This window comes from Oryzias latipes, chromosome 7 (assembly GCF_002234675.1).
Source record: "Oryzias latipes chromosome 7, ASM223467v1".
In the NCBI taxonomy this organism is placed as follows: Eukaryota; Metazoa; Chordata; class Actinopteri; order Beloniformes; family Adrianichthyidae; genus Oryzias; species Oryzias latipes.
In genome coordinates, this window is record NC_019865.2 from 15310943 (window position 1) to 15383031 (window position 72089).

The 72089-nt window shown below is 38.5% G+C and overlaps 3 protein-coding genes across 3 annotated transcripts in view; 1 reads left to right on the forward strand and 2 right to left on the reverse strand.

The window, feature by feature from the left end:
• Nucleotides 1–1064: 1064 nt before the first annotated feature.
• Nucleotides 1065–19464, reverse strand: slc9a8 (solute carrier family 9 member A8). Its single transcript, XM_004070502.4, has 16 exons — nt 19123–19464; nt 18812–18996; nt 18079–18159; nt 15520–15578; nt 10932–11015; nt 10450–10551; nt 9696–9730; nt 8713–8856; nt 5442–5580; nt 5229–5334; nt 5021–5137; nt 4865–4947; nt 4639–4750; nt 3517–3737; nt 2726–2872; nt 1065–2167 (listed from the first exon to the last, which is right to left on the reverse strand). Exons 1-16 carry the CDS (start codon nt 19359–19361, stop codon nt 2054–2056), a joined length of 1968 nt encoding a protein of 655 aa, XP_004070550.2. The 5' UTR covers nt 19362–19464; the 3' UTR covers nt 1065–2053.
• A 2804-nt stretch (nt 19465–22268) lies between these two features.
• LOC101162446 (beta-1,4-galactosyltransferase 5) lies at nt 22269–50610 on the forward strand. Its single transcript, XM_023956660.1, has 9 exons — nt 22269–23011; nt 42209–42328; nt 42410–42523; nt 42805–42932; nt 43930–44046; nt 44895–45082; nt 45175–45297; nt 45752–45853; nt 46438–50610. The coding sequence occupies exons 1-9, from the start codon at nt 22903–22905 to the stop codon at nt 46583–46585; spliced, it is 1149 nt and encodes a 382-aa protein (XP_023812428.1). The 5' UTR covers nt 22269–22902; the 3' UTR covers nt 46586–50610.
• A 7194-nt stretch (nt 50611–57804) lies between these two features.
• Nucleotides 57805–72089, reverse strand: part of emilin3 (elastin microfibril interfacer 3) — a 14955-nt gene continuing 670 nt past the window's right edge. Inside the window, exons 2-5 of the mRNA XM_004070755.4 lie at nt 61108–61230; nt 60489–60703; nt 59730–60181; nt 57805–59520 (exon numbers count right to left, since the gene is read on the reverse strand). Of these exons, the coding sequence (XP_004070803.1) occupies nt 58465–59520; nt 59730–60181; nt 60489–60703; nt 61108–61230 (1846 nt within the window). The 3' untranslated portion in view covers nt 57805–58464. The remainder of the gene's footprint in view (nt 59521–59729; nt 60182–60488; nt 60704–61107; nt 61231–72089) is intronic.

The window sequence follows — 72089 nt, forward strand, 5'->3', positions numbered from 1 at the left end:
CTTAGAGAAAGTTAGAAATCATTTCAAAATTCCAACACAGAGGTATGACATTTTATAAGTACTTAATTGCAGAAGATCTTCATCAACGCTTTCTCTTGAAATTCTGTTTCCTGTAAGCAAAAACTGTGGATTGAGAGCTCCACCTACTGGCTGCCATTTGTTAGTACAAAAATATAACAAGAAAGTGCGGAGATCGACGTTATTCCTTGTGCTCTCCTGTGTGTTCAAAATGACCATTGACATGTTATCCCTACCATAACAAAGGTATCCATGGAAACCAGTGAAGATCACAAATCATTGAAAAAAAAAAAGGTCGTGTGGAGTCTAGATGACCTCACTCCCAATGTCAAAGTGCCTTGGATAGCACAAGGGTTATTCTGCTTAAATTGGTAACGCAAAAGAAGAATTTTAACCATTGGGTAAAATATTTTCAGATAGTTGCACTTCCTGTATACAGGAACTGCTGCATGTTTGGTTGTCCAATTACATTTATAGTAGAATCATTTGCAATTGCAGTGGATTTATCAATAAATTGATCACCTCCTCCCTGTTGTCCCCTTTCACTCCACCCTGAGACACATCTGAAGCAAATACCACCATTAATTAAATAGAAGACTTGAGAATACAATGTTATCTTTTGCCCTTTACACTGAAATGCTGAATGAGGCCCACTGAGAACCCGGCAGGTGTTCCTTCAGCTTTGAGCATCAGAGGGTTACCTTTAGATTGGAGGTGATTCTCCAGATTTAACCTTTTAAAGCGCTCCAACTCCACAGAGGACTGTTATGACTCCTTCTCCAGACACGGTGGAATCTCAGTCTAACTCTCCATAAAAATCTGTAATCTAGTTATTTTAAGCAGCTTAAGTGAAAATGAACTCCACTAGAACTGTGGTCGCTGATCAGTTACACATCATTTCTTAAGGTATGGTATCATGTGGTATCAGGTGTCAGTTGCTATTTTTATGATTTTTTTTTTTTATTGACTCAAAGCTTTCTTTAGGATTTTTAGCATTGCTTCACCTTAACAGACCAAATTGTTATAAAAGTCCATCAAACACACACTGCAGTACCCAATGCATTTTTATTTTTCTAATCATATGTGGCTCAAAAGTGTGAGTGCAAAAAGTCACACAAACAGGACATAAAATATGAATAAATATGAAAAAAAGACTCTTCCACATTCATTTGTACTCATCTTCATAATCCAACCACAGTGAAAGTCAAACAGTAGACATTCTAAGGTCCATTTTAGACAGTGTAGTCAAAAATCAAAGAAACAAAAAAATGAATCAGATTCCAAAACTATTCTTCTGTGACTGATTTCATTTTTCCTTCATCAACAAGAGTTCCTCATCTTACCTTGCTTTGACAGTAGTTGTTGCTGTACCTTTCAGCTGTGCTAAACCGCAGTACATACAATTTTTTTAATAAATATGACCCTTAAGGAATACAAATGTAGAGGCACAGAAAAATGTAAGTCGAATAAAAATACCAAAAGGTATGACAACTTTGCGCTTACTGCAAATCTAATTCATAAAGCCCTAAAAGATGATTTTTCAAGTTCCATGCTTTATATAATCTTTTCAAAATTTTCGATTTAAATGCAATTACCTTATAAATATGAAGACATCATATCAAAAAACATGTTGCTCTCCAGTTGGGTTTGAGTTTGGTACCCTTTATCTTTCTTTTCACCCCACAGTGTCCGTCCTCCAAAAGAGAAACGATCCCCATCCCAGAAATCCCACATTGAAAGTAAAAATAAATCCAGTTACTTCGACAGGAAGCAGCAGAACATTCCTAACAACCAGAATTTCACATTTTCCTTGACATCATCCCATGCCACATTTTTTTTAATCCCATCTCAGTGAGAAAATGATTCTGCACATTTTCATCTGCAGGAATCTGCTTACGTCTGTAACGTTACGTTGGGAGCAGGAAGCTGCATGTGACTGACCCGCTAGCAGGGCTTTTGTCTATAAAACAGACACACCTGCAGCCCAGAACACACAATGCCAGTTCACTGTTGTCATCTCACACCAAAAAGGGTTTTAAAGAAGTTCGGCTTCATCCTCATCATCTTCAGACCCCGATGGTCCCTGACGCACTTCTTCATACCATTTGTTGGTCAGAGTTTTCATCTGGATGCGGCCGTGCAACAGGTCCTGTCCAACACACAACAAGAAGGGTGAGGAGAGCGTACAAAGACCACAATGCGGCGAGAGTGAGACGAAACTGCTCACAATGACTTTAGGTTGAAACTTCAAGAGGTCTTTTTTTCACTTGGCAACATTTTTTCTCAACTTTCCCAAAGCCTGAGTTTGCGTTTTTTAAATGATAACTGCAAATACTTCAGCTAAAGCAACAACTAGATATATGTGAGCCACAATATGCAAAAATCTACAAAACCAACTGAGGATGATCAAATCCTAGATCTTCGAAAATATACCAAGTTTATCGATTACGAAAAATAAAACATTTTCACCAAAAAAGAGAAATCAAAAAGGGCGAAATAAAGTCTGTAGCTGTTCTGTGACTGTGCTTCTACTTTCAGAAAACAAAACAGGAGTTGAATGCAAGAGCAGTCTAAACAAAGTCTTAACTAAATTGTATTTCTTTCTATGTTTTACTTCAACACGGATCAATAAAGCTCATCTTGAAAAGATAAATGTCAGTGACAGGAATGATGCAACCCTCACTGAGATCTTCCTTTAGGCTCTTACCTCTTGGGTGAGTCTGCGAGTAAAGAATGGATTAAGGTACTTGGCATCGAGCCACATGAAGCCCTTCAGATCTCGTCTCTGGTAGATCTGGGCTTCATACTCTTCTTCTGTCAGTTCTGATAGGTGCTCTGACTCAATGGTGTTACCCTGGATACAAAAGCAAGAGGAAGTCATTAACAGAGTGACATTTTGTTTTAAAGCTTCCTTTTGAAGCAAGAGAGGAAAGAAATATACAGGGAAAGTTCGAGAGAAAAGTTTAAATCACAGTTCCGTACTTGGAGTGGAAAGCCAAAAAAAAATATATATATATATCAATAAAAGCCCTTCCACACAAAAACAAGACTAATGGAAAAGAGCAAAGTGACCAAAAGAAATGAGGTTTAATAGAGTCTAGTGCTGGTACCTCACGGGATCATTTTAGCTTCAGAGGTTGCATATATGCAAGCGGTGCACACAAGTCATCCAGACACACCAACAACGAGCTGTCAGTGACTGTGATAATGCTGTGTGCTTCAAAAGAGAAATTTGGCAAACAAATGGAAATGAAAGAAAAGTTTGTGTTTTTTAGTGCCTGTGAAGCATCTCTGATCCCTGACGGAGAATACACGAGTGTGAGAAGAGAATACTCTGCTCCCTGCTGACTGAGCGTCCTTCACACAAACCAAAATCAAGCCTTTGATGTTTCATGGCTGAAGATAACAAATAGGAGCGCAGCGCCTAATAAAAGATCTGAGGCAGCCAACAATCTGTGTCTGTGCACATGCGTGTCACCAGGACTCTGAATCCATTACCATTTTTTGTGTCTTGCTGAGGTTGATGTCTTTTTTGTTTTTCCGCCGTGACTGGTTCTCTTCAATGTCCATGAGGCGGATGAGTGGCATGGTCCCGCCCCCGAGGACGAGGATGGTAAACAGCACAATGATGATGGTGGTGGTACCAATTAACTGCCGTTTCTCGATGGGCTCCAGGCCTAAATGAAGGCTCAAAGCATAGGGAATGGCACCTCGCAAGCCTGTCAAAAAGAACAAGTTTGGTTTAGATTTTTAAATAAATATGCAGTCTTTTTCATATTTATTTCAAGATACATTTATTTTGTTGGCATTGATCAATGAACTAAATTTCAAAATAACTTGTACCTTCAAATGAGAAGAATCTTCTTATTTTATTTTTTTACACACTTAAAATTTTTCCTAAATGACTTAAATGTATTGTTATACCGCTTTAAAAAAAAAGAAATAAACAATCACCCAAAGTTTCCCATGTTACAGAATATGACTGTCATAAATTCTGTCCTCTCGTCTCTCTTAAATTATCAAATCTCTTTGGCATTTGGAATGTTTTTGCTCAGTACATTCAGAATCTTTAACGTCAATAATCCTGGAACATTAACCAACTTATTTAAGCCACAGGATGGCAGTATAGCAACAAGAAATTCAGGCGCTTGTTCCTCATTACTCCACATGAAATTGGTAGGCGTGTCTGCTGTGTCACATAGGAGTAATACTCTTCTGGTAAACACACTGAAGGTTTCCTTTTTGTTTGAAGGGTAGCAGAATCAGGTTAACACACACACACACACACACACACCCACACACACACACACAAACACACTGAGGTAGTGAAGGAACACGTGAGGGTGGTTAGCGTCAGTGACGAAAGAACCAGTTGAGGATTTTCTAAATCTATAAAAAATAAACCTATAGAACGCATAGCTTGATTTAGAAGTTTTAGGGATTAAAAGCTTTGGGTTGGTTATAACCATTTATGCTTGCTTTAGAGGTTAACATTTTATTTTCAAATATTCCAAATTCCAAATGTTTTTTCTTTTCCGGGATTACTATGAATTTTCAAATGCACAGATGATGATTTTTTTTTTTTAATCTGCAGATGAACAAAAAAAAGTGTCATCTTACCACTGAACCACATGATAAACATCATTTTGGGTGTGATTTTGTGATCTCTGAAAAAGTTCAGCAGGAAAGAAAGAGGAAAGATATTCACAGCTCTACCAAGAAGAACCAGGACCTGAAGAGAGATAAAAAAAAAAAGAAGCCATTCAAACTTGATGAACATGGGAGCAAACACAAACACTGAGAATTCCAATTAACTGTAATCTACAGGGAAAATAACAGCACTTACGATGCACCAGATGACGAAAGATATTTCAAATTTGTGAGGAAAACTAAAGATCGAGAGACCGAGGAAGGCAAACACACAGGTCTCTGGTGAGAGAGGGTAAACATAAAGTCAAAAGAATCCTATAACAAGAAAGCAAACAATCAGAAATGTGCTCACCACACATGAAGGCTACGGTCCTTAGTGTTTGCTGCATGAGGATCTGGGTGACAGGGGAGAGGTTGTGATGGGTGTAGTGGGACATGGCGATCCCCGCAAACAGGATGGACATTATTCCTGCAGAGGGACACGATGGACGTGGAGTTTAGCTGGAATCAGGCCACATTTACAGGTTAATGGAACAAATCCTTTTTCCGTGTGCAGCCACCTGACAGTTTGATTCCCTCTGCCAGCCCATAGGGGAGGTAAGCAAAGATGATCATCATCCCAAACTCCAGGGACGGCGTCTTCCTCAGGTCAAAGTGTTTCAAGAACTGACTAGGGAGTTAGGGAATTTAGGTCCAGTTCAAAAAAGCACATAGACACACACACAAGACAAACAGACAAAAACACATTTACACACTTTAGTTAGTTTGGATACAAGGGCAGAAATGAGTCCAGTGAGGGTTCCCAGAGCAGCAGAACCAAAAAACATCTTGAGGAAATAACCCAGAGCTTGTGCAAAGGTCTCCCAGCCAGTCACCATGGAGTTGTCAGAGCTGGAAAAGCCCTCTGCTGTGCTAAAAGACAGAAAAAAGGGACAAATTAGGAGTAGCAACTCCAGATAACCCTAGAGGGCAGAGTAACTCCACCTTTAATTACAAGAAGGGTGAAGCGTAAGAGTGAGCATTAAAGCTGAGCATGTTTGTAATCTAACCATAAGAACACCATTTCCATAGAACCTCTCTAGTCACTCCAGTTTAGTTTGGTTCCACCTTTTCTCAAAGTAGAACACAGAGTCTCTTAGGAACATTTGAGAACAGCAAATAAACCACTTTAATACCTCATTTTACTTCACTGTGTTCAGCTTGAAAACAAGTCCCCATGTTTCATCTACCCATTCCATCATGAGTACCAGTACATTGAAATGCATTGTAAATAATAAATGAAGAATATGCACATTTGCATGCCATTAAAAATCTTATACCACCAGCCAAACAACACACTGTAAGTAATAATCTGGTTGTAATGTTAATGATAAAGCTCCTGAGCAAATACATCCACTTTAACTCCACTGAACAATAAAATGGCTTTCAAAGACTCCCAGGATGAGAGGTGCTAACAAACAAACCGCCAGGTCTGTTCTGCTTATGCAATATTCATGTTCTCGTTTACTCCACAGAGGCAAGAGGACACCTGAGAACCCTTCACACATTTAACCGGCTGGGAAAGATAAGGCAGGAGTAGTTAGAGCAACAACAGTGTTGGGTGACAGAGGTTTGGAAGCAAAACAGCTACCGGGAAATGTATGTGTGTGGATCCGTTGGTGGTGTATGTTCAGTTCTGGAGATCTAAGAATCAAACAATGGGGTTTTAATTAAACAGTGTTTGGTGACACAAGTAGGCATATTTATAGAGATCAAATGACTAAAGAAATAGTTTCTATCCTACCCTGATACCCATCTGTACATTCGTCAGCAGATGAGTACATGATATTATTCTCTTGAAAGATGAGTCTTATTCTTGTTCTGCTCCCCAGTGTCATCCATTATGCACAGAGTAGATAAAAAGTGCAAAGGTTTGGTTGTTTAACCACATTTCAGAACATCTCTATAAACTCTAGCAGGTTCCTAGCAATGTTAGTGGAAGATGTTTACTGTACTTTAGTGAAGATGTCAACCTTATGAGGAATGTATGAAGTTATCAGGGTTTTAAAAATGAAAAAGGTATGTACGACATACTTGTTGATGTAAGCAGACTGCAAAAGTGACATGTTCACATTTAAAAAGTCCCCAGACGAGTCACAACATTGGTCACACCACCAACTTGGCAAGCATCTTCTCTTTCTGTGACTTTTTATGTGCAACTCATCAACCACACATGATGTCGACCACTGAGGCCACTGAGGTTCCTAAAACCTCCACTTGCTGATGAACACCAGCGTTGTTCCTGGTAACGCTTCACCACTCGCTTTTTTTTTCTTTTCTTTTTTTTTAAGTCGATCAATTCTTAAATCCCTATTATTTCTCGTAGTGAAATACGAGGTATAATCAAAATAGAAGTTGTTATAACAGGTCAGACACCATTTTCAAGGTCATCAGTGTAAAGTTGGGATCCTGAAAACACCAAGTTTTGAAAAGGTCAGTGTTTTTTCTCAAAGCACTGGTGATCATTTCCTGTAGAAGTTATAAAACTCTCCTGTCTTCAGCAGTTTACATGAAAAGCTGACAGTAGTACCGGTAGTTGAATGTGGCTGCTAAGGAGTGTCAACATAGCAGAGGTAAAACTGAAATCTCTTTCCTTGTCACACTGCACAAAAGCACAATTTGAGCAAGGTTTTCAAGGAAGTCTGTATTCCCATTTTCTCTACAAACTAAGTCCCAAATTCTTTCATTAGAACAAAAGGATGGCCTAAGATGAACAGAGGAGGCTGGTTGTTTCGGTGTTCCCTCTGTGAAACCTGAAAATGTGTCTTTGCTAAAGTAAATGACTTCACTATTATGTAACAAGAGCCAAGGGTATAGTGTTTCAACGAAGTCATGTTTTGTAGACAAAACAAATGTATAAGGAATAAACACTACTAAGGGGCAGTGACAGATGTAGGGAGCTATTGCACTAAATGTCACTACAACTCTGACAGCTGAGAGACAGAGCGGCGCTTCCTACTTAATGAAAATGTTTTGCGAAGGGGCGGCTGCTTTATGTAAACATGCCTGAAGGAGTAAGAGAAGCTGGAACAGTTTCAGCTAAAACTGCAGAAAATAGCAACTTTTTGGCATTTCTGTCAAAATTTTTTAAATTGCTTTTGTATGTTATCAGACTTTTTTGTTGTGTTTGCTGTGCTTAGACAACTATCTGGCCTTCAAGTAATAATATCCAGGAATCCCATCAGTGACTGGGGGGAACATTCTCTAAGCCCCCCACCTTCTGCTCCCAAATTTGACAAAAACCAGAAGATTTCAAGTGCTGCAGTGCCTTAAATGACCACCGGAGGCACGTGAAAAAATAAAACAGTACAGGAGTCTAATTTTACACAAAACATGAATAATACAGAGTGGTTTTAATGTAGATTGCTTTTTTTGCCATTATTTACAGATCTAATAGGAATAAGAAATGATTTCAATAGTTCTAAATGTTATGCATTATTAGGGGCGTGCTTCCTGTTTAAGGGTTGAGTTGGGCAGAGTAGACATCACACTTTATTTTCACCGTGCAGAATCCTCTGGGGGACAACAGAGACTTTCAGTCCAGAGTATAAATGTTTATAGTATCTGCACTCTCAGTTACTTCCTTCAGACGGTAGATACAAAAGCCCCACTGGCTAAAATCTGTGTAAACAAAAACAATATTTGTCTCATTTGCAATAAAAATCAAAAGACAGCATTTTAATATTCTCCTGACCATCATGTCTGTTCACTTGTGGTGTAAATGGATCACTGCTTTGTCAAAGATAACTGGAGACAAACAATGTACTTTCAATTGTGTCGTCATTTTCTCTTCTAAGCTGCTAAACAGGAACCTGCTGGAATTCAATTTTTACCCGAATCAGGCCAATAAATCGTTGCCTTATTAATAAAATTAATCTGATTACTTTAAAATGAGGGAGAGTCAGGGAGTCATTTAGCCAATCAGCTCTGCCTCATCCTTAGCCCCGTGTAACAGTTTCATAGTCTGCAAAAGACATAGAAAGTCAAAGAAAAATAAACTCTTACTTGGTGAGGACGATAGAGACGGCATCATTAAGGATGCTTTCACCGAACACCAGCATGTTGAGGACTGGGTCCACATTGAGAGCGTTAAATATTGCAATCGTAGCAACAGGGTCCACAGCGGAAATTAAAGAGCCAAAGGCAAAGCTGCCAAAAAAAGAAAAAGATCAGAAAAACTGTAAAACTTTAGAAAAATGAGTCAATAAAAACATTTTAAACAATCAACTAATGATGTCTTGACAACTAGTGCTTGTAGGTGTAGGAGTGGTTCAAATGTTTGTGTAAAGCATGTGTGGGCTCTGGGAGTATCAGTGGATTTATTGGAGCAAAAGAAAAACAATCTAGGATTGTTTGGGGCTCTCTTTAAAAATCCATTTAGCTCTTTTATTGGGTAGCCCATGTGCTGAATTCCACTGCAAATGTTATTAACATCAGCTTAGGAGCTTTTGACAAATCCTCAAAGAAAGCTCAAAAACAGACAGACTGAAAACAAATCCCTGCTGGGGAGGGCCGAGCTCACTAAACTTTTCCCAGTCTTGTTCCTTAGGTGCTCCGGCCGGCGGGTTTTACATATTTTCCTCTCCAGCACACCTGATTCAAATAAGTATCATATCAGGTTTCTATGGAGTCTAAGAGGTTCCTAAAGATGAACCCAGTAAGTGCAAAGGATCAGGGAAAAATAACAGATCTAGACAGGATAAAAAGCCCTTAAGGACCTGGACTGGAAAACACTGGAGTAACGCCCTGTTTAAACACAAGGAACACTCCTGTGACTGCACACAACATAACCACCAAAACACGAAAAACATGGGTGGGGTTTCTGCTACATTTGAAGTCCTGATTATCCAGGTGATAACTCTTTAGGAATAAACCTGTTCATGTCTTTGGACTGAAAGAGGATTGAAAATTGGATTTAGGGAAAACGTACAATAGGTTGGCGGAAGGCTTGAAAGTTGTAATGAACAAAAGTGAGACAAAAGACTTACCTGTCAGTCATGGTCATTTTATAGATTACATCAGCCTGAGAGAGAACAAAAGAAACTAAATGAATGGTTAAAACCAGGAGATGAGATAACTCTGACATTCACAAAGATGGAGGATTCCCTTAGAGTCCCCCTCTGATTAATTTTTGCTCTTCTGTAAAAGAGATCCCAGGGGTCTTTTAGTTATGATGACATCGTTCCTAGCCAAAATCAAAATACCTGTGCAGTTTTCTAGGACATAGTTTCTGCAGAGCGGCAGGAATTCTTTAGAAATCTGCCTCCAAAGATGTGGGTGGGACTGCTGGGACCAAACATTAGCAGTGAAACCAAAATGGCTAGCAATATTTGAGCTAACCAGCCGTACAGCTTTGAGCCAAACGCCAGCTTGGATGATGAAAACGTAGACAAACATGGATTTAGTCGTCTACAAGTGGCTGCATCACAATGGAGTGGAGCAGGGAGCTTGTGGTTTGTCTTTGTAGTTTTTACATCATAACTACAAGCTTTACCCAACAGCATGTTTTCGTCTGCTCCTGATTCACTACATCTTGCGTAAAGAAATACTCAGAAATGCAATTTTAATCTTAATTCTCTTTACAAACAGCAGGTCCTACATTATCTGAAAAAGTCAAAAGAACATCTCAAAAACAAAAAAACATGACTTTCATCAGAGTGAGTCTTTAACTAGGACTTGAACTTTTTTTTTTGTACTGTTGTGTTTAGTAGAAATTTGGTAAAAACGTCTACTTTCTCTCACCTGACCAAGGAAATAAATCCCTCCTCCAACTATGAAGGCTGAGATGGCAGTACCAATTACAGCAAACAAGGTGATGGAGCCTATGTTCTGGAAAAAGTTACCCTGAACACAAATAGACACGGTAAAAGACACAGGAGCACAACTTCCCATGGCAGACAGTAGACAAAACAAGCTAGAAGAAAGCACAGTCACATCAACACATTGTAAGTTTAGACAGAAGCCTTTTTAGTGCTTCCTGTAAGTGACAGATGTGTCATTACTTAGAGATATGGTAAGAGATATGATAAGATAACGTTAGATGTACAGCTATTCGCATTAATCTTTCTGGTTAAATGCTTAAATGTATGCAGTGAATTCTTTTAAAGGCAGCATTGGATTGTTTTTTTATTCAAACATATGCATTAAAGACAAAAATGCTAAGTGCATTGAAACATCAGCTGAAAGTCTTGTGTGTTGGTTTAAGTGCACATTTTTTTGCATACCTTGTGTAGAGAGTACCCCGACTCAAAGATAATTGGTGGCAGAATCAGAAGAAAGAACATGTTGGGCCGGAACATTTCCTCCTCCTTTAGTTAAAAACAAAAAAATAAAATGGTAAACACCAAAAGCTCTATTGATCCGGTTTTATTTGAAGGAATCTAAAGATTATTTAAACTTGTATCTTCTGCATTTACATCTTTCTGCCAGTCAACAGTATGAGCACTAAAAGACTTGGAGGAAATAAAACCCCACTAAAGTTGGAGTAGTTCAGCTTTTTATAAACTATTGCAAAAAATAGAAGCATGAGTGATGGCGATTATGACGACACATACGGAAAAAAGACAGATCCTATTTACCTTAAATATGTGATGATGACGGGAACATGATGAAACCATTGTTTTCTTCTTAGCTTACCACCTCCCACATTAGGCCCTTGCATCATGCAGTAAAGGGTGTGTGTGTCAGTTGTGTTTGTTAATGATTTAGGGTGGAGGTGTAAATGTCAATAAGCTCACAAGGATATTTAAGTGGTCGGTTTGTGGCTTTTTTTCTACTTTTGAAAAATGGGTGGGGCTTCGTTTACAGTGACTTTGTGTTACTGCTTTTATACATCTAACATAAGTTGGGTAAATTAACACAACCATGGCAGCTTTACTATAAGTTAAAAAGATATAGTTACTGCCCAAAATCTATAATGCATGACAGGCTTGCAAAAAGCACACTTGAAAATGGCAGCATAAAATGTTTAAAAAACATCTCGAATGAATCATTTTTTTATCCTATTTGACTACATTTTGCATAACTAAGATTATTTTTGAGAATCCAAAGATCATGATACTGGCAGATGTAGGTCAAGTGGAAAGGTTTACTCTGCCTAACTTTGCCTATTAAACCATTCAAATTTAAGGAAAACTAGGCCACATCCTGCTGCCAGGCTGCCAAAGTTAATGTTAGCGACTTGACATTGAAGTTGAAGAGAAATCTCCCCTTTCAGTCCAGCCCAACACCTCAGAAACAGAAAGGTACGCCATGCATGCTCAGCAACCTGACATCCACAGCTGTACACCTGACATATGCATGTGTGCATGCGTTCCAATGCCACATGTAATAGTGACTGCTGGAGTGATGGAACCAACACTTGGCTCTTCCAAACAGGAATAAATATAGAATTGTACAAGCAAACACAAAAAAAAAAAAAAGAAAGAAGGTGCCTCTTATTTGTTGGCTTGGAGTTGGATTTCAGGAATCTAAAGTTCTGGACAAAAATACTGAACAGAAAGCAAAAGAAAAAAAAATAAACAGGATAATTGTAAAAAATGAAATCTATATATCGCTATAGACAGATTAAACAGTAGACTTGTGTCAGAATGTGCTGAACTGATCTCCAAAAAACATAAAAGCAAAGCTGCAGAGTGCAGCATTAAAGAGATTTCAGAAATATAGATATGATAACAGACAGCAGAAAAAGAAATATACATCCAGTCCAAAAAGAAGTGATGAAACGATTCACTAAGAGAGCAGATGATTTGTATATTCCTCAGAAGTGCTGAGACAGAGCCTGAATTAAATAAAAAGGAGGCCAAATGGCAAAGATAAAGGGGCCACAGTTAAAAGAGAGTTGACAGATAACAGAAAAAAATATGAGTGGGATGGGTGAAGGGAACATCAGAGTACGAGTTCCCTGAAGGCTCAGCTTTTGACAGGCACTGACATCACCACAAGGGGAAAAAGGCCCCTGAGACCACAATTAAAACTTTTCTATGTGTCAGTCCTTCTCCTCCCCCTCTACTCCTCTGTGGCGTGAGCGACGTCTATTAAAAGTATCCTCTGCCCTTTGGGGCTTAAAACACATCATTTCAACCACTAAGGAGCAAAGATGAATGCAGTAAAGACAACAAGAAATTCTTATCTGGGGATTAGGCATGCTCACCTGTTCCTTTCCATCTGCACAATGCCTAGAAGACACAATGCTTGTGCTACTTTCTACCAGCAAGATTTTTTCTGTAATGTGTGTAAGAGTACAGGGGGGTAGTGGGAAAAAATTTAGGAAAAATGGCTTAAAGTTTTGCTCAATAAAAAAAAAGTAAATAATATATTTTGATTATCTTTTGTAGTTACCCAAATTAAGTAATAAAGTAACTTACCGGTATACTTTCATAAAACGCAATATTAAATTCTGCCAAGAGCAGTAACTTCTGTTCCACCATTGTTAGGAACAGATAATAAAAATGAAAATAATTTAAAAAAAAACAACACACCTTTTGTTTAAATATCTGGATGGACAAGATGTTTTTTGAGAGTTGTATTTTCCATGTTAGAAATATGACTGAATCAAGAGTTTTTCAAAAAGTAAAAGCAGTTTATGCTTTTTACAAATAAAGACAAAGGGTACAAACTGGTTGTAAAAGCACTAAATGTTGTTGGAGTCACATGTAGAAGCATTGATTTCCAAATTAGAGCCACAGAGGCTACATTGTACTTCAATGAGTCAGAAACCGGAAGCTATCAGTAGTAAGACCATCACCAGATTCCAATATGGGAAACTGGTAAGAAGGCATGTGGTCAAGATGCAGTGACATGTTGCCAAAGAGCTGCAGCAGGATTTGAAGTCAAGAAGAACCGTGTTTATAAAATGGTAATACTTCTGAAGTCCAAGATAGAAACTTACTCTGACCCAAAAGTAGAAGAAAAGTCAACTCTATTGTGCTCCATTTAAAGGAAAGCACAGTGTTAAGGCTTCCGTTCTGTAATGATTGGACGAAACTGAAACTTTCCGGCCTGTAGATCACAGTTTGTTTTTATTTTGAAGAAAAACTGAAAGTAATGCTGACGTAAAAACATGTTGGGATGTTATATGCTGGAACCCAGCAGAGTCAGCAGGGCAAGATGGGTTCATTAAAGGAGAAAATGTCCCTGATAAAAGCTAATGCTTAGACGCTACAGCAGGACTATTGTCTCACCATAAGATTCACAAGTCTTCACTTCGAAGCTTTGATGAGGTTTGAGATTTTCAGACCCCCCCCCCCCCCCAAAAAAAAAAAAAAAAGAGAATGAGACCTGGAAGACAGTCCCTTTGTGAGGCGAGCCAAAATTTGCCTGAGGCGTCACAAGACGTTTATGTCTGGCTGTGTATGACATCTGCAGGAGGTCCAAGACAGAAAATGATGCTCTGCAGAGGAGTGAAGGCACTTAAAAAAGGCCTATTTGTTTATAGAACAATTTAAAGCTGTATTACATTTCCCAAGTGAACACAATTTGTATATAAAGTTGAGGTTTTCTAAAAAAACTAATGTAAAAAATAAACAGTTGTACGTCACTGAGACACGCCGAGACAAAAGTGTTCTCGAGAACACGGACACGCCTGTGTGTCTTTAGAAACATGTGTGCAGAACAGTAATAATTGTTTTGTGTGCTATGATAACAACTATAGATAGATGAGTAGGTCAGTGTCAGTTTACACTCCTGACCATAACTGATCAAGCAAAATACCAAAGAAGGCTTAACCTAAAAAAGTTGACACAGAGTTTTGTGTTTGTTTGTTTAATTAAGATACTTCTTTGAGATACTTCTAGGTTCAGACTGTGAGGAAAGTTCAGCATGTTTAACCAACAGAAAACAAAAAGTAAGGACTGAATCAAAAAATAGTTTCCATTGAAAAATCCCAACATAAAAGCTTTTTAACTAAAGTTGTATACAGTAGAGAGGAAGCTTTTATTTAGCTCATGGCCCTGGTGCTCAGACAGTTGAACAGGTCGGCTCAGTAAAGCTAAACACGAGACTTTCATCTAAAGATGAGCATGATAGGCCAACATGGGGACAGGGCCCACAGGGGATTTGATTACTTATGTTGATGACTCAGCACCACCCTGGGGCCCCCAAGCTGAAACAGACAAAACAATGGGCTTCTGTGTGTAAGAAACACTGATAGAACCTGTCCCCCCCACCCCCACCCCCCCTCACCATTTACTCTACAGCTCTTTCTTCCTCTCTTATTTTCTTCATTCATTCATTCTTTCTCTAACTGGCAGGGAACAAGGAATTTTAATTAAAGGCTGTCAGGGCCAGGAGGGAAAAAAGGGCTTATAAGGATAGCAAGCAAAACATGATCTACGTTGCTTTGAGTTGAGAAACTCCAGACTGGGATGGGTTTTTAAAATATTCATAAACTATTAAAAAAAACAGATGCTTAATGGAACAAGGGGGTGGCGATTACACTGAAAGCAAAAAGGCGTGGAGTCAACGGTATCACAACCATGAGAAGTACCGGTGGTTGCACAACACCGGTTTGAGATATACAGTCCCTGCCCTTTCCATGACGCTTAAGCTCAGGAATGCAGTGACAAACTTCCTCGTTCAATAACGGACTGTTACACCAGACGCAACTCAACAATCCAGACCAAAACCTCTGAAAAAATATTTTACCCATATTGGATTTCACTGGTACATTTTGTTTTTCATGTTTGGTGTCACTGTATTATAATGTGGTCGTTTTCACTTTGCCATAAGCAAATGAAGGAGAGCAGTGCAGTTGAATTGGTATGGACAGAAAACAACTTGAAACCAGGTTGTTGACGGTGACATCATCAATACCTTCCAGTCCGCCAGTTTCTGGAACTCAATGAAGTTAATGAAGCCTCCCATTAAGATTCCTAGAAATGAAAAGAAACAAAAAATAAAAAGGATTGTAAACAAACACACACATATTAGGGATGTGCTGAAGCAGAGGAAATAAATTGTTATCTTGGAACGTTTTTCTCATTGTTTTTAACTCTTTAACATAGTGAGGAATATTAAATAAGTATTTATTCGTCTGTTTTCAATAACCTGCAAGTTATGAATCATATTACCAATTCATTTTCCTTCACAAATTAAATTTTTTTAATTTTAAAACTTAAAATTAATATGTTTTTTTTAATTGTGCTAATATTTTCTTTCCTATTTGTGTGCTGTCAACCTTTCCATTCAACACCGTCGTCTTGGCTCTTAAATGCTATTTCACAAACATGGATTGAATAACATGTGACAATGTTTTTGAATGAGATACTCCGTTAGAAAGCATCTCTCTAGCATTCTTAACACAGATTCTACAAATCATTAAATAAACATACAGGAAAATAAATACCACAAAACAATGTGGAAGTCATTGGGGCAGAAAAATCTCTCTTCATTTTTAAACGTATGTGTTATTGCAGTTCACAAAATTCCTTGCTCCTAACAAAAATGATGTGTCTTGTTTCATATCCTTTGCCCAAGCTGCCAAAAAGGAAAAATGCCTTTAGGGTCAAGACCTCTGGACGGATGTGTACCGGTGAGCAGAGTGAGCGTGTGTGTGCATGTGTGCAATCTAGTCAAAATGCGGGAAACAGAGGGATTGACAGGAAGGAACCATATCCTGAAGTCAGATAACACAGTTTTTCCCCGTTTGTGCCGTTTCCCTAGGAAAGTCCATGTGTGCATTGTGATGCGAGTGTGCAGATTGCGTGTCTGTGAATAGCCTGGTGATGGACTGAAGACAGCTGCATTATCCAGAGTGGAAAACAAATTTGGTTTGGATACAAACACAGCATTACATTTAAAAGAAAAAAAAGATGTGTTCATGTTACTGTGGTGCTTGGCTCCCTGTCTGCTGGATTCCTATTTATTGTAGGATCCAATTCAAGATTTTAGAACAAGTCTCAATGGAATGGAACTACACCCTATATTTCAAAATAAATACAGGTTTAAAACACACAGGTCAGCCAGCCAGGTGCTCACAGTTGTTCATCAAGCAAAGGTAAATGAAGGCGAGACAGAGCCTCCTTGGTTGTGACACCTAACCTATGCCATAAGCTGCCTCAAGAAGTCAGAGCTGCACAGAAAATAAATCATTTTAGATCCCAGTAAATACTTGTCTCTTCTCACTGGCTTTAAGTTTACACCTGAGCTTAACATCATGACCTTCTATTATAATTGTTTGTTTAAGTTGTTGTCTTTTTTTTTTTGTACAGTATTTTCTAAAGTTGTTACTTTTGTTGTTGTCCCTATACTATAAAGTTTTGTTTTTAGGATTTATTATGTTTTTTTAATGATATAACAACTCTGCCATCGTCGGCTTAGTCACGGAGGACAATGACAGAGAGTAAGGAGAACGGATCCATAACTTTGTGGACTGGTCCCAGCAGAACCGCCTCCACGTCAACCCAGGAAAACCAAACGGAGCTGGTGGTGGACTTTAGGCACTCACACTCTGCATTAGCCCCAGTGACCATCCAGGGGAGGGGCATTGAGAAAGGACTCCTACAAGTTGGGTGTTCACCTCAACAATAAGCTGGACTGGTCCCACAACACCCATGCACTGTACAAAAAGAAGGGCAGAGCAGACGCTTTCTGTTGAGGAGACTGAGGCCTTTTGGAGTGCAGGGACCACTCCTAAAGACCTTTTATGACACTGTAGTGGCACCAGCCATCTTTTATGGAGTGGTATGGTGGTGCAGCAGCATCTCAGTGGCAGACAGAATGAAGCTGGAGAAGCTGATGAGGAAGGCCAGCTTTATTTTGAGGTTGCCGCTTAAATCAGTGAAGGTGGAAGAAAGGAGGATGGTGGACAAGCTATCATCCTTGATGAAGAACGACGGCCACCCCCTGTGTGACACGGTGCTAGCTCTAAGCAGCGCCTTTAGGGACAGACTCATCCACCCCAGCTGTCTGAAGGAGCGGCTGCATTCCTACCTGCTGCTCTCTACAACCAAAGCTGCTCTCAGTGATCCCACTGGAAATCTGCTACCTCAGTCACTTCAATCTTCATCTGTGTCACTTTAAAATATGTTGCTGTTGTGCATTTTTTAATTACCGAACATTACCATAACTACTGGTATATTTTTAATATTTTATCTATTTATATTTTAAGTTTCTTATATTTGCAGAACTTTGGTCAACTGAGCTTGATGCTGTATAAAAGGACTGATATAGCAAATGAATTATTTACTGATTTACCAACTGATTGGTTAAAAACAACATGAATGGATAAAGTTTGCCCAAATTTCCTCCCACAACCTACCATGATCCTTTTTTAACTCTTTCAAAGTGCAATAATATCTCAGCAATACTAGCAATCACAGGGAAACAAACATGTGCATGCGTCTAACAGGCCCTTGAGAGACGAGTACTCACCAAGGGACACAACAGCCACACTCTCAGGAAGAAAATGCAGCTTGAACTTGATGAGCAGATGCACCAATATGATGCAGATACCTGGAGAATGACAAATGAGAGTAAAATTTAGTTTGCTGACAAATCCAACCTTTAACTCATCCAGGAATCTCTCTGGCATTTTAGCCTCAGAAAGCCACTGACAAGCAAATCAGTGATAAAATGATTCCATACAACGAGGAATTTGCAGCCTACATTTCATAAATCCACCACCCAAACAAATAGTATTTGGTAAATTAAGTTAAATGAAAAATTCTGATTAAACTAGTAGACTGGAGTTTAAGGAGATTTGTAATTCACAGGGCAGTGATAAGGTGCTAAATAAAGAAACATAAATAAATGTACCTTTAAAAGAAAAGTTCCTCTTGGGTTTTAAACTATCAAAGTCTATTTTTTTAATAAAATAGGATCTTTATTTTTGTAAAGTGAGTGAATCTTGTTAGCATTATTATTTTTCCCATAATATTTTATAAAACATATAAACAAAAATGTAATAAAAAAGTAAATTGATAGAATATTTGTTCCTTTCAACACATAATATCTTATCCAAGTAATGGCAAATAGTGACATAAATCCTACTGTGCGTATTTCTCTGTGGAATTTTTCTATTTGCATTTTACTTTCTGACCTTAAATCAAAAGTTATATAAGAGCAAAACTGATGTTGACTGTAAGATAAAAAATAAAACGCCAACCAATAACGAGCAGGCTGAAGAATATGGTCATCCCACTGGACTGCTCTTCTTCTTGGGCCTTGACCCCTGTCTGCACTGGCAGGATGGGCTTGGGGGTGGGTGGTGTTGTTGTGGTCGGTTTGGTAGATGTTGTAGGGTGGAGGGTCTCATTATTTCCATATGGTATAGCTGTGGCATTTGACCTGCTGCAAAAACATTGACAAATCAATTGTGTTAGTCTTTTAGTGTAAAGTTTAGTCAGTCAAAAATAAAATCTGACGATAAACCTAGGAAAAACACTTGTGAGTAAAATGGGGTTTCTTGGCTCTAACCTGAGAGTTTGCCCATCCTGCAGTGAGTCCTCTGTTTTAGATGCATCTTCTTTGTTATTGTGTTTTTGTGTCTCCTTGTTGGCAGCTGTGTTGACATTCTGTTGCGCCTTCGCCTCGACGTCTTCACTTCTCTTGGGCACATTCAAGGAGTTTCCTTGTTTAGCTAGTACCGACACCGAGGTGTTTACGAAAAAAAGCAAAAAAGACAAATATAAAACTTTAAGACGGAACACTCGCATTTTCAGTTCACGAAGTTAAAACACGACAGCAAAATGTTCAATTCGAAATCATTTCAACAGCGCCACATATCTAGCAGCGTCACGACTCCACTTCCGGGTAAAGCGTTTGATGGGAGTTGTAGTTACATCTAGATTTATATAGTTACCCTATTGTGAGAACCTATTAAAAACAACAAGAAAGTTTATCTTTTTATCACAATAATAATATTTGCATACTTATAATAGATAATACAGATTTTACTTGTACATGTACTATGTAAATGCTAACACTTTTTCATTGTGTACTCAGTTTCCCGTGAGTCAGTGCCGACGTCGTCGAAACTGTGGTGCATTCAAGATAACAGCAAAAAGTTAGTGTATGCGAGACCTGTTCATTTTATGACTAAATGTATTCCTGACTTGCCCTGGAAAAATGTTTGGACCCTGCATCAGAAATTATTAATTAATAACAAGATGAGAGACGTCTCCTACAAACTCCTACATAGAATCTATCCCACTAATCAATACATGCTCAGATATAAGAAGACTATTGACCCTGTTGACCCCAATTGTACCTTTTGTAAAGAACACCCAGGCACAAACAATCACCTATTTTGGAACTGTAATCCTACTAAAAGACTTTGGAAAGATTGTGCACGTTTTATAAATTATGAATTAGATTCATAATATCACATGAAATTTTAACATATCATATTTGGCCTACACGAAAAAAAAAAATAAGATCAAACGTAAAATTGGCAATTAATCTAATTATAATAATTGGTAAATTCATATTCACAAATCAAAGTTTTCTTCATCACAACTTTTTTTCCCTTTAATAATTAAAGAATTAGAATCTTATTTACATACTATTTCTAAAAGTTTAAACAAAAAGGCCATACATATTTATGAAAACTGTAACTCTTTGAATATTTTCAATGCATAGCATCTGGAATCTTTTCGTAATCCATGTACCATCCTCTGACATTGTTGTTGTTATGACTATTGTTCCTGTCATACATATTTGTTCTATTTGTGTTGAATAATAAAGTTTAAAAAAAAATGACTAAGTCATGTATTACGTTTATGAATTGATGATGCATCACGTCACAAAATTAAATAGAGAAAAAAGTGTGAAAACAATTTACTTTACTATTTACTATTATAGGTAATTGTATCAAGGTCTAAACTCACTGAACTCTATCTTGAGCACATTTGCTGATCTGTTTGTTAGGGGTAGCCTATCAGTCAGGCACTTTGCAACAACTTCAAGTTTTCTGGTTAAAACAGTAGTTTAGATATGACTAATATGACTCACTGGGGTTCAAGCCAAGGATCACCATGGCGGGAAAAGGGGGAAAACAGGCAACTTAGAACCAGAAATTATTGAAGATGCAGTCAGGCTGGTCCAAATTGTATGATTTTTGCCAAAGAATAGTTTAAAAAGGAGAAAAAGGAACCCAGTAACTCAAATACTAATAAATCTGTCAACCAACATATGCAAAACCATCCATCCAGAATCCAGACAATTCAAACTCCAACCAAATGGGTTGAAAGAGTCAGAATATCACAGTGTTACACTTGTCTACTCAAAACAGAAGTTAGACAACAGTTCTGATGTTTTAAAGTTTTAACGGGAAATAATCAAATAAACTTTGTCTGGTTTGATTAGTCTGCTGGGGAAAAAATAATGAAAAACACAAGATGAGTATGGATCCATCCATTGAATTAGAGCCTTTAGGCTGGCAGTGGTAGCACAGCTGAGAGGAGGAAACTTTTCCAACTTGCTTTGAGCCCCATAGTAATAGTTTGCTTCAGTGTTGTTGCAGACCACATCCATCCTTTTTAAGACCACAGTTTATTTATCTTCTAATGGCTAGGATAATGCACCATGTCAAAAAAAATAAAAAATAAAATAAAACTCAAACAACGTCTGGTTATTTGAACATGACAAAGAGTTTACTGTTCTCCAGAGTCACCAGACCGCCGTCTAATAGCATGACTCTGGGATGTGATGAAACCAAAGATTCACATAATGGACGTTCAGCCAAAACGTGTGCAGCAACCGCACGATTTTGAAATAGCAAAATAAGAAAATAAACCTTTTGAGTCATGCTTTCAAAAGCTTCTTGAATCAATTTAATGCAAAAAATAAATTGTTCTGAAGGCAAAAGGCTGGCCCAGCTTGAATTTATGTAAACTCCCTGCTCAACAGCAAATTGAGGCCCTGTTTTTTGTTTATTTTGGACACACTTATTAAAAAAAAGGGGGGGGGGGGTATTTCTGCGTGTTGTAAACCACCTTTTTTCACTTTAAAACATCACAGTGAGCTCTTCATTCATTCATTCACTTTTTTTTAATTTCATGCCAAATTCATTCAGAACATTATTTGTACAGTACCTCCGCTAAAATCGTGGTTTGGAGCAGTTGCTCCTATGTGAGTATTTCAGTGGGCTGTTTTCTGACTCATTCTTTTTTATTTATTTTTAATACATATATAGTTTCCCCTTTTCGTGGAAGCAATCAATGCCCGATTTAGACAATTCACTTCCACCCTCCAAAACAATTTCAGTCCGTGCAACACTTCCGCTGTGCAAGACTTTAGATGAGTTACTTGACCATATTATTGCAACAGGAAAGCTGTTAGCGACAGTGAAACGAGCACTTTCACAAATAATAAGGCATTAAATTAAAATGCACGTTTGTGTAAACTGCACGACTATAAAGAAGCACAAACAAGGAACAAAATGAGCTAGATATGGGAAGCTATTTATGTATTTAAAAAAGGGTACGCAGATGAAAGGTGGATACACTAAAAGTAAAAAAAATAAAAAAACGAAATAAGTAAAGGACGCAGGCACGCGCGTACAGGAGGACAGAAAAGGAAATGGGGCCCCTGTATCGCGTCATGTGATACCCGTTGGTGGCAATGACTGCGGCTTCTGCCACAGCTTCATGACGTTGTAGCAACGGTTGTCGAGGAGCTTTTGCTATCTTGTTGCCGCCAGCTTCGTGGTTCAGCAGCGGTAACGCCCACTTGGGGAGGTTTAGCTCCGTTTTTTTTTTCTTCTTCTTTTTCTTTCGCGGAGGGACTGCTCCATTCATTGGGCTGGGCTGGGCTGGCAGGCGGGCGGGCGGCAGGCAACCAAAGCGCAGGAGCGGCAAGAGCAACATCAGCGACGTCTAATGATGGTCTCTGAATGAGAACGCCAGGCCACTTTAACCAGGCTTTCTCCGCCAGCCGTTTCTGACCTCGTCCGATAGATCCAGACCTAAAAGCCTCTGCTCAGGAATGGAATTCCAATGTCTCCGTAGGATACTGGATGTCTAGAGCTCCTTTTTTTTCTTGCCGCGGAAATACTAGACCGATTTCCTACTCGCCTGTCTCTCGGCGCTGCTGCAGTCAGACACACCACTCCTCTCGGCCCATTAACCGTCCGCACATTTTATTTTATTGTATTTTATTTTTGAGACTAGGGTTCTATCAAACTGGACACATTGGGACCGTTTGCGTTATCGCTCCACAGAAGAAGACGTGCCTGTGTGTGTTTTCGCTGCCTGTATGATGCCGACACATCTGCGGATCCGGAGAAGGTCATTCCTTGGGCTTTTATTCCTTTTTTCATTGTCCACCTCGGCTTTGTACTTCATCTACTCCGCCCCCGGAATCGGTAAGTCCGTTTAAATTGAGAGGGGAAAAAAAGAATAATGATGGGATGTTGTTTCTATGGGCCGTTAGGTCATGTGTGACAGCACGGCCACGCGCTCCTGTTCAATCATAGTATTACCTATAGTCCATGATCATGAGGCTCTGCGGGGATGCTGATCCCATAATATCATGTGCCTGGCCAGGATAATAATGGCCAGAGTGATTAGCATGGATATTATGATCTTGCTGATGTTGCTAGGCCCTTTTGGCGATGTTTAAAACTGTAGCTACTGACAATATGTCATATTTCCAGTCACATCTGGGGGATTCCACAGCTTTTTTTTTTTTTTTATAATCGGCTAATGTAGATTTACCAGGAGGCCAAAGATCACTCACTAGTCATAAAGGGAAAATGGGTTTCAACTTGTGTGCTTGGCTCACTTACAGACAAGTTACTCCTTACACCATGAGCTGGTCCTTAGTCACATGCAGTTGTGTAATATCACATGTCCCCAATTCCTCATCAATATTAATTCAGTGTCTGATCATCCTTTTTTCTATTGTCACTTTTTGCTGCTCTGTGTACATGTGAAGCTGGATCATCACTCTTGAGTTACTAAACCTTATTTCTCATTTCGCCTCCGTTAAGCTCTAGTCTTCTCGTGGTCCATTTATCTCTACAGTCCAGATACTGAGGTTAAAACATTTGTGTTTTAAATGATTGACTATCATTTCTATAGCTTTCAAGACACCAATCAATGGGTTTTAATGACAATTTTCTTTGTGACAGTTACAATTGCATTGATCTCTTTGCCAACATGATTGGCCGTTATGTGTTTCCCTGTTAGTTTAGAAAACCGTTGAATGTGCAAATGATCCGCCTGCAGCACAACTGCCAATGTTCTCTTTTTAAATTGAGAAGAGGAAGGTTTACAAGGAAATGATTTGGGTGAATGGTACTGGTGTTTGCACTGGTAGACATCTTTTCCTTTGAAGGCCCATTGTAAACCAGCCAATTTCCATGGACTGAGTTGATCCATTCTCTGGTCCAATGACGGCGTTTCACATTAGAATGGGACGAGTATTTGACTTGACTCAAAACACTGTCAAAAAATCATTAGCGTTTTAAATGGGTAAAAAGTTAGCCTGGTATTGTTAGTTTATGTGCAATTACTGATTGAATGGCATATTGTTCATGTGATATCAAGGAGAATGCAGCTCCCTATGGATCATCAAAATGGATATTGATCCATTTTTTGCTTTTTACCAGCTGGGAACAAAAAGGATCAATAGTTGAATCAATTATTACATGCAGAACACAATATCGACAGTAACCCATAGATAGTGTAAATAATCCTCTCTCTAAATAGAAACAATTAAGTAAGTTAATAATCTACTACTTGGTATAAAAAGAATCAATTTTTTATTTTCTTAGTAACTTTCCAGCTTGGTGTCTCAAATGACTGCTTGTATGCCTATTCATTCTGCAGCATGTGGACTAATGTTGGGCTTTAATGGACTCGAAGCTTACTGGGGGGGGGGGGGGGGGGGGGGGGGAGTCAAGGAAATGGAACAAGGAACCGCAGCACCAGTTCATAAATGGTTAATTATAAATGGTAACCCGGAGTAAGGCCGCCTTAGCTGCTGTTCATAAGTGCTTCAGTTTATGTGCTTTTTAGCAGCCCCTGAACGGGGAAATCATGTGAGGGGCAACCCTCCACTAATCAGTCATAAGGTGGAATGATTCAATCAGTGGGGGTAAGATTGGATCATAGGCATTCTTTGACATGGTAGAATCCGTGACCAGAACAGGCAGCTTGTCCCGGCTTTGCACCGGCACATGTGGCCGCTGAACACTGTCACTTCAGAACAGACAGCACAGAGTTAGCACTTATCAACCCTTAACAGGATGCACTGTGAGTGTTTTATGATCCGAATGTCTTATGGTAGGTAATATACTATCATACAGCTTATGATAACAGATAAAACAAGTGTGACACAAAAGAAAGTGGATAAAAATAGGGATTTATGATTTTAATGAGGAGGTCAGGTTGTTTTAGAGGACTTCTCCATATCATTTAGTTACTTATCATTAGCTGACATGTAGTGTTGAGAGCACGGGAAGAACACAACTGTAGTGAGAGCTGGGTGCAGCTGAAGTGAAATGAATGGATCCATTACATTTCACTGAATTCAAGAAACACTGTCCAACAGTAATGTAAAAGAAACATCTAGAGACCAACAGATTTGATTAGTTTGTATAGAAAGAGTTGAATAAAAAAAATCAAAGTAAAGCCAAAAAGAAACAATCTAAAAACAGGAAAATGAGGCATTGAGGATGAGAGGAGGAGAGGAGGAGGAAAAAAAAGCAGAGTTAGACTGTTGGCCTGCACATCGGGGAACCCATTCAGAGCACCTGCACAGGGCTTCCTGTGACATCCACGTGGCCTCGGTGCAGGATGCCCCAAATTCATTTCTTTGTCCGTTTCTCTCATCCTATTCGTCGACTGCTTTCTCTCAGTTTCTCCGTCTCCCCGTGTTTACATGCACCAACACCCCAGCCTCTACAGTGTATGATGCCCTTGAGCCTGGATGTTGACTGATGCAGGCTGGGGATGCAGGGCACAGCTGGGCCTCATTGCAGCAGTTTATTTAATTAAAACATGAGAGGATCCCATTGGAGCGAGCACAAGGGAAGACGCTTTGTCTATTTATAGGTCCAAACGTACATACCCTCAGACGGGCGCACTCTCCGCCTGCAGCCGGGGAGTGCAAAAAAGACAAGAGAACAGGTGCTTCTCTTTGTCGCTACACATCCTTTTTATCACCTTGTCGACACGATTAGCTGCACGTTTATGTGTTTGTGTTTCTGTTTACATGTAAACTTGTTACCGATTTTTTTTTTCAGGGTGTCGTGTTGAGGGACAGTGTTTTCAATGTCAACGTCACCTCAAAGCAAATAAAGCTGTAAATGCATTTAGCTAGCAAGAAGCAGACACACAAGAAGATTTTGGCTTGTTAAAACATCTTTATACCATTTTGACCAGTTGGTATAATTTTGGTAAACCCTTCAGCACACATGTGTTTATTCATTTGTATGTACAGATCGTTTGCGGTAAGTGATGCACTTGTTCTTGACTAAAAGTGAACTTCTGCACAGAGAAGGCCGTTTGAGCTTTTTCCGGTCGGCCAGAGTCAGACTAAAAAAAGACTCATCCTGACTTGTTCACGTAAAATGAGTGAAGATTTGACTGTCTGTGCGTCTTATTACGTAAGATAACTATTTTTAGTGGTTTTGCAGTTCTATTAACACAGCTGTTGGTCCTCTTGTGTGTGTGTTTTTTCTGCAAGTGATCATTTTTATTGTTAGGCCTTTTTTCCTCGTTTACAATGGGTTACCCATTAAAATATGCGTAAAAACTGTGTAATTATCTGTATTTTACGAGCTGTAAAACAGCTTCAGTACATCCAGAATGCTCGAGTCCTGACCAGAACCAGGAAGTATGATCACATTAGTCCTGTGCTCAGGTCTCTGCACTGGCTCCCTGTACCTCAAAGAATAGACTTCAAAGCAGCTCTGCTTGTGTACAAGTCTCTCCATGGCCGAGCACCAAAGTACATCTCTGACATGTTAGTGCCATATGAACCATCTCGTACTCTGAGGACCTCAGGGACCGGCCTCCTGTTGATTCCCAGAGTCAGAACTAAACAAGGGGAATCAGCGTTTCAATATTCTGCAGCTAAAATCTGGAACAGCCTCCCTGAAGTCGTAAGACAGGCCTCTTCTGTGTTCATGTTCAAATCTAGACTTAAAACATTTCTGTTTAGCCGTGTATATGACTGAAAGGTCCTATCTGCACTTTTCTTTCCTTTCCTTCCTTTATTTTTAAATCAGTTTTCAAATTTTTTTTTTCTTTTCTTTTAAAGTACATTTTATGTTGATTATTTCTATGATGTATTGTGATTTTAATGCATTTTTCTGTTTTGTGAAGCACCTTGAATTACTTTGTGTATGAATTGTGCTATACAAATAAACTTGCCTTGCCTTGCCTTGCCTATTTTAGCATTACGTAATAAATCAGTATCAAAGGAATTAATTCAATAAAAATCTATGAGCAGCTGGTTGGAGGATGTTTGCTAGTAAGTGGGATTTTACAGGTGAGACTATAGGTTGTTTTTGCATCACGTAGCATTAGTTCAGCAGTCTTTATGCAGCATAGCCTCTATGTTTGACTTAGTATGTTTATTGAAAAGCTACACTTTCTAGTTTGGTTCGAAATATTTGATAGAACTTGTATTACACAAAGCTGACTGACTGACTTTAACTAGTGTTTGTTTTTTTGTAAAAAAAAAAAAAGCCATTTCTTGTCATGAATGTTTGCTTGTAGCAAATGCTGGCTGTTCTTAGCTTGGCGAGGTTTTTTTTTTAAATTATATAGTATATTGCCCATATCCCAAAGCAAGCTGGAGAACATTTCCAGTAACTTTGTGGTAGATAACTGGCATGTTAGCTGTGTTTTTGATGCTTGGTATTTTGGTCGCAATAGCACTGGCTGGTGCCTGGGCTGTCTGATTGCACTGTGGCTGCGATATTGTTTGAAATTTGCTGAGTTATTTGAGTAAGGTTGAGGACTATGTTGGGTTTGTGGGTGCAGATACAGTGAGGATTGGTTCTTGGATGCTGGCAAATAACTTTGAGCCCTCTATGTTTACTGTAGGCTTAACTCAACAAAACATAGGTTGTTTGGGATCTTTTTTTTCCACCCATAAAGATTTGTACAAATATATGTGGAAATAGTGGGAAACTGTCCAGTAAAATGTCAGTTTCAGGGTTTGGATGATGTTTCAGGTATTTTCTTGGTCTGACTGAGATGTGTTGAAATTGTGGAATGTCTAATGCATGTCTTAATTGCTAACTGACTCCTGAACCTCTAAAGAAAGTGTTGGTTCAAGTTTGTGTGTTTGTTTGGTAGTGCTGTTCTGTTGAGTCTTTTTTTTTGTCTCAGACATCTCAAGCCTGCCCAGATCAGGCTTCAGTTTGCTCTAAACACGTTATGTCAAAGCCACAGCTTGGCTACCATGCCCTGCAAAGTTGAGTACAAAACCTTTTCCTTTCAGTCAAATTCAAATTCAAATGCTTTTGAAGCACAGCAGGAACATTTGAATCCTGGAAAAAGTCCCCTTACCAGCATGACTGCGGTACTTTTACAGTAAATGTAATTGAAAACCTTTATGATCATTACTGAAACAGTCATTGTTTACTAATTGATTTACATAAAACCACATAAAAGTTCTTTTTTTTTTATTTGCTTATTTAGATTAAGCAAAACAAAAAAATTTATTGAGTGTGGGAGGTTAGCATCAATTCAAAACATTTAACTTTGCTTCTGACTTAAATAAATGTGATCAAAGGTTCATTTGACCTTTGGGAATCCTTTAGGTTGAAACTTATAACCATTAAAACACCTGAGCCAGTCAAAAAGTACTTCTAAAAGGTATAATTACTCTGTCTTTTCCTTACTGAAAAAATGTAGTTGTGCCTTTAGGCTATAGGCAGATATAAGCAGAGTTTGCTCAGAATGTCAGTATTTTCATTCAGTTGCTTTGCGGATAGATTTAAAGAAGCACACTTGGTACTGAAACAACACGTTTGTTTTTTGTTACATCTAAAAACTTTATGGCAAAGGCATTGGAAAGATACAATTTCCCCTCCCTCCACTTTGTTTGATTTAGGTTTATTTATATGAATGGTAAACTAATCATTACAGAGCTCTTTGAATCATAAAAAAAAGGAATACACTATTGGCCATGATGTTGCAAGCCAACAAAAGTATGTAAAACGCACTTGGTATTTGTGTGGTATTGTGCTAGCCTTGAAGTCTTGAAAACTGGAAGTCTCAGAACTTCATGTTCTTCACGTGGAGCATCAAGACAAGGTGTTACTGAAAAACTAGACGTATGAACATAGGTGCTAAAACTAAGTACATTCTTATTCCAATGCTATTTGTCATCTTTCATCATGAAGAGTTTTTATATGAGAAATCAAATAATATACCGGTATATTCTTGTTGTATGTAACCACAATAGTTTCCATTTGACTCATACTAATGGTAGTTTTGCCTTATGTATTTTTTCTACTAATGGTACAGGAACTAATGGAAGGGAAGAAAAAAGACAAAAAATGTTCAGTCGGTGTCATAAAAACACAACACCATGCAAAAAAGAACCGAAATGCTTATAAGCCTTTCTCTAAACCTACTTTACCTGTTCTTGACTTGCAATAGTTTCTATGCCTTAGCTTTTTTTCAGATCCTTATTGGTTTCCACTTGATAACAGCATTAAAGTATGATCATTTTGTTTTGATGTCATTGTAGTTTTTGCAAAGGCATTTGTCCTAATGGCAACGTGCATATATATCTTTATCACACATCTGTTTTTCAGCAATCACAGGAACCAACATGTGCCGCGGAGGTGGATTAACCTGTTTAGAGGAATCTGAGAAAAAGAGTCGTCACAGGAACAAAACCATAACCGTTTATATGCTTCTCCTTCCTGCTTTCACAGATAAAATGAAACTTAAAAAAAGGAGCCTGCAAAATAATCACAATGGCCCTGCTGACATTTCACTCATAATCATCTCTAAACTGACCCTTTTAAAGCCATCTATCAGCTTCTAAAAATTTGGAGTAGATTCATGACTATCACCTTCATTCCGTTGCTGTTGCCCTTTTAATTCACCCATTCAGCAAAATCAATCCAGTTTTAAGTTGATTTAAGAAAAGTTTAGTGCTAGATAGGGTAACTTTTTGTCATTCTGGTTCAGAGAAAAATATATTTTAAAATGAGTTCAACAATCAGCCATAAAGATCTAGAAAAGACTGCTGTTGAACATTGTGGTTGCTCAGGCGTGTGCGATTAAGGTCTGCTGTTTGACATTTTAGGCACAGTTGCCATGGATCCCTGGGACCTTTTACCACCAGGGATTGACTTTTTTTTTTCTTGCCAGTGTAACCACAGAAACATGCATTCCTTTCCCCAATGATAATCTTGACGTCAAATCCTTGAAAAGACACCATCATCTTTATCTGAGACGTCGTTACTCAAAAATAGGACTCCTACAAAAATGTCATAAGTAATAGTACAAATACCTTTGGCTGGATTAGCTCAACCTTTTTTTACCACTGACAAGTTTAAACAGGAGCGCTTCATTATTAAAATAAACATGTCACTGAAGGTATTTCTCCATCTGTCCAGACCTTTCTGAGTGTGCTAATCTTCCACCTTTAATGCAGCAACTATCTCTTGTAAACATGTGTGCATTGCAGGCCTGTGTCATGTGACTGTGTGGACACGGTTCACAAAGGAATTTAGTTACTTATTAATAAAGTTGAGATCAGTACACCCTCTGAACAACGCCGTTAAAGCCAGGCTTTCTCATTCAAACAATCCAACACTTTCTGACCCACCATGACTGCACAAAGTCATGGTGCACAATACAGCAAACATAATTTCTTGAAATATAGAAAAGTATAAAAGGGATAAAATTTACACAACTGTTTTGGGAAAAAGTAAAGCTAGATTGCTGCATTGTGGCTGTGTTAAAGACACGCAAAGTCTCGTTATTCCCTTAGCACCTCAATTATAGCAAAGGCCACACCAATAATTGGTTGTCTGGCTATTCTTATTAGATTACCTTTAGTATTTTATTAAAGCTAGAGCCAATGGCTGTCTAGGTAAATCCTACAATTTAATTTAACATATTAACCAAAACAGGGGATTTTTAGACTCGGACATGTCCAGAGGAGAGACAGGGTTATGGATGGGTAGACGGATGCTGAATCTGGAGCTGCCAGGTGAAGGGTCTAGAGCACATGTGTCAAACTCAAGGCCTGGGGGCCAAATGTGGCCCTCCATGTCATTTAATGTGGCCCGCTAGAGCATAAAAGTTTTTCATTTCATAAAATAAAATAAAAGATTGGTGTGTATTAGTGTGTAGTCACATCTAGGGGGAATTGGACTTGAAATATCGGATTGGGCAACTATACATTAGGACTTAAACACTGTCCATATAACCTAACCTGACAGAATCAAATGAAAAGGATTTATGCTAGAGTAACAAGCAAACATATGTTTTCTATGCAACTCTAATTTTCACTTTAAAAAGTTCTAATAAATAAATAATGAGTTATTTAACATTAGGAGGGGTTACGTTTATTTTTCATTGCATTTAGTTACATGTATAAGTTATATCTGGCCCTTTGAGGACAGCAGCTATGCTGATGTGGCCCTCGGTGAAAATGAGTTTGACACCCCTGGTTTAGAGGAAGACCAAAGGGGATGTTTAGGATGCAGTGAACAAAGACTCGCAGGTAGTTGGTGTTAGAGCAGAGAATGCAGAAGACACGGTCAGATGGAGGAAGCTGATTCGCTGAGGCGACACCTGAAGAGAAAAGCAGAAAGGAAAAAGAGTGGGGGGTTTTAGGCTCCCTTGTAAATTGATTTAGAACAAAACTTTTTAGGTTTGTTTCTTAGAAGGCATTAAAAATTATTTTAAAGTTTGGCAGGTGATCGTTTTCAGGCATGTTAACATTTATTTCACTTCCCGTTCAAGCCTCTTCATTAAATTGTTCCAGACAATGGAACAATTTTCTTTCCATCTGGAGAAAAGTTCCTTTTTTTAAATGGCCTTGTTTTGTGCCATTAAGTCAACCTTATTTATACAATTGAAAAAAGAATAGACAGTTGTAGTATTGAAGGATGGAGTCTGTAAAAAGAACAATTTTCTCAGTTAACATAACTAAAAAAAGTATTTAAATGTTCTCACACTTTATTATTACACATACATTTTTAGTGTCTTCTTGCATTATCTGTTGAGCTTGTGTTCTTTGAAATGATTAATAGAATACTATTCTATAAATATAAGATATTGTGAAAGGAAGCCATTTTCCTGGGAGTCTCAAAATCCCCCCGGTTACACCCCTTTTTGTTCATGAGCTGATTTTAACGCCCCTGAGGGGTCTGTATGAATGGGCAGCTAGAAAGTGGAGGCAGAACAAAGACAGACCTCAGTTGTGCCTTTATTGAGAAATGACTGCATTTAAATGGCCTATGTTTAACTATTTATAGGCTTCAGTGAATATGTAAATAGTTTAGTGCTTCAAATGTGTCAATCATCTTCTGAAAATCTCTAAAAAGTCCTTCATGTCTGTGTTTTAATTATGAGGAGATCATACATTTGTTTTCATCAGAAAACGAATAGGATTATGTTTATCAAACGCATGCAACTAAAGAAATGTTTGTGTTTTTGTCTTCGTTAGCCAGATTAAGTTTCAGATCTCAGATTGTGGTTTTTGGCTTTCATTGGAAGTTATTCCGTTTGCATTTTGGTTTCTTTGTGGGTTCTTTTTTTCTTTGTGTTGCTTCTTTTTCTCTTGAGTAATCTTTTATTTTGTGCCACTCAGTAGAATTTGCCACACCATGCATGTTAGTGGTAGCCCTTATGGAATTGCAAATACATTAAAATGGAAAAAAACTGTCATTTGCAACACTTTGGGCAGGATTCAACAACAGGACATGCTCACATGAGCACTTCATTTCCTTATTTGTAATAAAAACATATTTGAATTAGCTACTAATTTGTTGATTTCTACAAATAGATTCGACTCAGATAAGAATATTAAAGTCATAGATTTACCTTTTGATATTTTACATTTGGTAATCCTTGTGTGGCCTACAGGGCCTGCTATAGTATCAAGCTTCATCTTTTCTGTACTCTCCTAGTCATTCTACTGAAAACTAAAAAAAAACAAAAAACATTCCACTTAATATAACAAAAAAAATCCAGAGGAAGAATCTATTTTTAAAAATAATTTTCATGCAATTTAAATAACCCTTTTTTCACAGATTGATGACCGCGCATTTATCTGACTTCCTCATGAAGTTTATTTTTCATTTGACTGTGTTCCTCTTAAATTTGATGAGTAAATAGACAGATAAAGAAGCCCCCCCCACACACACACACACGCACACATGTATGGCAGACATGCTCTGTCACATGACCTGTGGCCAGGTAGGTGGTGAGGCTGAGTGTGGTTCCAGTTGCTTTCTTGCTTAGATGCAAAGCTTTGAGTCAGCTTAGAGGTGATTTTAGAGTGTTGAGTGAAGACAAAAGTCTGCAGTTTAAAGTCAAACTTTGTTGAACTGATGTTCAGCAGACATGTTTGCTTCTGAGCTAATGTTCATGAGTGAGCTAATGAGTGATTATTTTCATGTAAGGACACCTATCGTGTCAAACTTTGGACGTTAATATGTATTTACCAGAAATGCCAACTAACTCCAGCTTCTTAACGGACCACATAGCTGTTGATTACCAAGCAGACGTAATGCACATTTAGATGCTGATCACATGTTGCTGAAATAGTGAGTTTGTTTCAAAGCAGTTTTAAATGAATTTAAAAGAAAAAAAACGTTATTTAGTTGAGGGTGAAAAAATTAGAATAACACCTTTAGTTGCATTGATTTTCTTTACACAAAATATGCCATAAAAAATTGCAACTTTGCTTTATTTGTATTTTTTTGCAATGATAATGAAGGCAAATAACTCATTTAATTCATTTAAACATTCCAGATGATAGTTTTTGTGATGAGTAGTGAATATTATGTAGACCATGAGAGGGGTTTGGAACAAAAGCTATTTCAGTCCTGTATGGGGGTTAAATATGGCAACCAGTGTGAAAGGCCTTTGTTTGTTCTTTTTCTGCATGTTGCCTCACATTATGCAGTGACTGTGGTGGAGCATTCCCTCAATCAGCAGGCGTAACCTCCGGCTATGAAGAGACCCTCTTGCTTCTGCCGGGAGGCAAAGGCAAATAAAGCAGTTGGGGAATAATAGGCAGCATGCTATGTGTGATCGGGAAGTAGAAGGGGGAGGGGGAGAGCGTTGGGTCGTCTTTGAGGTAGTGATGTAGTTTGTACTGTATACGTGTGCTGTTCACTGTGAATACTAAACCATTTCTATTCAAAAAGTGCACATCAAAATAGATAGAAAGCCATTGAGCAAAATAAAAAGAAACAGTGGTCCATGGAGGCTTGCACACTAAATGACAGCAGCCAGTTTTTCAGAAGTTACCATAAAGAACCAAAATATGAAGAGAAACTTGTAGTAGAATGTCATTGTATCTATTCCATTTTCTTCAAACAGTCGACTCCCTTGTACAGCTGAACATTGGTGATATTTCCATTTACCTGGAAGAGCTTCCGTCACTTTTAACTACAAGTAAACCTACAAGGAAGCCTAAAATATACAGACAGTTACTCGTATTTTCAATTTGGATAGGCCAATAATACTGATATCTGGTCATTTAAAAATACTGTTTTAACTTCCAACTCACCGGGTTTGTGGTTGTTTGCTGAAAAAATAGTGTAAAATATATTTCTTGTATGTTTTTACTTTAAAATTATGTCTTAAGAGCAATATTTTAGAATCAAATCAGTAAAGATGTTTGTAAAGTTTGAGGAGAAAGTTTCTGCTAAGAATAAGGATCAGTGTTCATTCGATTATTCTTCTCATATTTTAACATTTAGGTCTCCTGCATTCTGTCTTGCTTTCATTTATGTATTCATAATAGAGAAGGAGATAGAATATGCTTCAAATTAGAGACACACATACGCATATGGACATGCAATCAGTTGGCGTCCATCCTTTATATCTTGGATCATTTTTCCACTATTTGCTGAAAGCAATTTACAAACTAGGGGTTCTGGAGATGCGGTGCCATTTATTCTATGTATTCTGTTATCCATTTCTGATCCTTATGTTTCTCTGCCATGCATTGGCTCAGCAGAGTTCAGGGATTCGGGGAAGAGTGCACATATGCGCAAAAATTGGCACACACACTCACATACACATTTGGGACAGTGGAGCAGATGGAGGGGCAGAGGGACGAGTGCAAGACCAATTATGAACTCATACCAGACCTGATGTTATTCCTGCTGGCGTGTATTAATGTATACTCTAAGTATCGTATACCATCTTCGTAGAGCTGCACATTTGCATTTCTCACAAAACATTTTCAGTGACACAACAAACAAAACTTATTGAAAGAACCGGATTTGTCGCTGCGCTTTTTCCCCCCAACACCTCCTCCAGAAATTTTTGCTGTGGGCTGTCAGTTTTAAAAAAGGGAACATCCCAAACCAGGTGGATTGCATCTCAAAGTGGAATGACAGATTAATTTTTAGCTAAAGTCATTATTGCAGATATTAGACAGATGTTATGGAAATAAGATCTGTGTGAGTTGAGTGAAACACCATGAAGCTGCAAGGGGCTATCGAATATTCTATTCTGTAACAGACACTATCCCTTCATAACTGATAGTCTTCTGTGTTGCTGGGAAACACTCATCCATTAACCATCAGTCTTTTCAACTTTTATCATCAAAGGATCATCTTAAAATTATGGGGACTATGACAAAATTGACAAAATGGACATTGTCAGTGAATAAAAAAAGGATTTTCCAAATAAGTAGAAACAAGTCTTTTCAATGACTCAATTTACAGTTTTAACTTTTCAACATTCAACCTTAAAATATTTTCTCAAAGGAACTGTAAGAATTTTTTAACCCCTTGACACCTTGATGCAAAAACGTGTCAAACCACTCTGATTAAAAAAAACAAACAAACGTAATTTATTATCTACTTGAAATCAAAAACATAGGTGAAAATAAATTCAGACCTCAAGGGGTTAAATGAAAGCTCTGCGGGTATTTACAGACATAAACTGGACTGATGCAAAGCGGTTCAGCTCAGAACGTGCTTGCATTTGTTCTTTCTCCACTAAATTCAGATATTCTACTTTTGTTCTTATAGATGCAGAAACTCTCTCTTTCTATGGTGTTAAAAAAACTCAATTAGGTCTCAGGTGCATGAATGGGTGTCCAAAATGAGGGACTGAGTTTTCATGTCTTTGAATTTATTGATTTTTTTTTATTCAACTGGTATTTAACAAGGTTAGTCTCAGTGAAATGACATGGAATGGAATCTGACCAAGAGGACAAGTCACACTAAAAGAAATCTAATGAAGGATTTTACACCCACACTTTTTGCACACAAAACATTTACATACAGGTTGGGTCGAGTGCAGTTAATTCATCCATGCTTTGAACTCATTCAAGTACCGAAGGCTCAAAACTAAAGTTTACATTGTACATTTTTCCAAGAATTTGGTCCCAACAACCTTATTTCTCATGAAGCAAAAACTCTTTGACTTAAAATAACCAAGCTAACATGTTGACATCACAGTATTTTCCACACTACCCAGCATTGAAAAAAAGAACTTTATATTGTAATTCTTCATAGGCAGAAAAAACGGTTTCAGATTGGCTTCCCAGACATTGTTGTTGTGTTTTACAGGAAATTAATGCAACATTTAAAACCACAAACATTCTGACTTGGTTCAAAATGTGAAAGCTACAAATCAAAGATGAATCGTACTAAAGTTTTGTCACCAAGCTTGTATGACTTTGAATTTGAGTTTCCAGACGTTATGAGTTGCACAGAATGCGTAAGGCAGCTCAGATGGCCATTCTATCCTTACTTTTGGAAAGAAAATTATCTTCTACAGAGAAAATACCGAATTTCAAATAAGATTTTAATGTTTTTTCGTAGTTACTTATTGTACCTAACATACCAGACTTTCCTCAGTGAGACTTTTATAGGCTGATGTTGTAAACTGAAAGAATATAATAAAAGATTATGCCATAACTGGCTTGTCTGCAGAGCCTCCTTTGATCAAAAGGAAAATGAAGCAGTTGCAAAATATAATGTATTGGTGCAGCATTGTGTGGGGTTTGCCCCACTGTCTGCAGCTTGAAGCAGTGACAGTTTCTCCATTTTTGTGCGCTTGGTGGGCGGAAGAAACAAAACCAGCAGTAGCACTGAAAGGGAGTTTTGGGACGAACCTGTAATTTTTATCAATATATTTAACCACCAACTTGCTCTTTCTTTGGCCTGCTGTTCAAAATTGCTCTTTCCTTTCAGTTCCTTTGTTCTGTGGCTCAGAAATGTTTAATATGCTTTTAAAAAAGCAAAGAACTTTTTATTCGCCAAGGTGTTCTGCTGCATCAAATGTTCCACCTGGGTAAAGCAAACGTTGGTTAGGTCTGGAATAATTTAAACAATCTTTGTCTCTAATTCAATTATTCCTATTAGACGGCCTGTTATCTCTGCTAAAGAGTGGAGTGAAATAATTTAGAGACACTGATGGGGAGATGTATAACAATGATTGAGTAAACAAAACGGACTGAAGACTAAGTGGAAAATTGATGAGAGAGAAGGAAAGTGCAAGTACTTTGAAGCTGTGATGTAAGAAAGGCTTCATATGCAATGTAACACACTCCACCTTAGAAAAAAGAAATCCCTTTTCGAGACTTTTTTTTTTGTCTTTTCCATTTGTCATCCTGACCTTTTGGGGTAAAAAAATCTAAGCAACATTTCTGAATACTGGTGCAAATGACTTTCCCTGGTATTTTCAACCACTTTAGATGTAATCTGAAAAGATGCACTCGTGTTTTCTTCTGCCGACTGGGTAGCTGTGGCGTTTGGAGAAAACCACACGATTCTCTCATGAATGTCATGTGAGCAGCTTATACTGGACCAATATTCCCCTCAACCATCAGCTGCAGCTGCATGTTGTTTGCACTGTTTTTTCGGGAAAAAAATAAAAAAACGAACATTTTCAATTCCACAGATGGTCCCTCTCACGTTTGCCAAAAGTTGGACACTTTATCAAGCAATCTGAAAACACCCACTTTGCCCAGTCAGTAAAATGTACTAATAATTCTGACAAAGTAATATTGTTTTTAACTTGTTTACAAAAAATTCAACTACAATTGACCTTACTATTTAATTAATTTGATTAAATGAATCTTCCATTTTTCAAACACAGGTACATATCAGACTTTTTCCCAGCAGAAGATCTCATTTTAACCCACTGGTCACATGTTTTGTTCTTGTGGCTGATTGGTGTTTGTGCCTCCTGGGGCGCAGTTGCACACTGCCGTGCGTACAGATAGCCTACAGTCACCATCGTTGATACCATAGGTGTTTTTCAAATGATATCTAATCAGCGAGCCAAACATTCGTAAAAAGCAGAGCCGTTTAGACTTCCTGACTTTGGGAGGGTCTCCTGACAGAGATTTTCTCAGGCAAACAAAGCTTGACCCCAGAACACAACGCCTTTCCCACGCTTTTATTTTACATCTTCATAGCAGTTTTCGAACATTTTCAGTCTCTCCCAAAAGCGCTGCAGTGATTTAGTTGAAGATCCTTCCAAGTGATTACTATTTGAACAGGAAGTAGTATTAGATTATAGAAAAGAATTGTGTGTAGGAGAGCCGGGGTAGTTCTATAGAAGCTAGTGAGCTGAGTTAAAAGCAAATTAGATTGTAAGATATAGGTTATGAAAGAACAATATCCAATATAATATGACGCTTATTTATGTAAAAAAAACACTACAAACTTTATGATGTCTCAGCATCACTAACATGGGGGCTAAAAGAGGTTAGACCAAGCTGGGTAATGTTATTCCAACCCTAACGCTCACAAATGATAAGCCTGCCTCAATTACAGCGCAGTTATTCTTCTAATTTACTTTCAAGTGTGTTTACTTTCCAATAAATCCTTAAAATGGACCTGCAAAGACATGTGTTAGACGATCTAATGTGTTACATTGCTGATAGAGTAATTAATTCCGGCTATCATCTGCATAAATATAATAGACGTTCAGCGTTCAGTGGGATATGATAAATACCTCCTTCTGTGAGTGTGTGGATCTGTGGGTGTCACTGATTGGCAGTGGCATTAAACTGACCCTTTCTGAGTGTGACGGCTTTAAATCCTGCAGCTACGAGCGTAAATGTGGTGTGTGCTCGTACAGTAGCCATATCTGCTGGGAGCTCTTATCAGAGAGCTGGCAGAACAAGACAGACCCCCCACCCCCACCACTACCTCACTTGCTGAGCTATCAGTGGAGTTAATTGCCTTGCAGAGGAAAAGGTTTGTGGGTTCTCTGTGTGCAGGCTTTCCTTCTCCTTGTTTGGTGGCTCGTGTTGGACAGCACTCGTTTCTGGAGTTGGACTTGTGATCCATTCAGATTATTGACTTTAGCAATAGAAATAAATGGGTTTGGCAGGAAGTGTCAGGGAGAGCATTAAACAGGGATGGCAGGGAAAAGAGGAAGAGGAGGATGGAGGGAAGAGCAGTGAAGTGGGAGTGATGCGAGGGGAGGTGGGCTGGGCTTGGCATGTGGACAGTGTGCACTGCAGGAGCTGTAGAAAACAAGGTTGTTCAAGGTCTACTGTCAAAGCCTTATGTGTTATATTGGGGGGGTGATCTGATAAGGAACGGCAGGGGTTACCAGTGAGGTCCCTTCAATCTATAGATCTGCTTGTAATTGCTGGCTCTGACACATCTGTGCTACTTCTGCGTCATGATAACTTCAATGATCATTAAGGCTGGGTCCAGTGAGAGTTGGAGGGGGTTTATGTGGATTGAGGTGCAACGTTCATGAACATGAGTATAAATTCTCACACTTTAAATCAATTGAAAAGCTGATTTCTTGCCTTAAAATACAAAAGAGAATTATTTTAAAATTAAAATACTTTGATACACAAGTGTTGTATTTTCTAGGGTAAATGAAGATTAAATGAGGCATTAAAAAACAACATAATGACCATTACCCAACATGATTAACTAAATCACTTGTATTTTTCCTAAGACTAGATCTCTGTGCTTCACAGTGTTTGCCACTCTGTCTTGGCTGAAGACATCAGCATGGAGCCTTGCTCCAGAGTCTGGGCCGCACGCTTAATGTGATGTGAAATCCATGCCTACTGTCAAACACAGTATATCGAGTGCGTCAAGCCCTATCTCTGTGCAAACCACCTTGGACTGTACTTTTTTTCTGCCACTTTGCCACTATAAATAAATAAATACACACAAAACAATCAATGCTGGCTTTCCAGAAGGTAAAGAGACCAGATGTCTAATGAGAGATAACAAGTGAGATGTGGCTGGCGGGCTGTTTCAGTTAGGAATTTAAGGGTTGTTTTTTTTCTTCCTCCTTAAGTTTTTCAGTTAATTTAATTAACATAGATTTTTCTGTCTTTTAGCAAAAATGCAATCCATATAGTTTTAAGCTGAAAAAGTGTGCTGCAGTCAGCCATGTCAGATTTTTTATTTTCATTTTCTTTCTGCACTGGGGTTATCCTCTAGAAGCCATTGAGTATTTTTCCACCATCATAAAGTCCAAAAGTGCATGCACTTGTGCATGTGCACGAGTGTGCATCAGAGTGAAAAGATACGTTCTGTGGTTTCCTGTATATTGTTGTTGTTTCGTGTGGTTTTGCCTTAAATGCAAAAAGTGAAGTAAGTGTTTCAGCCACTAGTCTCTACTAGTCTTGCAAGTGTGGCAGTTTGTACAAAATAAGGTGTATGTGCTACAAACTGTAACATAATTACTAATAACCCAATCAAATTGCATGGGTTTTTCATGCACAGCAGTATTACACACACTGCTCCTCTCTGCGCATTCATATGCTGTATAATAAATACTGATTGATTTAACAATCACTGATTGTAAAGTTGGTCAGACATTTCCAAGCAAGGATTCCTGAAGCCGTTGTTTGTTTTCCTCTTTCAGATATTTGTTTTTGCTCTTTTAACCATTATAGCATGGAATATTTTGGGGGATTTTTCTTTCCCCCAGTTTAGTTACTCAACCCATAGTGTGTTTTTCCACAGCACTACTCATCTGCGTCATGGTGACTTGTACTGTGGTGGTTATGTAGATCAAGCCACATCTATCAAAACTTGCACTTTTCTGGTAAAACAATCCCTCATTTGAAGTCAGACGTTGTCTTGATTTCATGCATAGTACTAAAAGTTTGCATAAAGCCACCCATCTGCTGCAGATTTTTTTCACACATTAAAGACCAACTTATTTATTTATTCATTTTTATTATGTTTTTTGCAAATACAAAATGAAAATTAACACAAGAGTTGAATGAAAATTGTTTAGTTGTTTTTTTAAAAATGTTCTTGTAGCATTTTTCTCATGGTGACGGACACTTATTTAGAAAATTAAGATTAAAACTGTGTTTCTGTGTATGTCTTTATTCAAATGGTGAATCAATCAAGATCAGATTAAAAAATTCTGTTTGAAAAAGCTTGTAGTTGTGTACAAAGTACAATGACCACAAACTCCCTGCCCCTTCGGATCCATCCACATGTAGACGATTAGGTCCATGTAGGTCTTTGTTTTCCTCGTCTGAGCCGGCATCTGTCTCACAACTGTACGGCTGGTTATTGCTGGTTTTGTTGGACCAGTAATGTTAGGTTGGGGCTGTGAGGGGACAGAGCGTAAATAAAGGGATGGTGGAAAAGGAGGGCTATGTCCTAGAAAATGACTTTTTTTTCAGCTAAACACAGCATAATCATAATTTAAAAAATCACTTTGAAGGCTTTTACAATAGATCAAAAGATGTTTAGGGTGGGACTTTCTGATAATCATTGCTTATTTATTGCTTGTTTGTTTATAATATGTTTCCTCTTGTTCAGCCACCTAATTTCTGTCTTTTTTTGTGAGCATGCCCATTTGCTTCCTTGATTACGACAATCAAAGTAAAAAATATGATAATGCGTCGTATTAGAATCTATTATCTGAATTGAAGTAGCTAATAACCAAGACTACAGTAGTGACCTGGACAATATTAGGCCAGTAAATAAATCATTTGAGTCTTTTTTTCCCTTTTCTTTTTCTTTCTTGCCTCAAGAAAGATTAACATTCCAGTAATTCCCTTCTTTAGACTTTTTGATGCGTGGCTGGGCAATCCCCCTCATGAAGTCAACGCCAGTGCACATAATGTGTTTGTGCTTAGTCAGATGGAAAAGTGTGCTCTCTCTAGAATAGATAGTAACTTTGTTTCATTACAGCTACACATTGGCTCCAGTTGTTTATTAACAAAGTTAAAATGCCATTAGTTGACTTGTGCTGGAATCGATCTCACATTCTCCCGGGCTCAGGGTGGAGGGAGAACAAGGTCACACGATCTAGACCATTAAAAAACTTTTTTTTCTTTCTGGTGCTGCATCAGCCGACATGAGGTTGTCCTGGAAAGATGCGTTCTGATAGGTTGTTTTTGTGCTTTCCTCTGTTTGCAGTGAATGAGTATTTGTTCGCGGTCCAAGCCAGAAGCATTCAGATCAGAAAAAACGTTAAAACCATTGGGGCTCAGGTTTTAGAGCAAGTGGTGAGAGGGGCCTACAGCATCAACGTCACAGGTACAAACACACAGCAGGAATATATAGAGGAAAAGTTAATCTCCTCGCATCAAACTGTGACTTGTGCAAATATTCCTCCAGATTATTCCTATGACTTCAACTTCAGTGAGAGCGATGCTCCTCCCACCGCATACCTGCCCGAGGGTTTCACCTTCCTCCCCTCCCAGATTTGCCCTGAGAGGCACTCCTCCATGAGTAAGCTATGTGCAACATTTAATGCCTAGATTTGTGTTCTAGTGAATAATTGTCAAATAAGAAATGAGCACATGTTTTGCTTCTGCTTTGATCACAGATGCATGCAAAGATTATGGGGCTGTACTGTTCACAAAGCCGTCATTTTGTCCCACATTTCCCAGCTGTTACAGACTTTTTTATTTCTATTTTTACAATTTCCTCTTTATTAAACGTGGTTCGTTTGCTTTTTCCATTTCTTGTGGCCTTTTCTTCCACTCCCTTTTTTTCTTTTCCACACTCAGAGGGGAGGTTGGAGGTGAACATGAGTGAAGTCTCCCTGGAGGAGGTGGAAAGGTCCTTGCTGAAGCATCAGTCCAGCATAGCTCCAGGAGGCTACTGGAAGCCCAAAGACTGTTTACCTCGCTGGAAGGTGAGTGTGAATGTGACTCTGCCAAAAAGACGGCTTGCTACAACAAACATCGGCAGGCTGGCTAGTTTAGTTACAAATTAATGCTTGCTCCATATAGGGCACAAAGGTTACGGAAAACCTCTGGCATGTTTTGCAACACTGTTTTTAAATAGCACTCTCCAATAGTATTTGCGGCAATACTTTGTTTTGGTCTTTGTGAGCATTTTTTTGTCTAGATTTAAGCTATTGTTCACTACATTGTATGGGGGTACACAAAAATAACAACAACAATCAAACTTTTTATATTCAAGTGGGTTTTTTTTGTGTTTTATAGAAGTAAGAATCTATTTCTTATCTTTCATAATACAAGTGATTATAGTGAGCATCCCCCCTATGGTATCAGATCGGAAAGATGAAATGGAGAGAATGATCTGAAGAGATTTTCTTTATGTGCTCTGTATGTTTTTCCAGCCTTTTCTGCCTGCCAATGTGGGTGCATTGTTTTGCATGGTCGGCAGAGCATGCATCCCATCATTCCACATCACAGACTCAAGTACAAGCAGAAAGCAAGGCATTTTCGTTTCCATTTCGCTGTGCTTTACAGTATTGTCGCGTTTCTCAACCCGTCTCTTTACTACATTTGTTTGGGTCGTTCCTTTTCTTTGCCCCTTCTCTAAAATGCTGCACAGCAGGGTTGTTCAAGTTGAGCATATTTGGATGACCATTTTATTTCTTCACATTAGACAGCAGTAACTTTTTTTCTCCTTCATCGCCCCAAACGTTCTCTTGCTCACTGTTTTCTTGATTGATTCAGCGACAAAATCATTATTTTGAGCTTCAAAAGGAACTCAAAGGAGAAGCACAAAAATAGCCCTCCAAAGCATTCAGTGCTGTTGTGTTTGATGCATGCCAAATTTTGTGGTGCAAATGTGAAATAAATGTGTGTATTCCTCCATCTTTACACTTTGGATTCTTCTTTAATGACTTATTTTGATTTATCTGTGTGTTTTCCATATAGGTGGCGATCCTAGTCCCCTTCAGAAACCGACATGAACACTTACCCATCCTTCTAAGACACTTGGTGCCAGTGCTGCAGAAGCAGAGACTTCAGTTTGCCTTTTATGTCATAGAGCAGGTATGCATGAACCAACAGCCTTTGGCATGAACCAACAGAATTTGGCATGAACTAACAGCCTTTAGCATGAACTAACAGTCACCTGTAAAAGAAAGAATGACATCCTTGTAAACCTCCTTGTAAAAAAAAGAGCACAACCTTTGGACTTTGAATTCCTGTGTAACTTCCCGGTTTTCTTGAAAGTATTTGCATGTTAAGACATGATTTAAAAAATCTGACTTTGGCTGCTTTAAAGTAAAGAAAAAAATACAACCTTAAATGTACAGCTAAACACAACATATTCCCATTTTAGTATCCAACTGGTGTGGTTGGTGGAAGTGGAGTTTGAATAAAAGGTTCTGTCACTGCTTTTGTTAACATGAGTGCAATTATCAGTCACTTGCAGCTCATCTAGTGCATGTGGGGTAACTGAAAAGCAAATTGTTGCTAATCTCTTCCGAGATGAGTTAAACAAAGGTTAAATCACAGAATTCTCAGAGAATTTCCAATGAAACAACAAGGAACTTTTTTTGTCTTCTCATTGCTTTAAACTTTAAAACTATTGCCGAAAATAGCAAATGAAAAAGCTAACAATATGGCTAGTTTTGAGAGGGATCAGGTGTTATTTTAGCCATTTATAACATGTTGCATACGTGCTAGGGGACTATGCATACAGATTTGGTATACATCTATGACTCTCTGAATTGATGTCTATTAATGTACATTGTCTCTATCAAACTAATAAACCTAACCTAACCTTTGTCTTCCCTATGACAGTTTCACACTGGTAAAGCTAAACTCTACCCATAAACTAAGATGAAAAGGCAGCAAAACATACCCTTCAGATACCTTTTTTATTATTTTTTTAGGAGGGTACAGAGCCATTTAACAGAGCCATGTTGTTTAACGTGGGCTTCAAGGAAGCTATGAAAGACCTGGACTGGGACTGTCTGATCTTCCATGATGTAGACCACCTCATGGAGAATGACAGAAACTACTACGGCTGCACAGACATGCCACGGCACTTTGCAGTCAAACTCAACAAGTACTCTTACATGTGAGTCCTCCAGCCGCCGCCATCGCGGGACTGACTGGGCAGGAAATGCAATCTCATCCAAAGTGACCTGATGGTGTTTCTGTCCCCGCAAGGCTTCCGTATCATGAGTTCTTTGGCGGTGTCAGTGGCCTGACGGTGAAGCAGTTCAAAAAGATTAATGGATTTCCTAATGCGTTCTGGGGTTGGGGAGGAGAGGACGATGACCTCTGGAACAGGTGAGGTTAACACATACACACCTACACACATGTGCCTCTCTGGTGGAGCAGTAGCTGAAGACCGACTCTATTGTTGACTTTTCAGCGTATCTATGAGATGAGTGCGTCCAGTTGGCACATAGCAGGCTATTGTTCTCATTATTTTTCTTCCACTAGCCCGGGCCTCAGTTTTTCCCCCACCTACACCACTCATAGCCAGCTGTACACACACTGGGCTTTTGATATACTCTCCTGCCGCTCCGTGATTGGTTTATGGATTTGCTTCCACTTGTAAGACATAATCCTTTTTTGTATGGAGTTACCCCGATTGTAATTGCAAATACCCCCAGTACATCATGATATCTGTCAGCCCGGTACTTTTCTAAAACCTGTCACAAGGAGGGCCATCACTGCAAAATTTTGCAACTAGATTGAGTATTTAGTAAATTAACGAGCACGTTAACTGTTTGCACAGGGTCCAGTTTGCTAATTACACAGTAAGCAGACCGCATGGAGAACAGGGACGCTACATGTCCATTCCACATCACCATCGTGGAGAAGTGCAGTTTCTTGGAAGGTTAGTGTATTAGTGTCACACAGACAAACACACACACACACAGGCTTTTAGTCGAAAGAAGGAGCTGATAATTGCAAGGAGGCTTAAGCTCATGTGATGTAAGCCAGTCACATGAAAGGCTGTGACTTTGAGAATTTCAACTCTTTAAAAAGACTTTGCATGTGATGTGCTTTTATGCATCGGAGCTAAATTCTTAAGTGATTTAAAGTCGCTCCAGGAATTAATATTTCTTGGATTTTGTCAGAAAAGAAAGAAAGAAAAAGCCTGCCGGGTAGGAAAAAATACTAAAAATTTGATTCAAAAATAACTCTGCTTGATACATAGTCCCATGATTTATAGTGGGGTGAGACACTTTTTAAGGGGTTGTCCTCAAAAGATAACTCATGTTGAGTGCATTTGCTTGTGGCTAAACCACAGGCAGTAACACAGCCTGCCAAATTATCCCATGTTTCATCCAATATAATGAAACAAGCTTTTGCTCATTGTTAACAAATTCTCAAAAGCCACTCTTGCTTGTTTATGGAAGTCATAGAGCGGTTTTCTCATTGTGTTTCCCACTCCTAAGTGATTGTTTGTGTTTGCAGGTATAGCCTACTACGCCACTCTAAAGAGAGACAGAAAGTGGACGGTCTCAACAACTTAAACTACTCCCCCCTAATCTCTAGAAGGCCTCTCTACACCAACATCACAGTCAGCCTGAGCAGAAAGCTTGCACCGGTAGCTGACTACTGACGCAGACAGAGCTGGACTGCAAAACACCTGGGAATCAAAGTCCTCTGGGACATGAGCCATATCTCATAGTTGCAGCACTGCTTAGAACTATTTAGTTGTTTGTTTTTTTGTTTTTTTTTTCTTAGGCTTTGTTTTGATGTTTTATGTTGTTTGTATACAGAAAAAAAAAAAGATGAACGGAGACTCAAATTTGTACGTTTGATTAACCGTCTAAGAAAATAGGGATTAATACTGCACTTCCGTGTGCCACCATTCATGACTCATCTGTGCTTATTTACACTTAGGTCTCCACATGCCTTTTGCACCATTTTGGCCTTCAGAATCCATATCATCCAGTTGCTTTTCTAACTGTGTCTATGGCCAACGCTGCCCCCCATACTGCTTGATTATAAAGAACGGCTATGACAAACATGCTCATCTAAGGGCATGTGCACGCCACGCACGCATGCACGAGTATGACTTACATATGCTGACATGATCCTAAGGCCTTGATTTTTTTTTTCCCTCCTCTTGCACTTCTTATTTCTGGAATGCAGTGAACTTGTGAAAAAGATTTGCATGCAACCACACACCAACACAAAGCAACTTCAAAGTGCAGCAGGTTCTGCATAAGGTATGCCAAATCTGCAATTAATATAGTTTAATAAGAGGATATATGTAAGTAAAATAGATTATTCTAAGTTGAAAGAATGAGAAATCCTGATCTATCTCTTCATCCGCGTTTAGTTCTTTAAATGTACCATTGAAAGACTGTGATGTTTGTGTTTGCATAGATGCACTGAATGTTCTGGCTGTGTGTTGGAGTGCAATGCTCATCCTGTTAGCAATAAGCTGCAATATAAGACAGCAGAAATCAGCCCCGACTTCCTTACTGTACAGATGCAATAGCATGGGTGCTAGCTTACCCCCTACTGGATTACAAAGAAGGAGTGACTGCATATGCAAACTTCACATTCAGCTTAACTTTGCCTAAGCAAAGTGCTGCCCTTTCCAGAATTCATTCGCGTCTCTGTGTTCCTTTGCGTGCAAGTGAGGGTCAGCTATGCAAATAGCCTGTGTGCATCTCATTGCCAGTGCGAGGTTATGGTGGTGACCTGCAGGAGACTTTGTCTCTTAATCTCCAACACTGAGTGCAGATCTTTCTTGTGTGTGTCCAGCGTGCGATTTAGTCCAGGGAGAGGAAACTGGCTGTACGTCTGTGTTTGTGTCTTTAATGTTTACTCGTCTTTCATTTTTACAGAGGAGAACGTGTGGTAGAAATTACTTGATTGCTGTCACTGGAGTTTACAAAAGCTTTTGCTTTATTGTCATTCAATTTTTTTACGTTGTTTGAGCACAAAACGATGTAGTGTTTGCAGTAGTGCTAGCCAGCCCTCCCCTGCTTGGTTCCTGTTTTTTTGTGTGTTTTAGGAGATAAGCAGATCAGTTATCTGTTGGTGAAAACCTCAGATCAGCTTTGTGAAGGCTTTGACTGGCAAGTTCCTCCTTTAAAATAGCAATCTTCACAGAATTTTATGTTGAGTGGTTTGCTGACTAACTTTTTTTGATATCCCAAAGCAACCTCTCCGATTTGTGTATTCTGCAGTGTTTATTTTTTTTGACCAAATGTTCCAATATTTAAATGTAGTTACTACTAAAAATTTCACGGAGACCCAGTCTCCACACTGTCAGTTCTCTGATCATGCAGCTAATTCATTTCACACAAATCTTGTATGCCTTGTATTCATTTCTTAAGATGTATCCTTTTGGAAGACATTTAGCTGGTTAAAAAGAAAATTGTTGTACTCCAACAATGAAACAAGAGGAAACGAGGCTGGACCTCATCCTATTTATTTGATGGACTAATTTTCTTTATTGTTTTTCTTTTTTTTTTTTTTAGGTCTTGGAGTTGTTGTGAAGAAGTATCAAACTTCTGTGTTAGATGCACTGAAATCTAGCTGTGTGTTTTTGTGTGGGATTGTCAAGTCCGGTTCCGTCAAAACATTGCAGTTCCGTTTCATTCCGGCTCGAGTTTCTTCATCAGGACTCAAGCAGACTGCTGCAATAAAATGGAACTGCACGTGAACGCTAGACCGCTGGTAGAAATCTTCTGAGCAGACACTTGGGAGGAGGCCATTTTGTGTGACAACCACATGAAGAGCAAACAAAGAGTTAAGGATGCTGGTTCTTTCTGTCTTGCACTGATTGCCTCCATCATACTAACTGATAATCAGCGATGCTGACCTTGCAGAGCTCCCACTGTGGGACCTGCTCTACATGCTTAGCAGAGACAGTCTAACTTAATAAAGGCTGAAACATCCTTTAAAAATATTCAGCTCTTGCTTTTTATATCATCTTTTTGAGTATCAACTTACAGTTGATATGAAGTATAATGTATTACATCCAACTGACAGTTTGTTTGCTTCATAGCCTGATCATCAAACATCATTTGTTCCATCTTTGTGCAGCCCTCTGGGTGCACGCGCTCCTCTCCTGTCTTTTGGGAGGTGCTCGGTGGAAGTCCGAATGTAGCAGCATTCATTTTCATGTGTGTTCGATTGAAATGGCTGAACCTGTTTCAGAGGTCTAACTCTCCTCCATCTAAACTTAAAAAGTTTTTGCATTTTTACCCATGCGTCCAAGAACATTATTTTAATCTGGTTGTGAACAAAGAAAGGTTCTTTCTGTGGTTCCTGAAAGTCGCATAACACACTGTAAGTTCTCTTTGGAAAAAGTTCAGTTGCTTTAAATGATGGCTTAAACATAACTGTAACAGAAGCCAAATGCTTTAGGTTTTATGAGTTCCAAGATGAAGATTTTGACTGCAAGTGATCCCTTTATCCAAGTCGGTACTGGGCTCTGTGTTCAACAGATATTGAATGAGTGGGCTCATGAGCCCACAACACTTCAGCAAAGATGCTCTTTCTGTCAGCACACTCTTTGGTTTTGAATGATTACAATCATTTTAGTTCAGTTTAGGAAAAGAGCATGCTGGGAAATCATGCATCCCATCTCAAACCTGACCAAGATTGCTGCTCATATTAAAATCTCGCTTGTCCTGATTGATGGTGCGCCAGTTTATATGAAGGGACCAATCTTTGGGCATCTGACAAGACTGGCAGCCTTAACGCTTGTAATTTATTGCAGTGTTTTATTTTTTATTTTTATTGTTTGTTTGTTGTTTTTTCATTCAAGTTTTTATTTTTTATAAGCAAAAAGATGTAAATTGAGATAAAAAAAGTGCATATCAACACAAAGATCATTGTAAATATTGTTGTTGTGTGTAGTGTTTTAGAAATTCTATAAGGTCTTAAATCACTACAGATGCTAGCATAAAGAACAAGGCTTCTGATGGGGTGGGGGGTGGGGGTAGCTCGGGGTTTATCGTGTGCCATTTGAGTGCTCGCGGAGCTTACACAAGAACATCAATGTTTTTACATCACTGCTTCCAAGCACTTTTTTCGAAATAAAAGGTCTTACCATATAAATTTTAAATTCCTCTCATAGTCTCAGAGATGTTTTAGAGTCCACGCCCCCTCCCCTCGTCCTCTGTTCCTAACATACGGCTGCAGCAGAGAGAACTCATATGTCAGATCCATTTTCAGATTCCATAGGAAGTTCAGTTTTCTTGAGTCCAGATGGCTCGTCTCTTTAGCCGGGAGGTGGGGAGGATGACACTAGAAAAACACTGCAAAGCAACAGCCAAAATGAACTTTACTTCATTATCAGGAAACGCCCACACCCAAACCAGTGATACAGCCCACTCCCACATCCTCCAACTATTTTTCATAGAAGAAAAGAGGGGTAGAGGTAACTAAATTCAAAATATATATAATTATACTTTCTCTGATTGTAAGGAGAGGCATTCTCCTTGATTGAAGCCATTTGAAGCCACTTGTCAAAACTTGATGTCAGCCTTATGTGGATCTGTTTGCGTATCAGCCTATCATCTTTTGATTATTAAAATTTGTATGATGGGCATTTTCTTTTATACCATCATTGTTATTGTCAGAGTACTCCAATAAAATGAAACTTGTAAACATGGATGTCTTTCTGCGTAAAGGGGTTTGCATGTTTTCTTGATGCACACAGCTTCAGTCTGCAATATGTGAAACACAGACACGGCTAGGTTGCAGCTCTATACAGACAACCACTGCTGCATAGTGTGAAACCACACGCAAAAATATTACTTCCTTTTTTCTGTTTAGGGGAAAAGGAAAACTTAAATCTGTTGTAAGAATTTTCAACATATTCATTAACATTTTTAATATATTCAGTTCTTTAGAAATAAACCTGCATCATTATAAGAGAGTTGTCGATTTTTGTCATAGATACAAACTCAACCACTTCCTGTTTTCCACTGTCCCAAAAGTTCACTGTGTTTATTTTTAATCACAGACATCAGGCTTGTAGTTCTCGTGATCCACATTTTGAAAGTAAAATTCCATTCCAAAAATCCATTTTGAAAGTATATTCCTCTGTTTTTTTTGAATTCCTGTTCTGTGCCCAGTTTGCTGTGCACATGAGAGCCTTGCAACAAAGATTCTTTTTGTTCTGAATTTGAGAAGAAAGTAAAATTAGAACAGAGATGCTTTGACCAGAGCTTACTATGATTCATTGAACCCGTCCAGCACCAACCCTGTGGCATTTAGCACATTGAATGCACATCTATGCTGGATAATAAAGGTGACGGCTGGTGATTTGATTACGCTCCTGGAAAGGGAAATGCTCTGTGGCAGTAACACACATTCAAGCAGCATTTCAGATACTGTTGTGCTAAATAAGACAAAAGTCTGACAGATTTATTGTAATGAAATTAAGAAAATAAATAAATACACCTACTTTATTGGTCTTGAATAAATTCTGCTTGACACTCCTGCTGTTAGTCCATTGAGAAAGTTTTGGCAGAGGCGCAGGAGCCGGCGGGACCAGCCTCATCCTAATGAAGCCAAGGGGAAAACATGGTTTTTGTATGCTGACACCAGTGTCACTTTGCTGCCAGACAAACACAGAGGGCAGCTCTTAAAACCATGAGAGTTCTCTTGGCACTAGTGTAGAACACAAAGACAGCCGTTGTGAATCATCCGCATTTATCCCCTGAGTGTTGTGCCACTCAAAGGCCTTGATGTCATCTATGGTGTCTTTGCCTTTGTGTACGGCCTGAGTGTGTGTGTGTGTGTTTCAGTGCAATTCTCCCTCCCAGGGTTTTTCAAAATTGAATCAATAATACAGCAGAGTTTTATTACTGAATTTGGAGCTTGCACTGGTGAAGAATAGTGTAGTGTCACACCCTTTACAAAAAAAAGGCCAATCACATGGACAAGCCTTTTACCTTTGCAGACCTTTCTTAAACCTTTCACAGAATAACATGAGAAAAAGAAAATATCAAATTTTAAACAATTTTCTTACACAAGAAAGAAAAGCAGAGCCTTACAAACCTTACATGGCTTCATCCCAGCACAGATGTTAAAGTTACATACAATAATTACATTGTTGTGCCCAACAAAATAAACTCTACTCCTTTGTCATTTGCACATAGAAAGTACCAAACCATTGAAATAGAAAACAAATTAAAATTGAATAAAACTGCAATTAAAAGTGAAATGACAAAGAAGCAGATTAAAACATAAACTGAAATGCAGTAGTAAGAAAGAGTGAAGGTAGTGCAAGCTGAAAGTGAATTTATTGAAAATATAATATTTGGCTTGAGCTGAAAAACTGCTTGACTAAGGTAGAAAAATTTAAAGTAAACATCAAATTTAAAAACTTTTTTTAATTAAAATTTATAAATGTATGGTTTAAATGTCCACTTACAGCAACTCCCCTCAAAATCGGATGTTAGGACTTATCAGCTCACACAACAGGATGCAAGAAGGTCCAGTTTTAGATGAAATTATTTAGAAATTCTACCTTGTTTATTTGCCATGTCTGCTGTCAAAAATGTTGGCAGAAAAAAATTGTACCTCTAAAATTGTTTTTTCCATGCAATCCTAAAGGTAAAAGGTTGATGCCAGTGAAGGACCTCAATTACTTTAGGCTTTGCAATCATATGCTAACTTTCTAGGTGCCAGGAAGAAGTCATTTTGCTGTCACTGACCGTCCAATCAAAACGCAGACAAGTCCCAGAAAACAAAAACAAAAAATGGCAAAAAACAATGTGCTTACTTTACCTACATAAATATTTTTACATTGTGAAAACTATAATAGTTTCCTTTTTGTCAAAAATCTAGGTTTTTAAACAGAGTTAGTTCTCTGCTGTAATCCATAATATGGTTCATAAAACATACAAATGGAGAAGACCAGAGCAAGTTGTTAGAAAACCTTCATTTTTAATAATAGAAAGGATCAAAACCTGAATTGAAACTTGATGAAAAGTGAAGCGTGAATTAAAACACCAAAACAATCAGGAAGGAAGAAAAAAGTTACAAGACAGAGGACTTGACTAGTGAAATGAAACTATTGACCCGCCTTTGCTGAAGGACACTCAACAATGAGTAGCTGTGTTCATTCCAAATAAAAACCAGGTGAGATCATGAATGGGATCAGAAGAGAAGAAAACTTAACAAAATTACCCAACTAGAAAAAGCATGATTTCAATAATACAAAAATCAACAGCACACATCCACAGAGCAGGAGGAGAAAAGCCCTCTGTAGTTTTCAGTTAGCTACCAGAGCAACTTGGTCATACCGTAGAATAAAGGAAGACAGCTTTGCTCTGCTTTAGAGTGTGAAAAACATTTTCGCTAGTCTGCAAAGTGGAGATAAAAGAAAATCTTCAAAAAATGCAGATATTCTGTAGCTGTGGTCCTAATTCACAGGTGTCCAAAATGCATGCAGAATGATAGACTGTCGCCATTTTTACAGATGCAACCCATTCTTACATGCACAAACCTTTTCTGCACAGCCTTATAATATATATGACCATGGTACCCATTTAAAGTTATCGTTGGTGGTTTGTGCATTAGCATCCCACAAATGACGTTAGCATCCTGTAATAGGTTTGCGTGCATTAGTGTCCACCACTCCACTGCTTTTGGTGAGGGTTTAAGATCAGTGTTAGGATTGTTTTTGAATAGAGAGCAACTTTTGCAATAACTGTCAGGTGTGTGTCGCACCAGGATGCCAAAAACAACAATCATTTGTGACATAATTTGTTGCAATTCTAGCATTTTTACTGCTCCCCTACCATCCCAGAAATCTGTTCTCTTTCTCTAATACTCTATCCTTTCATTATCGCCCTCCCCCGTCTCCTGCTTCTTCTTCAGGTCACCATCGGGACACTCCTTTGTGTACTTCAGCTTCCTAAGGGATGGTTGTGAACCCAGCTGCCATCAGGCCTTGGGGTTTTAGATGTAACACTGCTGCTTGGCCTGTTTTAGTAGGCTTGATTGTGCATCTTGGGTATGATCTGAAGCTCCCCTTTGTGCCTAGATTGTCAGGATCCAAGGCATATAGATGGAAAAACAGGGAGTGTGTAAACATGTCTACTGGCTTTCACTTATTTATCCTCCTTGACACTGCCAGGGTCTTTTTCTTGATGACAGTCTTTTGTTTTGTCCTGCGTTCTGTTCCTTCTCGTCACCATTCCGTCCATCTTTTCCTCCACCAACAGCCACCATCCTCCTCTTCCCCACTTTGCTTAACAGCATTCTCCTGACTGCATCTTTAAACCCACCTTTTCCTGAAATTTTCCTCTCACACTCAAATTTTCTTTAGTATTTTGAAATTCCCTTTTCATCCCCCCTCTCCCCACGTGGCATTTCTATGTTGGTGCTTGCCTGTAACCTCTGTCTTTTCTATCCTCTCAATGCTTTTGTTCCAACACGCTTATCTTCGTGTCAAGCTTTGGCTTTCGTTATTCTCAAATTTCTTTTCCCTATTCACATGACTTATAAATGTTTTTCTTTGAAAACCATGCGCTGATGCTAAACAGAAGACTTGCTGACAGGATTTTTGGCACGCACCATGAACAACATTTTGCAGCCGATTCCCCTGAGCTTGACTCTCATTGAATATCTGCCCCTGCAAAACAATAATATGTTCCAGTAGTTTTCCCCAATGACCTGATATCTTTCATATGACCAAAATCCTGTGAAAAAGCAACATTCACACTTTTTATGAAAAGCTGACATGCGGCCAAGTCCTTTTTTTTAAAAATGATTCGGGTTATTTGTTTGTTTATTTTGGATCAGAGGCAGTTTTGCTACCACTTCTTGAATTATTGCCATCCATATGGACTGCAGTGCATGATGGGATATATCTGGTTGCTATTTCATGATGACATATAGAGGATTAATGAGGCAAGCCTCAGTCTAAAACTAGGATGCTGAGTAAACACCCAAACAGTGCAGACAATAATAGACCTGTCATAAATAAACATGTAGATTCTTATTCTGTGGCAGCAGATACAAATGGATTTAATTTATTCTTTCCTGACTAAACTTAGTTGAACACTGAGGTATTAATATCAGCAAAATGGAGGAAATAAAGTGGAGGAAATAAGTAAGTAAACCCTTGTTGATTTTGTAGGGTTTTCCCACTAAAATAAATTGACTGTCATCCTAATGATGGGTTCATTTGAACAGTGAGACATAGAAAATCACTAAAAAAAAAACAAGAAATTGACTTGATAGAAGTAATGTAAATGTATGTTTATATTTCATCAAGGGAAATAAGTATCTGATACCCCTTACTGGAAAGACTTTGTTGCAAAACCCTTATTAGCAGCCACAGAGGTCAGACATTTCTTTTAGTACATGAGCAGGTTTCTGCACATATCAGGAGAAATTTTGGTCAACTCTTCTTTGAAAATGACTAAATTATTAAGATTTGTAGTTGTCGCTTGGCAACACTGAGCTTCAGCTCTCTCCGTAGGTTTACTATAGGATTGAGGTTTGGAGACTGGCTGGGCCACTCCATGAACTTGAAATGTTAATTATTCAGCCATTCCTTGGTTGCCTTGGCTGTACATTTTGGGTCATAATCCTGTTGGAAGACTTATCCACCACCCAATTTAAGCCTCCTGGCAGAGGGAAGGTTTTCACTCAGTATTTGACAGTACCTAGCTCCATCCGTCCTCCCGTCCACACGGTGAAGTAGCCCTGTGCGGAAAAGCATCCTTAAAAACAATGTTGTCACCTCCCTGTTTGACAGTAGAGATGGGGTTCTTGGGGTCATATGCAGCATTTCTCTTCCTTCAAACATGATAGATTGAGGTGATACCAAAGAGCTTAATTTTGGTCTCACATGACCACAGCACCTCCCAATCACTCTCTAAATCTACAAAGGTCCTCACTTGCAAACGTTAGGCAGGCCTGCACATGTATCTTCATTAGAAAAGTAGATTGCCAGCACTGTGAAATGTTCAACCATTGCAGTGTAAAGTATGACCAATGGTTTTCTAGGTGACTGAGGTTCACCAGATCATTAACTAACTTCTGCAGTGTTGTTTTAAGCCTATCTATCACCGTTCTCATGATCATGGGAACCCCACCAGGTAAAATCTTGTTTGTATCAGGTGCAGCTCAGGCGGACACAATGGTGAAGTCAGGGAGTGGCAGAATCAGAGTCTTTAATATAATTTCAGGAGGCCATCCAAAAGAGGAATGAATCAGGAACAAAAAGCTCTAAGAACTCTGGAGAGATTAAGGCTGGATTGCTCACAGTGAAAGAAAGACAATCTGGCACTGGCTTGAGAAAAAGCACTGCTTATATAGGGAAGACAATGAGGCACAGGTGGAGCACATTAGGGAGGAAGCAGATCACACAGCAGGAACTGGAAATTAAGACAGAAAAGACATGACTTCAAAATAAAACAGGAAGTGACAGCCAGAGGGTTAACTAGTCCTGACAGTTTGGAGCTCCTGACCAATAGATTGTTTGATGGTCAAGTTATTGTATTTTGTCACATCTGTACCAACAGTTGTCACCTGAACCTCCAGGGGTTTTGTAGTCCAGTCTGGTCTTGTTCAGGTCGACAATCTTCTCCCTTAAATCCACTGAAAGCGCTTTAGTGTTTTCCATGTTGGAGACTTTCGAGTCGGACTGTTCTTCTTCCTGTGGTTTAAATGGTGGAAGGCACCAATGACAAGGTGCAATGCCGCCACCTACTGCATTGGAGTGTGAGTCGGAGTGGGGTACTACCTAACTAGTACAGGTCTGATTGTTTCTGTGGACAGGTGCCTTTTCTACAGGTGAATAGTTCAAACAGGTGACTTTAATTCAGGTGTCGATTGGGAGAGTCTAACTGGTGTGTGTGTGAACCAGAATGGTTACTGGGGCATCAAATACTTATTTCCCTTAATGAAAAGCAAATAAATGTCCATATATTCTTTGATCTCGAATTCTTGATTTCTTCTTTGCGATTTTATCTCTCACTGTTCAAATGGACCAAACATTAGGATGACAGACTGTTAATTTGTTTTTAACTGGGAAAATCTACTTATTTGTTTACCCCTATCCAGGACTCCCTTGAAAAAGAGATTCTTAATCTCAATTTGACAATTCTTTGGTAAATAAAGGTTAAATAAAAAAAAATAAATTAAATACTTATTTCCTTTACTGTTGGTCAATAACCTGAACATATAAGCAGCACACAAGCACAAACACATTACACAACTTCTTATGTCCCCTGAGCCTTTACTGTTTGTAACGTCTATGTCTAATGTTTTCCTATATTAAATTTTCGCTCACAGATTTAACTACAATTTTTTTACTCTTTGCTTTAGCTGTGCTACATTATCATTATGTTGCAGGAGCACCCATTTTATGACCCAGTGATCATCATGCAGATCAATGGACCCAATGAGCAAAAAACGGTTTTATAAAGCTCTGCTGTCTTTTTTCTTAGACACAGTTAAGTCTTCATCTTCATTTTCACTGTCTTCACCCATTTTGCATATTTTTACATTTATGCTAATCTGACTTTTTTTCTTTTACTCCATTTATTATGTTTTTTAATCTTACTGATAATATTTAAGACAAAAAATGGCTAGCAAACAGTCTTAAGTTATAAAATGAAGGTACTGGTGTTATTTATGCTTCATTTCCTCTTGTAGATGTTTTTTTCAACATATGATTTTTACTAGTAGTAATGTGTTGTTTTTTTCAAAAGAAAAATAATTATAATAATATAAATTCAAAGCTAAATTTAAATATGAAAAGAAAGAAATCCAGCCTTATAGCGCTGTTCAATTTGTTTGATATCCAGTTAAAAAAAGTAATCCATCATAATATCAATGTGGAGTATTTGACATTTAATTTCCATTTTCTTTCTTTACAGCAAGTATTATGTTCAGACTGTCCCCAGTGGTGAGTCATCAACTTCTCTGCACGTTTGTGCAGCAATGAAAAAAAGACAATTTACAAATCAAAGCTACAGTAAATAAGCAATTCGTAAATAAAGGCAATTTCCAAAAATTACAAATAGCACCAAGTTGACATACATTTCTTGCTCGAGAGGCCAAACTAGTGTCCACACAGAGGATGCTGGTGATGCTTATCAGGAGAAACCCATAGCAGCATTTTTAGCTTTTATCGTTGTTCCAGTTCAAACATTTACCAAAAACTACATTATCAATTTATATAAGTTAAAAAAAAGCTAAAAATGAAAAAAGAACTATAATCAGAGTAAAATGCCCTGTGCATTCAAACGCAAGGCAAATGTTGCTAGGTTATTTAACCAAATGTCCTTGTCTTCCACTTTTCACTCTGATAAATCAAGCAGACACCCAGGAAACCTGGAGCAGGTAGCTTATAGGAAATGGCTTTTATTGGCTGCATCCATGCAGGTAGCACTCAAAAAAGAAAGTACACAGAAAAAGAGCATTTATTTTAGTTTAATCACAAGCACACATACACAAAGGTTTTCTATCTAACGCCATAGTTCAAATGCCACTGGTCTAATTTTTGGTTGGCTGTTCAGTCTTTGATCTTCTTCTCAGCTCTGCAAGCTGTTCTGAATGTGTGGTCAAGGTGCCATTCACCTGGGCCAGATAGGTGTCAGAATGTCTCTCCAGCTCAGCTCTGATCCTCTCCAGGTGCTCCACCATGTCCCGCAGGTTGCTGCATTGCCCTTCCACTTGGGTCACTCTGCTGTCAACATGCTTCACTTCCTCCTGAACGCCCATGGCGGTGCTGCGGCAGCCCTGCAGCCCCCCGGTCAACTGTCTTTTTAAGGATGCCAACTCTTCCTTCAGCTGAGCCAGCCGCCTCTCGCCAGCTCCAAGGAGAGAGGCTTGATGCCCCATAAGTTTGGTGAGTCCTTGCAACTGGTTGACAAGCTGATGTTCCCTCTGCTCCCATGATGAGTTAGCATGGCCCACTTCAGTTGCAATAAAACTTAAAGAGTCTCTCAGGCCCTTCAGAGTACGGTTCACAGAGTTGATATTGACTTTAAGCAGTGTGATCTCTCCCTGAACCGTGCCCTCTGTAGCTTCCTGTTCAGTCCGGATGAGCAAGTTATTCAAGGTGGTGTTAAGGCGGTCCAGCCAATTGGAATGGAAGTTCAGACGATCTGTCATTTTCTTCCCCATTTCCTGACACTCCTCTACTACAGTGCCACTGACACCACCTGCTGGTGGGGCGCAGAGTCCACAAGAGGATGTGCAGAGATGTTCTAAGTCTACCAAATGTTTCTGTATCCCACTCAAGTCTCCCTCCACTTTTGTCCTCAAGGACTCAATGGCTGTCTCCAGGGCAGGGATTACTTGACCATCCAGAAGACTTGAAGTGCTGGCATTATTGTGCAACTGGTTCTTATCAGAAAATCCAATGTCTCCACCAGATCTGCCACCACTTGTAAAGGGCTTACCCTTTATGTCCACTAAGGGGGTCTGGATATGGGTCTCTGAGTGGATCCTTTGTTCAGTGAGAGTTGTCTTCAGATGACTTTGAGATCCTGTCAGATCTTGGACTGACCTTTGCAGCCACAGCAATTGCTCAGACAAGTTGTTCACCTGCAATTGCAAAAATTTCTTTTTAAAACAATTGTGGAACAAATGTGGAAAAAAATGTATGGCATCACATGAAAGTGTCACTTTCTCATCAAAAGTCAGATCAGAAGAGCAACATTTGTGATCATCTTTATTATGATGAAACATAATTCTAGTGATCTCTTCTGTATTGTACAAAATGTAACCATGGTTACATAAAAGCCCTCTTTTACCTGTCCGCAGCAGCTCTCGGTCAGAGTTAAACCCTGGATTTGATGTGGCAAAGGCCCAGACTCTTTTTTGCCAATGGTTTCTGTGCCATCCAGTCGCTGCTGCATCTGCTCCCATCCATTCAAGCACTCCACATGACACTGCTTCTGCACTACCTGGATCTTCTCATTGTAGTGTTTCTCCAGGCTGTCCAGACGATCCTCAAAGTGACTGTAGATCTCTGTCCTCAACCTTGCTAGCTTATCATCTAAGATTTCCTCCAGATGAGAGGTCAAGCCAGGGGTAAGAACGGGTCTGCCTTGGACTTCTGTCACTATGCTTTTTAAGTCACCAAATCCATTGAGAGTGCTAAGTCTGTCTGCAAGGCTGGCTACCACCCCATTAAGGGTTCTTAGACTGTGATTGAAACGTTGCAGGTCTTTGTCCATGTGGTTCAGGCGTTCTCCAGTCACTCCTGAAATGAAAAATGTCTTTCCTTTAATTAGGAGTAAAAGTATTTAGGAAAATGAAGAATGGGCCTATATACAACATTTTGAAAATGTTATAAGTCATGTTGTCACAAGATTTCTACTCTTCAAACCTTCAGTTTGCAACTGGAGAATCTACACAGAAGAGCAGCAAAAAGACATCTGGATAAACTTTAAAAAGCCTGGTTGCTTTGAAGAACAGAAATCCTGTTTTAGACTAAAGAGAATTTATAGAAATAAGAAACCAGTATTTCTTTTGTGTGCAAGATTACCCAGTAAGAATTCTGTTCTCACCATGTGTGGGTCTTCCACTGACTGAAGGCACATGTCCTGTGGGCACACCTGGGAAGGGTTTGTCTGGATCTAGCTGGCCTCTTCCAGTAACTTCAGGCAGGGAGGGGTGTCTGTCACTGCAGGTTTCTCCTGAATATCCCGGACAACATCTCCACTCGAGCTCGGTCACCGTCTTAAAGCCCACCTTGTACAGAGGCTTGAAAAACGTCCTGTATCTGATGGAAGAAAAATCAATCTTTGTCAATCTTGCGAGAATGGAAAAGGAAAGTGTGGAGCAGAGCTTAGAAATCTGAACTAGACAAGAAGTGCCGTTTTTTTATTTAAACACATTTAAAGTTTTTATTGTATGTCTCCTTAATCTTATGCAAATTGTCATCATTCTCAAAAACATGTTATTGTGTAAATTTTAAATGAAAAGTTGAGGCTTTTTTTGTGTCAGAGGATTATGAGCTCACTAGAGGGCAGCACTAACGCACAGTTTTCTTCTCAGATCTTCTCTTCTCAGATCTTTTTCTTGTGTTTTAGGTTAAGGCAGAGCAGTTGTTACCCATTCACATTTCAAAACTGAACTCATTCAACCCAGACTTAACATTTGAGTTTTGTTGTCCAGTTTACTTACACAACAACAGGACATTTCTGTCCCCAGATGCACTTGGTGGTGTACTCAGCCTTCACAAATGTTGCCACTCCGTCCTGCATGACACATGTGACGTTCTTCTGAACCATGTGGGCACAGTGGTTTCTGTGGATGAATAAGAGAGATGTTCAAGTTCCAAAGTATGCATGTTGGATCAGCCATTATAGAGATGTCTTAGATTTAGCTGAAAGGCAATGACTGCATGGTTGCAGATGCAACAAAGTAATTATTAAATTTGAAATTCACAAGCATGCAAGTTGATTAAAAGCATTCTGTCCTGCTACATTTTATGTCATCAAAGACTTTTCAAGTGAACTCAATGGAAAGAATTGGTTCTAATTGTGACAATGTACAAAGTCAAAAAGCACTAGAAAATGGTTTAATGGTTTAATGCACTTTAATCCTTGTTTTGGCATTGATATAAATGCATTTAAAAAAAGTAAAAGACAGATCTGTTTCAGACGTTTTTTTTATGTACTGTATTAAATGCTCTCCATTAACCATCCCACAAGGATTTAAGTAGTTCCAGAAAAAGCAGTGGACTCTTTCCCATCCTTACTCATATAGGTGCAAATACTTCAAAATATTCAAATGGCCTCAAACATTTTATACATTGATGTCAGTGAAGAAAGTGTTACTCGAGGTTAATATGTGTTTCTTTATGTTATTGAAGGGTTTTTGTTTTTCTTCCATAAGCAAAGAATAAAAGGTTTGCCCTTTTTTACCAAAAAAATCTTTATTTTTCCATTTCTTCACATCGCTCCTCTTAACTTTGGTCATCCCCTTAAATATATACATCTTATTCTGTCATGTTGAGTGATTTTCCATCCTAATGTTAGAAAAGGTCTTAAGATTTTTTTTTAAGGATAATTTAAAAAAAACATTTTTTTTGAAAGTCCTCTGGTTTTACCAATGTAAAGAGTTGTTGTAAATAGTCACAGGAAGTCTGCATTATTTAACTTTATGTGATTAATCTGATTTAAGTACTGCAGCTTCTGTGATGTCAACATGCATTACTAGCTTTGGTTTCCCTCTCAAGCAGCACTTAATCTGTTTACTGTTCTTCCTTCACATTCGGGAAGGCTAGAATGACTGTTAATTTTTCCTCTGGACTCTATGCAGCACAGGAAATAACGATCCGAACTCTTTGGGCTCACGTTTTTAGACATTTCTCATGTTCATCGGGGAGCTTTTAGCAGCACATGCAGTGCTATTTCTGCACAGCTGTTACAGGATGAAGAGTACTGTTCGGTGCAGAGGGGAAATGGGGGGGAGAAGGTTTACTCAAAAAATTCATGGAGCTAACAGGGAAGACAGTCAGTATTTTTGAGAAAAATCAGCACTCCTGCAGTCAGCTGCAACACCGATATGTGTGAGAGTTCTGGAGAGCACCCCTACACCACCAGTGTTAACATATGTTAGTACTAGTAAAGGGAAAGAGGGCAGTAACCTGGATAAAGAGCTCCTTTCATCCCAACCTGACAACCTGCTGCCAACTGTTATTGAAGATTCAGTTATGACCTGAACTGATGTGGTATGATGGGAGCTCCGAAAGCACTTTAAACTCACACACATGATTTCAACTGGATTACCTTCCACCCTTGAAAGCATGAACTGGAAATGAGCATTATTTGACAACAATCTGCACTGCACGCCACTCTCTGTCATATCCCCACCCAAGAAATCATTTCACAATAATAAATAGTTGTGATGTTTCAGTACAGCAGCAAATAATTAGCTTTTTAAGCTGTCATTTCTCCAGACCCCACCTGCAGACACTCTTTAATATCCTTCAGAGAGTCTTTACAGTGATCTCTCCCTGTGTTGTCATCTGTTGCCTTGAGCACAGAGCCAATTTTTTTTCTTTTTTATTCCTTGTTTTGTGTGTGTTTTTGTTTTTTTGTTTTTCCTGGCACAAACGCATTGATAAATATGTGGATGGGTAATTTGCCCTTCTTAAACCAATTAATGGAGGGAACAACAACTGAGCTCACATATTGGTTCGTCAGGTGCACATCTGGGAGACAGCCAGAGGCCTTGAGACTCGCATACAAAGAAAGAAAACCTCAGGAATCCAGATGTGCTGGAGAAAATGCAAAAAAAAGAAAAAAACCTCCTTCTGGGTTTTTGTTTCTCACACTGTTTCCTCAGCTCTCACCAACAGACGCAGGTATGGACCTTACTGTCTCACAGACAGGGGAGTGAAGGGCTCGGCACTACGGTGGCGGTCAAGCCAACAGCAGTTCAACTCATCTGCTATGCGAGAGCAGATTTTAACAGAGTGAATGTTGAGTTTGAAAGGTGGTGATTATAGCCTTGCAGACTATACAAGCACGATTTTAATCATTTCTGAATGTGAACACCTCTCCTCTGCAAAATCTCTATTAACATTTAGTGTTTTTGTCCCAATTGTGTTTGGCTGCTGCAGGTTAAGTGAGAACCTTGTTTCAGCTGTGCATGTGGGAAAATGTTTCTGAAGGAAAGCATGGCTAATTTGGCTATTTTCAGACAACAAAGTCATGAGCAATATGATCTGGCACAAGAAAAATACAAAAAGAAAGAAAAAATAAGAGATCTTATTTTCTTATTTTACTGAAAAAGAGAGACACAAAGAGATGGAAGCTCAAAGGAATAAAAACAAATGATGTGTTTTAAAGCACTTTTAAATAAAAGATGGTCAGAACTTTTCATATTCAGGGAATTGTAAATTTTTATGCCATCATTTTAAAACAGCTGGCACTAAGAAACATAACACACCACTGCTAGATTATAATACTTAATTTAACCACAAAGCTACAACGTTTTTATAATCATAGAAAGGATGTGTAAATCTCCTTTTTCTCAGCTGTTTGCTTTAAGAAACATCTCCCATGGATGTCTTGTTGCATTTGCCCAACTCATAAAAACTAAAACTGAAGCTGTTGTTTAAGTATTTGGGGTAACTTAGTCCATATTTACTTCATAGGGGTGCAGTCATCTTGGAATACACGGCTCAGATGACTGGGGACCTCGACCTGGGTTGTGCCAATTTTTATTTCTTTTTTTTTTGGGTGTTTTTCTGGAAAAAAGTTCCAACTTTTTTTGTTTTTTTCACACTGCAAGGGTGTATTCACTTCAGGAAAGTTCATTGGTCTGCGTCATTGGTCTGAATCGATTATGGGACGATTGTGTTGTCATTGATTGTGTTGGACCAATATTTTTAAACGGAAGCATATGTGTGACAATCGCTGCAAGAAAAGGGTGGGAAAATGTAACTTTAGAGGAAAAATAATGGAGGTCTTGCTTTTGTCAGAATAATAAATGTAGTTGTACTTTCTGACAATTATTCTGAGTTTAAGGAGAAGCTGCTTTAAATTTTAAGGATCAGATTAAAGCAACTTTGTGAAAATATAATTAAAAAGCAATACCACAACAAGGGTGGGATTGTTTAAATTTGCTTCTTCCCACACCCTTTCAAGCAAAAAATCAAACTCTGCTTGACTTTGATTTAAAATCCTTGTATATAAAACACTATATAAAACTTGTACACGTAGTACATTACTGCAGAAAAGTGTATTATGAGCACTTTACATTGTCAAGAAGGCATTATCTTCTTATCTTTGTTAACTTTTCTCAATTTTCTAATCAGTTTTACATCAACTTTATATCTACAATAGATTTGATATACTGTATCTGTGTTTTGTCATGTTTTATTGTATTATTCTATAATTTATGCTTGAAATAAACCAATAAATCAAGTCAAATTTGGACACATTCTGGCTCCTGCGTGCCATATGATTTTCCCCCAATGCCAATATTCGGTACCTTTTAGTTACCAAAAATGGTAAATGGTGTATACTTTAACCCTTGTGCTATCTTAGATGACCCCATCCTTACATTGACGTGTTATTACCATGACAAAGGTGGATGAAGGTGGAAAGATTTCATGTTATCCATGGACACCAGTGAAGATCACAAATCATTGAAGAAAAAAGGTTCAGAGCAGTGTCTAGTGGGTCTAGATGACCCAACTCCCAATGTTAAAGTGCCTAGGATTGTTCATGCACACACACATTCAAACACTGATGGCAGCTCTACTGCCATGGTGTGGGGTTCAATGTCATACCCAAGGACACTTTAACACATGGGCAGGCAACCTGAAATTCTCCAATCAGAGGCCGAGCGCTTTACCTCTTTACAACAGCCGGCGTAAGGGTGGTTATTTGGTGTTTTTCGGATATACTCATTAGGAACATAAACATTAAAATGGATGAAGCCTATCAGAAAATGAGTCTTATTAATTTAAATGGAAATTGTTCCTTTTTTTTTGTTAATTTAATTAAATTAAATTTAATTTGATTAAATTAATTATTATTTAATTAAGTTACTGAAAACAAGCAGAAAACATTTTTGTTTGTGCCATTTTTCCACCTTATCAAAGCCTTTCTGTTTTGAACAGTTACCTTTTGGACAGTAAGCCTTTTGATTCTGATTACAAAAAGTTCAATAGTAATGCCACACACCGGTTGTATAAGTCAAAAAGTGATAATTTTCTGTAATGTGTTACTTTTGTAATGAATTACTCCCAATTATAGTGCTAAAAGTAACTTCTGTTGGCTTCAATTTAGACTGCGTCCATGGTTTCGATCCACAGAGACTCAATGTCCCTGTGTTCGATTTCAGTGTCAGAGCATTACTCTTCCAAGAGTCCTGAAGCATAGCTTTATCCAGGACAATGACCAAGGGACTGCAGGTGACTTGATCAATAAATCTGTGAAACAGCCTGGTGCACTGACTTTGGCTTAATGTTCTTCCCATCCTTCCCCCAGATCTGTCACAGTTTCTCATCTAAAGTGCAGTGCACAGGTCATTGTTCTTGTTACGTGGAGTAGATGGAAATGTCATTAGTTCTGGACAAAATGAGACCTTTGCCACAAAAGACCTTTGCCACAAATGTTCCCAGAGTTATTTAAAACACTTTTTCACATTTTTTTTCTGTAATTTTTGCTGTGCTTCAAAATATTTTCCTTGTGAACACTAAAAGAAAATACCCTGAATAAGGACAAGTGTTTTTCCAGTGATCCCACACCCCTTACAAACCACCCATTCTTCTCTGATCTGACTGATTTAAAGCCAAATATGTGTTCAGTAAAAAATGTTCTCACTTACACACAGATAAATCCTGGTTGTGAACCTGCTAACTTAGTCTAAGTGTCTTGCTCTTCTATCAAATTAGTCTTCATCATCATTGGCACATGGCATTTTTGGACTCCTGGTCTATTTCCACAACAAATACTTCTAGCGTAGCATTACAGTTTTATAGCCTCCCTTGAGAAAAGTAGAATTCCCATCACATGCAGACTTTTCTTTTGGTCAATACTAAGCTTCCACCCTTTTCTAAGCTTGCATTAAATTTCTTTCCCACTTCTCATAAATTTGTTTCCTCTTTTACTTAAAAATGTGTGAAATGCAGTTAATCTCTGTTTAACGATCACTGCATACCAGTCAGGCTTTTGTACATGTTTCCAATAATGCATTTTCTGATATTTCATGAAGCCCCTCTCAGTCAGTTTATCACTGGTGCCCTCAGAAATCTCTCTTGTTTTGACACAATGGCATTAAATGGCCCCCCTTCCCCGTTGGTAAGCACACTCTTACTTGCAGGGGGCCTGACTGTTTGAACCCAGGCCACTTTTCACAGCTAGAGACAGATTTATCACAGGTTTGCAGCTCTTAGCAACACGTGCAATCTTAAATATGACCGTACACAACTATATATGGTGCATCAAGTCCTCTAGGGACAATGCTTCTTCATAGATTTTTTTAATGATGGCTATCTCCGGACAGCTGGCACGTCTTTGATCTTCATGATCCGGGAAGACTGAGGCTACTGATGGCTAATGATTGAGGTTAAAGATAAACCCAGCTCAAACACCTGGGGGATCACTCTGTCATTCGAAGGAAAGGTCAACCAGGCCAGCCCTCATTATTGAAGCTCCAAAGCAGATTGTCAGCTAAATGGACCTGGATTTTTCAACTGTTATCATTTACCAAAGACCACAAAAAACAAAATGTGTTTTTTTAATCATCTGTTTTTAATGACTCAAAATCATATTCTTCATTTTTTGGGAAATAATTTGGTTGTTTATTCATGTTAACTAAAGTTAATTGCATGTCAACAATGAGAAACACAGCTGTACACCATAATCTTTAGGCATTTACCAAAGCATAATCTGCTTCTCTCAAGGTATTCTTAAGATTTTCTGCTCCATGGTTCAATTCGTTAGGTTCCTTGCTAATACTTTGTAAAAGGAAAGATTTCAAAATGAGTAAAAAGTGAGTAGTCAGCTACAAATAAAAGAGACTACTAAAATAAGTAATTGAATGGTTTGTCAAATGATTGCAAATGAAGATAAAACAGTTCTTACAAATGTCTATGTTAGTGCTAGCTCAACTTTTATTCATTTATTTAAAGTGAAGTAGTTTTTAACAAAATAAGACTTTAGGAGTTTACTTAATTATAACAAGGGACAATGTAAAAAGACCATAGATCATGTGAAACACGAAAAGATCTGTTGTGTCTGGTCATAGCAAAATAGCTCATTTCCACCTGTAGTTCCTAGGAAATTAAAAACAGAAAAGTAAGAAACAAAAGCAAAAACAAACAAAATTTCAGAAATTCAACAGAGTGGGTTGATGTGATAAATGCAGTAAAAAAACAGAGCAGTTTAACAGAAACGGAGAGAAGAGCACCAGATCAAGAAAATGTACGGCATATACATGTTTCTTTTCCAAGTGCTTTAATTGAGATTTTTGCATTTTTGGCTCTAATGATAAATGTAAAAATTGATGAAGAAGAAGAGATGCAGTCTTTGGATCACATGTGTTGCGTGTATCTCTGCAGACCAGCACAAATCTGGAAGGGTTCATTTAAACTTCATTGTACTTATACCACTAGCACTGTGTAACACTATAAATACAACAAATATCCAACAGTGGATGATGCATGGAAGCATGCTTCCAAAAGGAGAGAAGGAAAAACTGACAATAACAGAATTTTTGATAAGAATTGAATCCTTTACTTAAATTTATCTCATCAACATTGGCAATTGTAGAAAGAGAACAGAAAAACTACATTAAAACTTCAAGTAGTGTTCTTTTAGGCATGATTATGTTATTTTTGCCAAAACAAAAAAAAAAAAAAACTGTCGTTTTCCAGGACATAGTTTCTGCAGGGCGCCAATAGTTCATGAGAAATTCGCCTCTGAGTTGTGGGTAGGACTGCTGGTATGGAATAAGCCCGCCCCCTTCCCATGATTGATCTGTTTACGTGCTCTCCCGCTTGCTTACAGCCCCTCACAACCCCAACTTAACAAATGGTGAGCAATATGGAGCTATCCAGCCATACAGTTTTGAGCCATATGCCAGCTCAGACAGGAAGACAAAGACGTACATAGATCTATTTGTCTGCAAGTGGATGCATCAGAATGGAGAGTAGCAGGGAACTTTTGGCCCTCTGTAGTAACTGGGAGGTCAAACTTACAAGCTTTTTCCAATGGCATTTTGCTCCTGATTCACCTCGATTCAAATACAGAAATACTCAGAAATACAATTTTGATCCTAATTTTTTTTCTATATGTCCTTCATCATGATAAAAATACCACAAGAACATTTGAAATACACAAAAAACATAATTTTCATCGGAGTGGGTCTGTATGAGTTTTGTTGCATATAGCCTGTAAGAATAAAAATATATTTACCAATAAAGAACTGTTTGCAAAATAACTGGAGTTAAAGGGAGCTGTGGTGTTTACCGCCTAGTCTAACTCTTAGCGGGAGACTGGCTGCATTTCTCTATTCCACTGGACACTCTTCACAAACTTACAAGAACCTCTAACCTCTGTCAGCTTACTGACCTTTACCCCTTGATATCTGTTTCATACATCACAGAGAAACCTTCAGATACATTTCAAATCTGATCAGTGGTTAGACGTGGCATCTGGTGGGATCCCTTATGAGTTAAACAAAACCCGTCCCCTGATGATGAGTGTGTTTCTCCTGTTTTACAGTGGTACCAAGTGCAATGAGAGATCTACTTATGTGATGCAAGCTATGGTTCTGATATGCCTTTGTGTCCTGGGATTAAAAAACGTGTGACTGAAAGTAATTTTAACGTCACTTTCTCAAATTTATTATAACCCTGGTGCCAATACATGGAAATGTGGAATCTCTTAACCCCAGGTTTACCCCAAGGACAATATAGGCTTCTATGCAATAAAGCGCTGACAGTTCAGTGTTGTAACTGTCTAAGATGTCACAGTCGCTGAGTTTAGGATAATATATTTTTTTCACAGCAGCAAGTGGTTGCATTGACAGGGAGAAACGACTGTGAAATCAAATCACTCGCTTTGCTGCCAAAACATAGATGATAATTCAAAATGACGTCTAAATGTCTACGGTGCACTGACAGCAGATCATTTTTAATACGTTTATTGTCGTGAAAGTGGAAGATGGGTTTTCATTTTGTAAAATCCTAGGTAGACACATGCACAAATAGACCGGGACACACAGTTTTATGCACACGTGTTATTTTTAAGACTGTGTTTCCACTGGCCGGTCAGCCTGACAACAACCCAGCTCATATATCTGTAGTGGTGGTCTGATGGTGACACATCCCCTGAGGTCTTTGAGTCCCATCTAGGTCAGGACCTTTTGTATCAACAAAATAATAAAAGTCACAGGCACACAATAGTTTTTTTTTTTTTAACAGAATTAACCAAATCCTCAGGTTGAACTGTTTTGTCAGCTTCCTAATTATCCAAATGCCAAACCAATAATACGCTCCAAAAATAGCTGGAACAGTAAAGCTTTTGTCAGTTTTTTTTTAGGGTTCTGACAAGGAAAGTTATTTCTATTCTGTGCTTCTAGTCCCTCTGGATGGAAATCTGGACGGTTTGGATTCTGCGCTCAGTTACTTTCATATTAAATAAATTAAACTGTGAAACTATGATGTCTATATGCCTGGAGAAATTGATGCTGTCACAGGACAAAGTTGAGTTTGAGTTTTTAATTTCATGTTGTCAAACTAAAGCCTCAGTTTTGGAGTGGTTGGTGATTGTAGGTTTCCAGCATAAACTTCTTCTTTAAAGATTAAAATATGTTACACGTTCTATGGATCCCATTGTTTTCTAGAAAAACGTTTCCTCTGTCTTTGAGCAAAATTGTTTTAGAAGTTGTTTTTTAACATGTGTGTTACTCATGCATTTTCAGAGTTCCCTTTTTTCTTTCGGATCACAAAAACTGACTGTTCTTTTCAAAGTTTTTGTGTGAAATCATAAATATGCTTCCCAATGTTGACCTCACCTCTTTGAATCAACCATTTTGGTGATATTTTGGTTATACTTTTCCTTGCTTTCAGATATTTTTACTCCTACAAAATTCTGTATATTCTCATCTAAAATTGACCTAATGCCTGAGCGGGGATGTTTTTTCACCAACATGTTGCAGAAAACGTGTTGGAAAATCTTGGCTTTCCAGGTTAGCTCTGAACCAGAATTCTATGCATTACTGTCAAACCGGGAAGCTTTAATTTCACAAAAAAATCAAAATGTGAGAAATTTACTTTTTAACAAAGCATGCTGGGTATTTTTGTATATAGATTTTTACTGCACCCCACCTTGGTAGTTTGCACTGAACACCATACGGACATATAGTAGCCTATAAAATGTCATTTTCAACCAAACAATGTCAATTTGCACTGGAAGCAGCTGTTGTCAAGCTAAATACTTCTTGGCTATTTGGCTTGCTTTAGCCAACATACACATTCATAAATCATAAAGGCATATCTCGAGTAGTCAAATATGTGAAACCTGTGGCGCCCAGTGTAGCTTCATCGGACATCAGGATTACTCATAAAAACGAGGATCGTATTTTAACTTGAAAACGTGAAAGACAAAACCAAAGAGGTTCAGTGCACGCAGAGAAGATGCTGAGTGGAGGAGAGTGCTCGGGGAGAAGCAAGCAGGGCTGGACAATCAACAGAGTCCGATGAGAGCTTGAGCAGAGCAGCAGGTAGCTGGGGAGCTGTCCAAAGACATAACAGCTCTCCTGAGAAACCAAGCAAAAGAGATGGGGGATAAGAAAAGGGGAAGAAAAACTGAAAGGGCCCTGCAGGCTAAAGAGCCATTTCCATCCAGACAAAATATGTCCACACAGCTCTGTTTAATCTCTCAGCTGTCTCCCTGTATCATCCAGATGACTTGGTGCTCTGCTATTCCTCCAAACCAGTATGACCGTGGTATCATAGAAATTTCTGTGTGTGTGTATATATATATATATATATATATATATATATATATGTATATATATATATATATATATATATATATATATATATATATATATATATATATATATATATATATATATATATATATATATATATATATATATATATATGTTTGTTTTTCTCTTTTTGCTCACATGTGATTTATTGAAAACATGTTACTTCCCAAAAAAAAAAAAAAGTCTAATGGTTTTCATCATAATAATGGCAGATTTGTTGTGCCACTCCCTGGACAGCGGGTGTCCAGCTGGACTGTCAGTCACTCTAACTGATTCCAACCACATCCACAGAGGAACCAATATTCTTGTCATCATCTCTCTGCACCATACAGACCATAATTATGGTTTTGTTTATGTAATGCACATGCCTCTGTTGCTCCAGAATGTTTATCCCCCACCACAGATGGTTTTAGGTGTGAACCACAGAAGAGAGCTGATTTGGGGGTGAGACAGAAACAGAGCGTCAATTCAGGGATCCGTTACCAAGTCGATTCTCTAAGTAAAACCACATTTCTACTATTCACTGGTGACATGAGTTTTCCAAAGGATATACAGTATGAGACAGTTTCACTTTATATTTGATTCCTCAACTTTTCGTATCCTCGGAAAGAGAAAGAGGGAGCATGTTAGTGGCAGCATTC

What these genes read in the sequence shown, in the direction of transcription:
- slc9a8 (XM_004070502.4), bottom strand. Translation starts at nt 19,361, where the DNA reads ATGCGAGTGTTCCGTCTTAAAGTTTTATATTTGTCTTTTTTGCTTTTT. An exon ending in AGAAACTGGCGGACTGGAAG is followed by an intron (nt 11,016 to 15,519) that starts GTATTGATGATG and finishes TTTTAACTAAAG; the next exon opens with GAGGAGGAAATGTTCCGGCC. An exon ending in GTTTATCATGTGGTTCAGTG is followed by an intron (nt 3,738 to 4,638) that starts GTAAGATGACAC and finishes TCTTTTTGACAG; the next exon opens with GCTTGCGAGGTGCCATTCCC.
- LOC101162446 (XM_023956660.1), top strand. Translation starts at nt 22,903, where the DNA reads ATGATGCCGACACATCTGCGGATCCGGAGAAGGTCATTCCTTGGGCTT. An exon ending in CTACAGCATCAACGTCACAG is followed by an intron (nt 42,329 to 42,409) that starts GTACAAACACAC and finishes ATATTCCTCCAG; the next exon opens with ATTATTCCTATGACTTCAAC. An exon ending in TGAGAGGCACTCCTCCATGA is followed by an intron (nt 42,524 to 42,804) that starts GTAAGCTATGTG and finishes TTCCACACTCAG; the next exon opens with AGGGGAGGTTGGAGGTGAAC.